This window comes from Pinus tabuliformis, chromosome 2_2, assembly GCF_031772625.1.
Source record: "Pinus tabuliformis cultivar Carrire ecotype Pingquan chromosome 2_2, CPIR1, whole genome shotgun sequence".
Taxonomy (NCBI): Eukaryota; Viridiplantae; Streptophyta; class Pinopsida; order Pinales; family Pinaceae; genus Pinus; species Pinus tabuliformis.
The window spans coordinates 37204053-37276141 of record NC_142300.1 but is presented as its reverse complement, the minus strand read 5'-3'; positions in this window follow the sequence as shown (position 1 = coordinate 37276141).

Below are 72089 nucleotides of genomic sequence, written 5' to 3'. Positions count from 1 at the left end.
CTATCTTTCTTTAACATGTTTGTGATTTCCCTCAAATGTTCAACTAGATTTGCCACAAAACGATGTAAGAAGTTCATCTTACTGTTGAATGCTTGAATCTCCTTTTTACTACACTGAAAATCAATTTTTTGAATGGCTTCCACTCAAGCAGGATCAATGCGGATTCCCTCCTTGGATATGATGCGACTGAGAAGCTTCCCTTCATCCATAGCAAATAAGCTCTTTTTTGGATTAAGAGATATGCCATACTTTTTACACCGCTGAAAAACAATCTTCAAATGGTAAAGATGCTCCTCATCTGAATTGGAAAAAACTGTCAAATCATCAAGATAAACTACTAAAAATACATCTTTCTCATTTGTAAAGGTGATATCCATAGCCCGCTGAAAAGTTGCACCAACATTCTTTAATCCGAATGGAATCTTGGCATAATGGAAAGTCCCCCATAGAGTCATGAGTGTTGTTTTGTCCCTGTCATCCTCATGGACCAGAATTTGATTATAGCCGGAATACCCATCGAGCAGCAACATACAAGATGCTCCAACTACTGTTTGAAGTATGTGGTCCATTTTTGGCAATGGATAATTATCTTTCAAAGTCACCTTATTTAGATTTCTAAAATCAATACATAATCTAATCTCACCTGTCTTCTGTTGAAAAGTGTGCAACAAGAAACGCTTGTTGAGAGTGCAACAAGATGATGGAGCTTAGTGAAAAGAGTCGCCTTCACTAAGTGGGCCCGCAGGCTATTTTTGGCGCAAGTCTATTTTTAGACTATGTCTAGTTTTAGACATATGGATCATGTCTATGGATTGCAGGTTGCTGTTTATGGATGATTGGTCAAGTTGGGAAAAATAGATGGACTTCTATTTTTTATCAAAGTGTGAGTGATCAAAGTCTATTTTTAGACTGGTTGTCAAAAATAGAAAAGTCAAATATTATTGTCTCATAATAATATTTGGACTATAAACTTGACCTTACTCTCTTGGAGCACTTTAGGTTGAGCTACAGAGGTGGCACATGCAGCTGTCAGAAGGAAATACGCTTTTCTATTGAGTTAGTTTAGTTGTTGCATGCATGAGTTCAGTTAGAACTCAATCAGTTGAGTTTGGTGGAGTTGATTGTGCAGTTGATGGAGTTGTGTTCAGTTTAGCTTTGTTAAACTGGTTGTATTTAGTCTAACTGATCAATAGACTAGAGATGAGTTGGGTGAATTAGTTATTAATTAATTCACAAGTTATTAACTCATAATGAAACTATAGAATACATCAGTTAACTCAGTTGCATGTCAATGCATGTTCAGTTCAACAGGGACATGTGGTAGAGAATCAGATTGCTATCAGTTATGACTATAGTTGTGCACCAGATCTTGCACAATCAAGGGATTGAGTGTGCCAATGAGTTTGCTCACGTATTTGCCTAGTATTGTAGCCTTTTCTCACATCCAACAAAGTGTGAGTGATAATTTTGAGGTGAAATATGAGTTTGGGAAGCCATTCTCATCAGTTCTTGAGCAGGTATTGAGCTGTGGAGGCAGGCAAGCAGTAAGGGGAGATTTGGAGATCAAATCTGAGCTGTATTGTGTTTAACAGGTGGAGCTGGTACTGGATTGCTTGTGATAAGCATTGTACTTTGTAATGTTACATGATTCAATCAATATAATATACAAATAGTGTGGGGTTTTTAGTGAGATGCTTTCCCCGGGATACATACTGTGTTTATGAGTTTGATTGATGCTTCTATGTGTGCCTGTGAATGTTTCTGCTTCTGTAAATTGATGATCAACGTAGAGGAGATTATGTATTATACATGTTCCGCTTATAATTGTATGATCAGGATAATCTCTGTGAATATGTGTTAAATTATTCAAAATTTCTACATGGTATCAGAGCTGCTTGATTTGTAGAAGAGATTTTTACAGGATATCAAGCGAGGATTGATCATCAGATCTACTATTCAGGAAGTGTTTACATTCTATTTCTTCAGGCAGAGTCTGTAATCGGGCCAGGTAGCCTCTGGATTCATCCTTCCTTTCGAAGGTGAGATATCCGGTGAATGCCCATACAGTCAATCTCTGTACGAGAAATATTGTGTTCTCACGAATTCTAGATCGGAAGCAGTTGAGTTGGTTGCTGGTGGAATTCGAATTTGCAGTAGTATTTTCTTGGCGACAACGCAGCAATGTCTTTCACAGGATTGTGATTGGAGTATGCCCTTGAGGGTAGTATGAATTATATTGCATGGAAGGACAGGATGGAGGCAGTGTTGGATGATAACGGGCTGAAGGAATTCATAGATACGGATATCCCAAAGCCTACTGATGCTACTCAAGCTGATGCTTGGCAAAAGAAGACCACAAAATGTCGAAGGATTCTGTTGGAGGGCGTGAAGGATCACATTGTGTCCAGCCTCCATGGAAAGGCTACTCCATATTTGATGTGGAAATCATTAACAGAATTGTTCCAAAGCAAGAGCGATTAGAGGAAGCTGGCGCTCAAAGATAAACTCAAAAACATCAAATGCGAGAAGGGTGACAGTATTCCCAAGTATCTCACGAAGTTCACTCAGTGTCGAGATGAGCTGGGAAGTGTGGGGGTTACTGTCAATGATGAGGAATTGGTGAGCTTGGCTCTCCTTGGTCTTCCGAAGAGTTGGCATTCCTATCAGGACTCTGTCAATGGTCGGGAGAAATTTCCAGGATGGGAAAGACTGTGGTCAGATCTTGTGCAAGAGGAGATTAGACGGAGCACCAGAGACGGTTCTTCATCCATGCAGGATGAGGAGAATTGTGCCTTAGCGAGTAAGGCGAAGAAGGGGAAGGGGAAGGTTTCTCTTTCCGAATCCAGTTCTTCCAATGATGGGAAGAAGGTTGACAAGGCGAAGGTGAGATGCTTTCGTTGTCATGAGTTGGGTCATTATGCTACTAATTGCCCAAAGAAGAAGTCCAAGAAGGGATCCGGGGAAGGATCTGAAGGTGAGGCAGCCTCACTTGCTTCACAGTTTGAGTTGGACTTCACACTCTTTGCATGCATGGTTTCATCCATGGTGGGAAGTGGTTGGTTTCTTGACAGTGGAGCTTCTTTCCACATGACCGGTGACAAAAGTTTGTTTAGTACTTTGGAGGAGAAAAATCTCCAGATACTCATAGGGATGGGTAATGATGAGAAGTATAGTGTCTCAGGTGTAGGCACGGTTATTTTTCAGAGGGAGCATGGAGCTCGCCTTACCTTGACCGATGTCAAGTATGTACCAGGACTGAAGAGAAACTTGGTGTCGATCGCAATGTTGGAAGACAAAGGCTATGATGTGGTCTTTAGTAAGGGAAAGGTTTTCCTTAGACACATCATCACTAGACAAGTGAAGCAGATTGGTTCACGGGTCAAGAACCTATATGCTCTTGAGGTTCAAGATGCATGCAAAGCCTTGAGCAGCGAGGCAACTGATGGAGACTTGGTGGTTGAGAGGGAGCGTATATTACCTCTCAACATGCAGAGCCAGAAGAAGTCTCAGACGATTGTGGAGGAGCCACGATTGGTGCAACAACTTCAGGAGGTTGTGGAGGAGCCACAACAGGGGAAGCTGAGAGAAGATAGAGTAGAGACATCTACTCATCCAGAGACCTCCAGAGGGGGGAAACTTTGAGCCAGGTGGGCTAAGGGATCTCATGCAGCCATACCTCCAGGTAGGAGGTGGGGTGATGTGGATTGATCATCCCAAGGAGGAGGGGAAGGATCCTTGAGGTACCTAACCTCTTGGATGAGACCTTGCTACGGGAGCCCCAATGTGTAGTAGCAGGAACTGATTGATTGGGTAGAGACAGATGTGGATGGAGCGGCAGAGAGAGCGACAGTGTAGGGAATCCTAGGACAACACATAGCTAGTAGGCTGCAACAATGCGAGAGGCACAAGTGTTTTGCACAGTGCTAGGTGGCACAGAGAGGTGTGCAATGGTGCGAGATGCATGGAGATGTTGCAGTAGTGTAGATGTCAGAGAGGGAGCACTTGTCAGCAGCAGGTATAGCTTCAGCATCAGAGGATGTTTCTAGCCCAACAGGGAGGTGAGTTGGGAGGTGCAGTGCGGATGCAATGCTGGGAGATAGAACCAGCAGCAGCACGGATGCAGTCAGAGATCAAAGTGACAGAGGCTGGAGCAGTCAGATACTGAAGAGCACAAAGATGCCGAGTTTCAGTCGACAAAGACAATAGCAGTCAAAGACTTTGATGACAGAGAAAGTGGACCGGCCAGATGTGTTGCATGGAGAACATTCCAGAGTTACAGGATCGGGTTTGAGAGGAATCCTTTCTTATTGAGAGGGAGTGTTGAAAAGTGTGCAACAAGAAATGCTTGTTGAGAGTGCAACAAGATGATGGAGCTTAGTGAAAAGAGTCGCCTTCACTAAGTGGGCCCGCAGGCTATTTTTGGCGCAAGTCTATTTTTAGACATATGGATCATGTCTATGGATTGCAGGTTGCTATTTATGGATGATTAGTCAAGTTGGGAAAAATAGATGGACTTCTATTTTTGATCAAAGTGTGAGTGATCACAGTGTGAGTGATCAAAGTCTATTTTTAGACTGGTTGTCAAAAATAGAAAAGTCAAATATTATTGTCTCATAATAATATTTGGACTATAAACTTGATATTATTCTCTTGGAGCACTTCAGGTTGAGCTACAGAGGTGGCACATGCATCTGTCAGAAGGAAATACACTTTCCTTATGAGTCAGTTGAGTTGTTGCATGCATGACTTCAGTTAGAACTCAATCAGTTGAGTTTGGTGGAGTTGATTGTGCAGTTGATGGAGTTGTGTTCAGTTTAGCTTTGTTAAACTGGTTGTATTTAGTCTAACTGATCAATAGACTAGAGATGAGTTGGGTGAATTAGTTATTAATTAATTCACAAGTTATTAACTCATAATTCAACTATAGAATACATCAGTTAACTCAGTTGCATGTCAATGCATGTTCAGTTCAACAGGAACAGGTGGTAGAGAATCATATTGCTATCAGTTGTGACCATAGTTGTGCACCAGATCTTGCACAATCAAGGGATTGAGTATGCCAATGAGTTTGCTCATGTATTTTCCCAGTATTGTAGCCTTTGCTCACGTCCAACAAAGTGTGAGTGATTATTTTGAGGTGAAATAAGAGTTTGGGAAGCCATTCTCATCAGTTCTTGAGCAGGTATTGAGCTGTGGAGGCAGGCAAGCAGTAGGGGGAGATTTGGAGATCAAATCTGAGCTGTATTGTGTGTAACAGGTGGAGCTGGTACTGGATTGCTTGTGATAATCATTGTACTTTATAATGTTACATGATTCAATCAATATAATATACAGATAGTGTGGGGTTTTTAGCGAGATGCTTTCCCCGGGATACATACTGTGTTTATGAGTTTTATTTATGCTTCTATGTGTGCCTGTGAATGTTTATGCTTCTGTAAATTGATGATCAATGTATAGGAGATTATGTATTATACATGTTCTGCTTATAATTGTATGATCAGGATAATCTCTGTGAATATGTGTTAAATTATTCAAAATTTCTACATCTTCTTCTGCATGGGCACCAAATTGGAAATCCAATATAAAAATCTTATTGGAATGATTATACCAGCCTTGTACAATCGATTCACTTCTTTCTCTATTGATGGCAGCAACTTTGGATTTATCCTTCTTAACTTTTGTCGAAATGGCTTCTGGTTTGGCTTGATTGGAATGATGTGCCGAATTATACTTTTATCGTATTCCTTCAAATCTGAATAGTCCCATGAAAATACATCAGTAAATGAAGACAATAAACTAATGTATTTTTCCTTTACCTGAGAAGACAATGCCTTTGACAACTTCACCATTTTTGGATTTTCTGCTGTTCCAATATTCACATCCTCAACGCCCTTCTTGATCGGCACCAAGCTTGGTTTCCGAGCTACATAATCTTGATCAAGTAACTCCTCTAAAGGTATTAGGCCTTTAGGAATGACATTGTCCTTCAGCTACAAAAATTCCATCTGGTTTACCTCTATGTTTGATTCACCATCATCTTGCTCTCCATCGATAGAATTATCTTTGTATTTGCCTTCATTTTGCAGAAATTCTTCAATCTCTTTGTCATCTTGAAACACCTGCCAATATCTTTCATTATCAGGGACAGTTGGGCGATGTTTCACATGAATTTCAAACTTATTGTTTGAATTCATCAGGATTTTCAAGTTACTTGCAGCTATTGCAAGGGAATTTGCAATAACATTTTGTACATGAGGGACACATGTCAAACTATAATCTACAAACAACCTCAAAATATCTAATACCACATTACGGTAAGCCTGCATTCGAGGATGTTTGGCTTGGTATTCACCCTTAACTTTCTTGATTACTAATTTTGAGTCGCCATAAACTGAAATTCTTTTTGCATTCAACTTCTTGAGGATTTTCAAACCAGCAATTAAAGCCTCATATTCAACTTCATTATTGGAACAATCAAAAGCCAATTTATACGGACAAAATATTACATTACTCGGGACTTTTTTTGGTAGAAAAATGGGGCTGCATATCCAAATACCAATTCTAGCATCATCCTTACCTACTGCCCCATCAAAATCCATACTCCACAAACCAGCTTCGTCCTCCAAGTGCTGAAATTCTGCCTGCTCTTCTACCTTTGCTTGTTGTCCATCAATTTTCTACTGCTGGTGGAAGGTTGATTGTTCAGCGGTACTATCAAGCCTTTGTCTTTCTTGATCAAGTACGGCTCTGAAATTTTTTGTAATCTCTGGAATATCTTCAACTTCAACTAATTGACTATTTACATTATTAAAACTATCAGAATAAATAACAAAAGATTATAAATTTGTATGTACATAATTGATTGGATGATTTAAAGGTTTCTCATTGCTTGTGATCATATACTTCATCTTTTTCTCCTGATATAATTTCCTCAATTGACCAAACACGGGAATAGTGGCATAAGAGAAATCTAGCTGCAATGTCCCTTTCAGTTTTTCACCCCACGATATGGATAGAAGCATGCCAAATCTAGGGGGAATGTTGGTCAAAACCACATCCATAAGAACATTCTTCGTTGGAATCTGATCTAAAGTGACAACCAAATATTTAATGAGATTGATACATCTGACCCTACCAGAATCAAAGGAATAAAGATCATGGTGCTTGCGAGTGATATCTAAACCCAATTTTTCCATAATTTCCTTTGGCATCAGATTATGAGATGCTCTTGAATCAAACATGGCGTTATGGAAAACATAATCATGCAATCTAAGGCTGATGTAAAAAGGAGCTACATCACTATCCTCAGATTGACTTTCTAATGCCGAACCAAAGATAAGCTCGGGCTGGTCATCCTACACATTAACCATATCAGATAATGGATCTAAATTCAAAATCTTTGACACATGACCTTTATAGCTGCTATTCTTCATTAATTCAGTCAAAGTTATCGACACTTTTAACTTAGCAATCTCATTCTCTAAGCTAAAGGATGTAGTTTTTTCTACCTCTTTGAGTGGAGCATCTTTCTTTTCAGTCTTCTCCTTTGATACATTTGGCTGATTTGACTTTTCATTTGCTGATTGTGTTTTGCTGGTGGTAGGATCTGCTACCTCCTTTCCCTTTTTCTGCACATTTGGAGAATCATTCTTTGGTGGTGTTGCTTCCTTCCTCTTTTGAATTAGATTTATGGGTACCCCTCTACTCCTGAGTGAATATTGTCGTTGTTGGGCTGTCAAGGCATTCATGTATCCCCTTTGATATTCATTAGATTCTTCTTCTAGGACTGTTTCATTTGCTAAGATAAAATCTTCATCCTTTTGTACAGTTGGGCTTTCTGAATACTCTTCATCCTCCGTGATATAAATTGGAAAACCATCAAGTGTAAAGAAATGATTCTCCTCTCCTATTATATTATCATCATCATCTGATTCCAGACCATGTACAAAATTCTGTTGTAATGGTGTTTTAACTTGCTGTTGCACTGCTTGGTCTTGTGCTCTTTGTTCCCATTGTTTGATTCTGAACTGTGGTTGTTGCTGACCATGGAAGTTTGAATTTCTAATATGTGTCTCGGGCTTATCTGCAATAGTGATTCTATCAAACATCTTCTCAATCTTGCGAAGCAAGTTATCTGAAGAAGAAGCTTCCTCCTTATGGTCACCTTCTTCTCGGTCTTTGTTTTATCTCTCTTGGCTAGCAGATTTGCCTCCACACTCACTGCAATTTTCTACATATCCTTCAATGTGGCTGGGTCTCTTTCTCTCAATTGATATGCCATGTTGGGATCAAAGCCGTCAGGAAATTTAATCAAATCCATCCCCATTGGTGGCTTTATATTAACTGGAATTGCATTATAAACAATATTGAATCTAACACAGTAATCCTGGACACCTTCACCAACATTCCTCTTTATGTTTTCATATTGAGAAAGAATTTGAAGAGGATTTTTATTTACCTCCCAACGATCCAGAAATTGTCTTTGAAGAACTGCCAATGTATTGATAGTCCCAACCGGCAATGCTCTGAACCACTTTCGCACTTTGCCTCCAAAAGTTTGCACAAATAATCTCATGTTCACATTTTCTTCATCTATCTCATGAAGGTCAAAGAAATCAGTCATCTTATCCACATGCTATTGCGCTGTGATACCTAGGGTACCATCAAACAATGGAATTTTTCTTTGATAATCAGTAGATGCATCCAAGTTTTGTGGCAAAACGAGAGGTGCATATCGGGCATCCATTGCTCTAGGTGGATTTGAAACTGGCCTTGGGGATGTAGGAGGAGTCAGAACAACGATAGTAGACGATGTAATGAGTGTATGAGGTGTAGAAGGAGGGGAGGAAATATGAGATGTTTAAGGTGTTGAAGGGGTTGATGGGGGAGAAGAGATAGGGGGTCTCTGATCAAATATGGTGGGCTGCACGGGAATGGTGGGGATAAAAGGAGTTTCGGTAGGAATTTCTGATCCAGATACAACAGCAGATGAAGCAAGAGTTGCAGATGCAGATTCTAAGAACTCGGGAATGTTTTTAGCCACAATGGAAGTTTGAAGTTTCAAGATATAATCATCAATTGATCTATTGGCCTTTTCAGTTTCAAGACCTTTGACAGACTCTGGATTTAGAATAGTAGAACCAACTGCACTTTCAGATTTAGTTTCAAACAATGATAGATCAAAATCAAGATCTTCAAGGTATTCAAAAACAACTAGACATGAATGAGATCTAAAAAAGGGAATCACAGAACTTTCTTGTCGGAGAAGTCTTGGGATGAGATTTGGGTTTTCATACACAGGAGGAGGATCAGGATTAGGATTGGCCCTGGTGTATCGTCTGGAAGCCAGTGTGTTGAATTATTCCCAAATATCAAATGGACATTATCAATTTGTCAGCCTATCAAATTCTAAACTCATCATCCAAAGTCTAGAATTTCTTTAAGATACTGGGGTAATAGTTTTTAGTTCAGATGTTCAGTTTATAAACTAAACCAGAGATTGAATGAAGCAACATTCATCTACATATGCACTTGCAAAGCAAGAGCAGTTCGAAGGCTACTTGCCTAACCTCATGCTCCATCTATAGTTTATAAAGCAAACAATGATAACAAACAAACTTTTTTCCCCAGTGGAGTCACCAATATGTTAGTGCTTGGATCTACCTCAAGCTGAGAAAGGCAGGTCTAGGGTAACATCAAACCATGCTTAACCTGGTAGCTAGCCCTACCAGGTTGGGAGAGGGCTCTCTCCTTGTCAATCTCAGGAAAATATGGCAAATAAAGCTTGATATGACTAATGTGAAGACTAATTTTAGGCTAGGTATATGGCCAGAGGAGTTTGATTGAGTTTTATGGTTGATTGCTGGATCAAATGTGAAAGGCGGTTTTGGGTCCGGGGAATGGACTCAGTCTTGCAGAGGTTTCTGTGGGGCGAGGTAGGAAAATGCTTTAGTACCTTGAATTAAGTGAAATGGAGAGTCTTAAGACTGTTGAGGAGTTGGAGAGGGCATGGAAGTGTCATGAGTCCTCTTCAAACAATAGAAAACATGTAAAGCTAAACAAACCTTAGGTAGAGCACTGCAACATGAATGAATTCCACCTTTATACTTGATTCATTTCGTTAAGTTGAAAAGAGAGAGATAATGGCACACATAAACACATGTAAACTTGAATCACAAAAGGAAAAACAATACTAAATCACCTTTCCACAAGGATCCCACAAAATGCTGCAAACCCTGGTCTATTTCCTTGCCAAACTGTAGAGATGAATGTACAATAATGCTCAAAGCATTCACAAGAGTCCAACCTTTACAAATGACTGAAAAAACACATGATATAGACCTCCAAACCACCTGTGCTATCCATCAGGGGTCAAATCCATGAGAAGATGGGTTGCTTCAACCATATATAAACTAGGAACACAAAAATAGGCAGTGGAACAACTTGCCTCTAAAACCTAGGAAACTGATTCATTCAACTTTAAACCACCTACAACTGATGTATCTATCTTATCAAGTCAATTTTTATCATTTTTACATCATATTACATCAATTTACATCATGTCAGCTCATGAATTTAACCATAAGAGAGAAAAAATCAAACTAGAAGAAAACTAGGCGAAAAACAGAGTTTTTTTAGCAAAATTGGCACTTTTTCATCCCGTGTGTAGCGCTTTTTCCTAGCTAAATTTGGAGGCCTTCCTCTTCACCCAATTTTCTCCAAGTTGGATTGTAGGAAAGATCTATCTGTCTACTTTCTAGAACAAGTGGAATTTCTGAATTTGGTGTCCATTTGCCCCTCGAAAAATCAGTTCTCACAACACTGCTCCCTATGTGGCCAAAAAGTGGCAGAGAGGGCATTTTTGAGGTCTTTTTGACCCTTTTGGAGACCCAAAACTTGTCAAAATTTCCTAGTAATTTCTGGTCATGCATAAATTTTCATAAGGAATCCAAAAATGCAAATTTTTCCTCCAGAATAGGTCCCTATCAAAAGCGAGCGCCAGGTGGCGCTACACACCTGCCGGAAAAACCTGTTTTTTCCTTAAAAAATTCAAAACTGCCAAAACGTTTTCCAAATTTCTTGAAATTTGGCATGAGTGATCCGCATCAAGTACTATGCTGGGCCAATGAAGTTTCAGCCAAGATCTTGAGCTTATATTTCTCTTTCTTGCTCCTCAAAGTCTTCCTCAACTTGACTTTTAGGCTCCTTATCCTTGTTTTGCAAATTTTGTTTCGTGCCAAATAGTGATAAGCCATGCACCACAACATCTTTTTCTCCTTGTTGGATTTCTCAAGAAGCTTCTCCAAGTGCATATTTTCCCTCTCTAGCCAAGATTCCTGGTCAGCATCAATCTCTTGCTCAAGCGGTGTCAATTTGACTTTCCTCCTTTTTGCTGCTTGCTTGTTTTCCCTTATGGTTTGCAGCTCCATGATTGTTTGTTTATCCTCCAACTGCTTGTTCCATTGCTCAAGGTAATTAATGATCCACTTAGCCCTTTCAAGGTTAAGGGATAAGGCATGGATGTCAGCTTCTTGTTCTTGATAGTCTCCTTGAGTCTTGAGCTTTGGGAGCTCAAATCAGTATCCTCCTCCTGAATCAAAATAAAATCTCTCTCCTGACCTTCAGAAGGCCCTTCTTCATGCAATGGTTGCTTCCCTTTATCCTGTACCTGCTTTGCTGAAGAAGAAGGCAAATCCCCTTTCGCCCTGGGTGAATATAACATTTGCCTGTGGTTTGATGAAGGAAGCAAGACTCGTTCCACCCTAGGTGGAGATAGTACTTGTTTGACAACTGCAAATAATCTCCTGGGGCCCTTTTCATAAGTGACAAATTCTGGTACACCTGTAGTGTGAGTCTCATGAACCTCTTGTTGATTTGAAGGCCCTCCATCCTCTTGAAATAATGATGGGGTCACTTGAGGGTTTGTGAAAACCTCATGTGAAATGAAAGTATCCCATGAAACATTCAACAAACTCACTTGATGCAAAACAACAATCTTGATCAATGAAAAGTGATAAATGTTGTTGAACTATTAGTGAAGAGGTTTTCTTTGCACTAATGTGGCCATTTTCTCAATATTTCTGCATATGAAATAAGGGAGGTTCATCATCCTCACTCTAGTGAAATGCATCAATAATCTAACATGATAAGTGTACAAGAGAGAAATTCTCCCTTCACAGGTGAAGTATTTGATAATGAGTTTCATAAGTGGAGCATAAGTGTCCTGTAGGTATTTGAAAGGAAAGACCCTATTGATTTGCTTCTGATAACTAGCCTTGATATAAGGCTCATAATTCTCTTTGCCCACAAGCTGTCCTTTGTTCCACTGTTCACCCACATTTGGAATACCTATTGTTGCAGCTATAATTTTAGGTGTCAAAGTGAAAGAAACACCTGCTAAGTTCACCTGGCCATTGTGAAGATGAAGGACAAATAGTCTAGCAAGTTCATGGTGGTATTTCACCCTTTCCACCATCTCACAAAACTGGTAGCAAGACTGATGTTTAAAGCATGTTACTGCAAGAGGGAAAGCTAGTAACTCTATGAGTGTAGTGGGCTCCTCCCAGATGTGTTTTCCTCCCTTATGTGGTTTTCTTGGTGCATGAATCTCTTGGGAGGAATCACTCACAGTTTCCTCATCTCTTTCATAAGCTGAATCTGTTTCCATATTTTCCACTGTATGGTGTAAAATGATGAGTATGAAGAGATTTTATTTCAAGAATAGGTGACTGTTGTTTTCTTCCTTGGGATTTGATGAGTGGGATTTTGATGCTGGCTATAGGGTTATTAGGGAGTGATAGGGTTTTGGGAATGAAGATTAGGGTTTGGGGAATAATGGGAATTAGGTGTTAGGGTTTTAGGGTTTGGGAAAAAGGGAGTAAGATGAGTGTAAATGGGAGAGGGAAAGGGGAATAAAATTAGGGAAATTTAGTGGAGAGGTATGGGATATGGGAGAATTATGTAGGGGAGTAAAAATAGCAAGTATGACAAAAACTGAAAAACCCTAGGCAATTTTGCAATATAACTGTGCAACAATTTAGGGTTTGAATTTTCACCTTTCAAAACACCATCAAGGATGATAAAATGTCTTGCTAGGGCAAATAGGAGGCTTTACTTACTTGGAGCAATGATCTTTGCAAAATTTTGGAGCTTGAGAAGGTCGTTTGAATGAATTTTTGGCTTGGTAGACTGGTGTGCCGCGCCAACACCCAGGTGTGTCATGCCTAGCAGGTGCACCATGCCAGTTCAAATTTCTATGTAAATTTTGTGCCCGGTGCGCTGCACCGGGCAGGTGCGCCGCGCCAAGAGAAATTTTGAAACTTTGCTGCAATTTCCCTCTTTACACCTCAAATCGCGATTTTATCCTTATTTCTCTCACTTTAGCACAAAAATGATGTCTTCAACACAAGGAGAACTTTATATAATTTTTGGCTTTAATTTTTCATTTAGAAAACCCACTTTCTAAAGTTTTTCCTTTTCACTTTATTCTTTAAAAACTTTGTTTTGTAGTTTCGCTCTCTTTTTGTCATTTGATGGACTAATGCTTGGATTTTCTTGTCTCTTTTCTAGGAGCTGGAGTGCATGAGTTTGGCAAGGTGACCTAGGGCTGCAATTCTGAACTTATTACATATATGAAAATTAAAATTACATGAAATTTTTATACATAGAACATAAAAACTCTGTTTTTCCTCAAAACAGGGTTTTGAGGAAAAATCAATTACTGAGTATATCATTATTGAAATTTTGATGCTGAGACCTTATTAGACCTCCTCATGTGCCTGCTGACCATTATTGAGCTTTTACATGACTATGGTGACAAACCCTAGACCTGATGAGACCTAAAACCCTAAATGGGTTTTGTAAATGTAAAGACAAAAGATGACTGTAAATGACCTGAACTTGTGAAAATAGGCTAGCAGGTAAAGACCATGAGGGAAATGTGATAATGTGTCACTACCATCAGATGATCCATGATCCTAATGGAATGCAGCTGATCGGAGGTGACACCTAAACTGTATGCAAAAAGAGAATTCTGATCATTGATGGAGGGATGAATATACCGACACTAACAAGATTGTTCTAGAAATATCTCTGTTTTGTCTATCTATTTTTGTTATGAATGAATGCGCTATTATGTTATGACGAATGATGGGTTTATGAATTAATATTGTATTGATGCATGATTTTACATGAATTACGTTGTCATATAAGCGCAAGTTATAATAATTGTTTACGCGAAGAATATCTTGCTGCATGTTAATGTTATCAAACACTTAAGCGGATTTGGGTAAATACATACTTAAGGGTAGTTACAGAGGTGTGTAAAGGGTTGATTCACCTGTTTAGGGTCCGCGAAAGATGGTCATAGACCTTTGCGAAGGTCTGGAAGTCGATTAAAGGAAGTATATCGATAAGCCCTAAAGGGATTGTCGATCTACGCGAAGGCAGAGTTAGGACATAACGCGACATCACAGTAATCTTTGGCTTTGGAAACTTGGTTACATCATCCCCCCATACTGCTTCAGGTGAGACTTCAGTTCGTGCTTTATAGGTTGATGCCAAAAGGGCCAGTAGTGTAGGTATTTTTTTGGCAAACTTAACTCTGAACCTGGGTCAGGACCCACTAAGCGAACATCTGGGTAAAGTCTTGAGAAAATGCATTGAAATGAACCTCTCACTTGGTCCTCAGACATGTGAATTATTGATGAATGCAGGGCCTATCATTGGCCATTCAATATCTCAGGAGGGGATTCAAGTGGACCCTGCAAACAAGATTTCCATCATAAAAAGGGTCCCTACTCCTCAAAAGCAAAGGGATGTTAGGAGTTTCTTAGGATTATTTGGATATTATAGGAGGTTTATCAAAGATTTAAGTAAAGTGGCTTCACCATTGTTTGGATTGTTGCCCAAGGAATTAGAATTCTATTGGACAAGTAGCTATGAAGAGGCCCTCGAGATATTAAAAGAAAATTGACCACTGCACCCATACTTAGGGGTCCCAATTGGGCTCTGCCTTTCCATATCCATAGTGATGCATTAGATAGGGATGTGGGGGAATCCTTGGTGGAAATAGATGGTAAGTTACCCTATTTCATTTATTTCATTAGTAAACATTTGTCTAATGCTGAATTGAACTACACTGCCACTGAAAAAGAGCTCTTAGCTATTGTACACTCAAACAAATTTAGGTACTACATCACTGGATACCAAAATCTTGTGCATACTAATCATACAACTATTAAATATTTAATGAATAAGCTTGATTTGCATGCTAGAATTGTTATATGGATGTTATTGTTACAACAATTTGATATGACTATCATTGACAAGTTAGGAAAAGAAAATATAGTTGCAGATTTTTTGTTTAGACTTACTTTGCCTGCAAGCGATGAAGGGATGGTTGATGATCAAATTCCAGATGAGCACCTATTTTCTATCTCAGTGCTCTCTCCCTGGTTTGCTGACATAGCCAACTACCTAGTTTCTAGGATATTTCCTCCAAATCTGTCATCGAGGGAGAAGAGCATAATTGTAAGGGAAAGTGCCCCTTTGGGGGCAGTCATTTCAAGCTAGGACCGCATCAAAATTTAAGGAGATGTGTTAGGGAAGAAGAAGCCTTTGACATCCTCTCAGCCTGCTAGGATGGGCTCTGTGTTTAGTTGATTTAGTGTCCTAAATTGCTTGCATAAATTATCAACCGAGGTTTGTAAGCTGATGAAGTGTAGTGCATTATATGTGCTTAGTTAACACTTCTTACTTTGTTGTTTTGTATTTTTATATTATTTTTGGGGTTTTTCTTCTTGATTCCTTATGATATACAATCTGAACTATGAGAAACTTAAGTGAATCTAAACTTCCTAAAGGTAAACCAAGAGCTGAAACTAGTCAAAATCTAATTTAAAGAAAGGAGAAAAACAAAGCATCTATCCTATCTCATCATTAACCTTAATTCATGAATCTATTTTTTAGAATTAAAGGTGAAGTTGTAATGTATGTTGAAATAAATACAAAGAATGAAATCAAATGAAGTGCTTATAGTTACTCTCACCTTCAATTTTGAAAGATAACCTTCTTGAGATGGAATACAAGCAACTTTACGTACTTTATGATATAGAGAAGTAAATGAAACATGCAGAAGGTAACTAACCATTTAGTTTAGGATGGGTATCAACTTGAAACGGTGATAAAAAACATTCATTAACGTAGTGAATTGACAATTTGAACTAGAAAAAAAATAACAAAATAGTGAGTATGTTAGACAACAGTGAATTCTCATTACTTCAACCTTCCTCTGTTTAGAAACAAAATTGTTTCCTTTCATGAAATGTGTTGGAGGAACAAGACTGCACAATTGAGTTTTAACATTATGATATTGATAAAAACTAAAATAAATCAACCTAAGTTAGAGATATTGCTAAAAGAAAATAATGAAATTAAAACTAAACAAAAAACGAATGGAAAGAAAACCTCCTTCAGTGCAGGGGCCCTCTACAATTGACTGGGTTGAGATGCTAACTAATTGAAAATTCTCTCTTAAACGATCATTGGTCAACACACGACTTATATTATAGAAAAGAACGAAGTCCAAAAATACAGAGCTGAAAGTTTGAACTTAATACATAAAATTCTTCCAACCACCCTCGGTTCTGTACAACCAGTATTTAAAAGGAAATAATCATAATTGTCTTTGAGGAAAACTAGCTACAGGTGGCCTATACATATTACAATAGGACTGCGTAAATGTTTGTTCATATACAAGTGACTTAAATTCGAGTGAGATGTTTGCAACAAAACTGTTAACACAGGTGGCTGATCTGAGTTAAAGCTACAATAGAACTGTTAGATTTATTGATTAACCACAAAAGAGAAGACAAAGAGTCCTATTGTTTCTGGGTATCATATGTTTGACTCCACCTTTGACTACGATCTTGAGCTTGCTTTCTTATCAATCTGGGCACAGTGACTAGGATAGAATCCATTTGGAGACGATTCTAGAGATGCCCATGTGGTCAGATTCTTCATTTGACACCTGGAACTTGCCAGACCATGGAAGTAGCTACAGAATACATAGTTAGCTGTAGAATAGGCTGAGTTCTGTAGCTAATTTGCAAAAAAATTATTCAAATAGAAAAAACATAAAAATATAACATGTCAATCATTTAATTCCCTCCTTAAGACAAAACCTATCATTTATCATTGATTGGGATCTTTAATCTTATGGAAAAACAAGGGAAAGAAGTGAGAAAAGTTGTCAAGGAGAGGGTAATTTTTAGGTTCAACATACCCCCATTGCAAAATCATTTCATGTCCTCATGCAATTTTCCAAAAATGTGAATTCTTCTTTCCTATTGCATTTGCTCAGACAATTCTTCTAGTACATCTAATTTTGTTCTTTTGCTCTTCTTTGAAGTGGCTGCCATTATGGGTTTCTTCATAAGAACCCTGTATTTAAGGTTGATGATTGTTCTGTTCAAGCTTCTATTATTCCTCTTCAACTTCTTATTTTTCTTATACCATAGCCCTAGATGCAGATTTGTGTTATCATGAATAGCCTTATCCAATTTACTTTTTTCCCTCAAGGTTTCATTTTCTTTCTTGATATGTCTGTTCAGTATCTCTAACTCATAGATTTCATGTTTGAGAGAGTCAATTAGAGATTCTTGTGGATTGATAGAGGGTTTTGGATTGACAGAGCTTTCTGGATCCATTGAGGCACTTTTCTTCTCTAGTGATTCTATATAGTCATATATTTGTTGCTGCACTGGGTCTATGCGTGGAGCTCTTCTACTGGGGCTGCCTTCGAAATATTGTTCAGGATAATTTTGAGGACTGTGTGTAGACGGAACATTATCAGGAGATGGTATTGGGGTTTATTCTTCTAAATTTATGAACTTCATTCCCTTTGATGATATCTTATTTACCATACCTCAGAGTCTAGATCTCCTTCTAAGTTTTAGAGGGCTTACGTTCTCCTCCTTTCTACCATTTTTCTCCTTTCTTATCTTTTCTTTTCTCTTGATTTGTTTCCTAATTTCTGTTAATTCTTCAAAGATTAATCTTTCATCATCTTGTTGTAATGAAGATTCAAGTTTGTTTCCAGTAGTTTCACCAGCTTTCTTTTTTATCTTCCCTTTTTGCTTGATTTGCTTCCTAATCTCTGTCAAATTTTTAGAGACTAGCTCTACATCATTTTTCTATGTTGAGGAATTAGGTTTGCTTTGAATGGTTATACCAGTCTTCTTTCTCCTACTCATTCTGAGATTACCCTCTTCAGGTGACTCTGGTGCCTCTTGGAAATAGCTTCTTATCAGGAAATTTTCCCAAGTATCTCCTATTCTTTTCAAATGAAACCCAACCAGTATCTTTACAAACCCATGATGGTACATGGTTGTGTCTATGAATTCTATTTCCTTCTGTACATTTGAAGCCATCCTTCTTAAATTGTTTCGCAGGAATAAAGGAAGATTGATTTCTCCATTTTCTAGAAAGTTCATCAATAAACATATATGGTAGACATACATGCACCTAAATCTCCCCTCACAGGTAATAAATTTATGTAATATCAAAAGCATGCTTCTCCATTTACTTTTTAGTGCTGAAATAGGAATTCCTTTTCTAAACATAGAGACATCCATACCTAGGTTCTGGAAGATTAATTTCCATGATTCACTGTGGAATTCCTTGTTTTTGAACCATCTTTCACTATGTCTTGGTAGTTTTGTAGCCTTTGTTATGTAGGATTATGTTATTGAAAACTTAATGTCTCCAATTTCTACTTATGTACCATCAAATGATCTAGCAAAAGAATTTTTGATATCTTTGTGGAAACCATCCAATTTTTCAATGAAGTTGAGCCATCCAGCATTCTACAACATTCCTTGAGTTATGGGTATCCTTCCATATATATTGCTTCTACTGGCTCTGTCCTGACAATGAGTCCCATGGCCTCTGTTTCGCAAAAATTCTTAACCTTCAAAAATACTCTCCTGGTCTATGAAATGGACTGACTGTGAGTATGGTGAAGAATAACTACGGGTTTGCGTGGAACAAGTATATGGTGAGGGTTTGGAGCGACGTGGATAAGTTGGTCACATTGTAGCCATGACTGTTAACAGATGGAGTTATTAGGGACTATTTAGGTACAAAGTATGGAGAGTGTAGTGGAGATGTGGTATGATGAAGTTATTATGGACTGTTTGGTACCGAGTATGGGAGATGTGGTGGAGATGTGGTATGATGAAGTGGCAGTCAAATAAAATGATAACTCGTTAAGGAGACATACGATTATCCATATTATACATGCCTTATGTTTTTAACTTGCTGTTTGAAATAAATTTTGCATTTTACCTTTAGAACTTAACTTTTTTGGTTGATAACTCTTTTGGTGTTGATCCGTAGGTACCTTTTAGCATGTTTGGTCTCCAAAACTTGATTCTTCAATTTCTTGCATTCATGATTTATTTGTGAGCTATACAATTGTGTCAGAGTCGATAACTAAGCTGTAGCTATAGAATCAGATTAGCTGCAAAATGGAATCAGCTGCAGAATGTGAAAATAAGGAAAAGTGAAGTATGGCTATGGAATATGAGTGTAAAAAATGAAATGGAAATAGGTTATGACAGTGAGATGGAATGAAATGGGAAATAGGGTGAGATGGAGTAAAACTGTAAAAATAAAATGTAAATGAAATATGACCGTGAGATGAAATGGAACTGTAAAATAAAATGAAAACATAATGAGATGGAATGAGACTATGAATTTTTAGATTCTAAACTGCAAATGAATGTAGCTTTTCATCACTACTTATTATAGAAAGGAAATGGAAAATATAGGATGTTAGAAATCTCTGATTTTCACGCTGTATTTTCTTTATAAGTATGGAAATCAATGATTTGTTTTTAAACTCATACAATTTATTTATTTATTTTATATATTTTTTTAGGAAAAATAAATGCTAAGTTAGTGGAGAAGAAGAATTCTTCTTCACTAGCTTCATTTCAGAGTTATTTTGGAAAATCTTATGAAATCCTCTCTTGAAATTGGCTTTTGATATATCTTCAACTGATGACCATTCACAAGAATAAGTATTTTTCTTTCATCTATTGTCCTTATCCTTACTGCTTCGTTATTAAAGGCTCCTTCAATCTCATATGGCCCAAGCCAATGAGTCTGAAACTTCCCTTGAAAATCTTTGAATTTTGAATCGAACAAAAGTGCCCAATATCCTGCTTGAAACTTCTTCTCCTTGATATATTTATCATACCATTTAGCCCTTTGCTATTGGACTATGATGGTTCTTTGAACTGCATCTTGCCTGATTTCATCAAGCTCATTGAGTTTCTCCAATCTATGTTTTTGTGCCTCTGATAAATCCAGTCCCAATTGGACTACCATCCTGAAGGTTTTCATTTGAAACTCTATACGGAACAAGACTTGTTTCCCATAAACAAGTTCATAGGGTGTGTGTCCCGTTGTGTTCCTCCATGTAGTTCTATAAGCCCATAAGGCTTTAGGAAGCCTTTCTGCCCAATCTCTTCTATGTAGATGCATAGTCTTAGTGAGAATTCCTTCAATCACCTTATTTGTAGATTCAACTTGACCATTTGCTTATGGATGATAGGGGTAGATTTCCTATGTTTGATCTTGTAATCTTCCATAATACTCTTCACCATTTTAGATGTAAATTGAGATTCCTGATCTGTCACAATTTCTCTTGGAACACCAAAACGAGTGAAGATGTCCTCAAAAAGAAAATTAACTACAGATTTTTCATTAGCAAAAGGTAATGCTTTAGCCTCTACCCATTTAGTGACATAATCAGTGCATACCAATATATACTTATTTTTCTTAGATGGAGATTAATTGGTCCAACAAAATCCAAGGCCCATTTTTCAGAAAGTTCAATGAGTACCTGAATTTTTAGTGGCATTTCATTTGAAGAAGCAGGTTTTCCTACCCTTTGGCAGTTGTCACACCTCTTGACATATTCTTTGGCATCTTTGAATATGGATGGCCAATAATATCTTAAAGAAAGGATTTTATAGACTGTCCTCTTGTCAGCAAAGTGTCAACCACACGGTTCATCATGACATGCCTTAAGAATCTCAGGCATTTTATCTTCCCTAACACATCTCCTGATCATGATATTTGGACCTGCTTTATACAATTCATTAGTGATCCATGAGTATCTTGTACTTATTTGAATGATTTTTCTTTTCTCTCTAGGAAACAAATGTGAAGGAAATTTCCCTGTGATTAAGTAATTGGCAATATCTGCAAACCAAGGGGTCTGAGTAGTCACTGTAAAAAGATATCCATCAGGAAACTTATCTTCAACCGGAGTGTCATCTTTGATATTTTGAATTCTGGACAAGAAATCAGCAACTGTGTTTTGTTTTCCAAGTCTATCTAGCATAGTAATATTGAATTCTTGCAAGAGTAATAGCCATCTTGTAACTATGCCATTAGTAATAGGTTTATTCATTAAGTATATAATTGCACAGTGGTTTGTATGAACAAAGGTTTCATAGCTTGTTATATAATGTCTGAACTTATTGATGGCATGAACAACAACTAAAAATTCCTTTTGAGTTACAGTATAATTTAACTCGGTGGGAGTCAAACTCTTACTTGTATAGTAGATGGCATAGGGAATCAAATCTTTTTCTCCTAATACAACTTCGAGAGCTGTATCTGAAGCATATGTTGAAATGTGAAAAGGTAGTTTCCAATTTGGACCTCTCAATATGGGTGCTTCAGAAATTTTTTCTTTTAAAATCTCAAATACTAACTGGCAATCATGATTCCAATTGAATTCACAATCCTTGGTGAGTAATTTGAAGAGTGGGGATGCTATTTTAGTGAAATTTTCTATAAATTTTCTATAGTATCGTGTAAATCCTAGAAAACTTGTAACATCCTTTTGCAAATTTGGAATTGATAATTTAGATATGACTTCAACTTTAGATTTATCAACTTTAATTCCATCTCCTGAAATGTGATGTCCTAAAACAATCCCTTTTGTAAACATCATAAAACATTTTTCATGGCTCAGTGAAAGGTTTTCTTCCTTACATCTTTTAAGAACTTTTTCCAAATTTTCTAAAGCTTCTTCAAATGTATTCCCATAGACTATAAATTCATCCATATATACCTCTACACAATCATGTATTAGATCAGAAAAATTTCCCATTACTACTCTTTGGAATGTTGCAGGTGCATTACATAATCCAAAAGGAAGTACTCGATAGGCATAGTTTCCCCATGGAAAAGTAAATGTGGTTTTATCTTGATCTTCAGGTGCCACCTGAATTTGATTATAACCACTAAAGCCATCCAAGAATGAGAAATACTTCTTACCTGCTAATGTATCTAAAATTTGATCTGTAAAGGGCAAAGGAAAATGATCTTTAAGGGTAGCTTTATTCAATTCTCGATAATCAATGCATACCCTCCATTTACCATTCTTTTTAGGCACAACCACTAAAGCGGAAACCCATTGGCTGTCTAAAATTAGGTAAATGAAGTTCACATTCAACAGTTTTTGCAGCTCTTCTTTCACAATTTCGCTAAGATTTGGATTCATCCTTCTTTGAGTTTGTTTGATAGGTTTACAATTTTCCTCAATGTAGATGTGATGTAGACAAGTCTTAGGACTAATTCCTTTCATGTCAGTATATTCCCATGCATATGCAGCAGAATGTTGTTGTAATGTTTTGATTATCTTTTCTCGTTGTAATTTCTCCAAGTTATTGTTTATGTTCAATGTTCTTCCTGGAAAGATTTCAATTGTAGAGCTACCAAAATCCTTCCATAGAATAAAGAGACATCTGCCTAGATGACAGATATTCAATATTGGATTTTTCTTGGAATTTATCTTGTTCATATTTTGGAAATGATTCAAAATTTTCCATTGTATTCAAGATTTGACTATCTTCACTAATGTCTGAAATAGTAAAGGGAGGCTCAATTTCATTTTCATCATAAATCCATTCTTTGTCATCTATTTCTATGATTGTTCTTGCTAGAGGATATAGAGTGAATTTCTTAGTTGAATTCCCATCAGAAAGATACATGTCACCAGATCTACAGCTAATGAAAGCATAAACTGTGGCCAGCCAAGGTCTTCCTAATATAAGTGGATGTCCTCTTAAATTGTTCTTGGGGGTTAAGATCATAAAATCAACAGGATATTCCCAAGAATCTAAGGAAACTGAAATATCTTCTAACAAATCATCTGGTTTGATTACAGATCTATTTGCTAATTGTAGTAATGTAGGTGTATAAAGAAGATTAGGAAGCTTGAGTTGTTCCATGGTTTGTTTTCTCATGATGTTTATAGTTGCTCCTAAATCAATCAATGTATTCGGAATTTCAACTCCATTGATATGTGTTTTCACAATTAGACTTCCTGGATCTACACATTTTTGTATGGCAATTTTTCCCATCATTATGTCTGCTATTTTTCCTACCAGGTGAATTCTTTTTGTTTCTTTTTCTTTTCTTCCTGGTTTCTTTATGCTCAACTCGTTTATTGTTTTAGCTAGGATTGGAATCTCCTTAATGGCTTGTAACAAAGGGATTTTGATACAAACATTTTTCAATTCATCTAGAAAATCATAATTAGGAAACATAATCTGCTTTTCTACTCCTCTATAAACTTGTAATCTTTTAGGAAAATGAGGTGTAGAAGTAGATATTGGTTTCTCAATGATAGGAGTTGAGTTCATTGGTTCTTTCTGTTTTTCATTTTCAGTATTTTGGTTTTGGAGAGATGTTCCTTCAAAAATTTTATTGGGCTGTACAGAATATTCCTTAGAATTGTCTTGTTCCCGAAAGACTACAGAAGGCTTTTCCTTTTCTAATAGCCTACCAAATCTTAGTTGAACGTCATTGAGATCTAGAGGAGTGATCATATAAGTTGGAAATTGTTGTCCTTCCACCATGTAAGTATTCTGAGGATTTTTATTGTTGGGGTTTGGTAATGGTTGGGGAGGTAGCTGATTTGGTCTCTACTGAAATGGTAGTAAGGGTTGAGGATTTTGCTTTTGAAGTCGAGGTTGCTGGTTTTGTTGTGGGAATTGTAGTGAAAGTTGAGGGTTCTGACTTTGAAGTTGTGGCTGCTGATTTTGTTGTGGAATTTTGGGGATGATACTGATAATATTGAGAAAATCTTCCATAAGGATTTTGTATTCCTTGAGCCCAAGGTTGAGATTGAGATTGAGGTTGAGGTTGAGGCCAAGGTTGCTGCCAAGAATTCCAATTTGGTGGGGCCTGTGGATACATTTAATTGTTAAATCCCTGATTTTGTGGCCCCTGTCAAGGTCTTCTAGAGACAAAACAAAGAGATTCTGTTGAATTTGGAATTGTTTCTTCTTGAAAAACAACCTTAAGAGCTGGAATTGAAGGAAAACCCTTGGTCTCATGGTTTTCTAAACAAATCACACAAGTCTCTATGATTTTTGCATCCAAAGGGCATTCTCTTAAAGCGTGTTTTTTTCTACGTTTGGGACAGAGAATAGCTAAAGCATTAGCCTCAGTTTTCTACTTGTTTTGTAACTTAAGGGTGTCTATTTTCTCACTAAGGCTCCCCAGAATATCCTTTTTGAATTCATCAAGCATATTCCCAATTTCTACCCTACTCACTGATCCAGTTGTATATTTATTCACTCTAACAAGAGAAGGATATCTTGGACCTTTCCCAGTTTTAGATTTCCCTCTTGAGAGATGAACACATAATTCTCCCATGTCACCTATGGGAGTTGAGAGATATCTCCCTTCCCCATCATGTTAAGGATATCTATCCACTCATCTCTAATGGATTTTAATAGAAGAGCTTTTAAGGTATCTTCATCTAAATTATCCATCTTTGCTCTTTTCAAGTTATAGTTGAATTTCTCAATTAAATCCTCTAAATTTTCATCCTCTCTTTGCATCATTTTGAACACTTCATCCTTGTGATTGGTAGGCATGCAATAATCCAAATACCTATCCAAAAACACTTTCTTCATGTCATTTGATGTTCTAATGGACTGAGTGACCAACCCCATGAACCACTTCAAAGCAGCACAACTCCTTTCAACGTTGAAGGAAACAACTTAAGTTTTTGAGAGTCTTCTAAATAATCATAGATTCTGCACAAGACTTCAAACTCAAATAAAAATGTTTCAGGATCCTCACTTTTTAACCCATGGAAATTTGGGAGGACAGAAGGTGAGATATTTTTCATTGTGGCATTTGTTTCTTCATCAAATATATGGAATCCAAAAGAATTATCTATTTCCCTATTTCCTCTGCCTCCTCCATTATTTCCTCTACCTCATCCTCTACCCCCTCCTCCAAATAGTATGAATTCTCCATCCTCTCCTTCTTCTGCCATTATAGTTTCTTTAGAGTCAGTATAAGATTCAACCTACAAGGTTAATTCCTCTTCCTCTGGTTCCTCTATTAATGGAATGTGAGAGAGAGGTTATACTTCTTCTTCATCACTAGTTATTCTTAATTCTTAAACTAAAATATGCTCCCTTGTGGAGGTGAAAAAGGCTACTCCTTCTGTTGGAGATCCAATATTGTCCTCCTCTAGGACTGCCTTAGTAGATGAAGTAGGAGATCATCTTGATTGAATTTTTGACCTTAGAACTTCAGGATTTCTATGGCTAGGATGTTGAGCTTGAGACGGAGGTGTATCTCTTCTTATTCTTGGTGGAGTGGGTGGTGTTGTAGGAATTGAATCCCTGCCTCTAGCTATAAATCTACCCCTAGAGTCTCTTTCTCTACACATACCTTTTTTTTTTGAATGTAAGAGATAAGGTTACCTAATTACACTTCCCTGGAAACGGTGCCAAAATGTTTAGTCGATTTAGTGTCCTAAATTGCTTGCATCAATTATCAACCGAGGTTTGTAAGCTAATGAAGTGTAGTGCACTATATGTGCTTAGTTAACCCTTCTTACTCCATTGTTTTGTATTTTTATATTGTTTTGGGGGTTTATGTTCTTGATTCCTTATGATGTACAATCTGAACTGTGAGAAACTTAAATGAATCTAAATTTCCTAAAGGTAAACCAAGAGCTGAAACTAGTCAAAATCTAATTTAAAGAAAGGAAAAAAGCAGAGCATCTATCCTATCTTGTCATTAACCTTAAGTCATGAATCTATTTCTTATAATTAAAGGTGAAGTTGTAATGTATGTTGAAATAAATACATAGAATGAAATCAACTGAAGTACTTCTAGTTACTATAACTTTCAATTTTGAAAGATAAACTTCTTGAGATGGAATACAAGCAACTTTCTATACTTCATGATCTAGAGAACTAAATGAAACATGCAGAAGGTAACTGATTGATTTCAACCATTGTGTGAAGTGAATGTTTAACCATTTAGTTTAGGATGAGTATCAACTTGAAATGGTGATAAAAAACATTCATTAACGCAGTGAATTGACAATCTGAACTAGAAAATAAATAACAAAACAATGAGTAAGCTAGACAAAAGTGCATTCTCATTACTTCAACCTTCCTCTATTTAGAAACGAAATCATTTCCTTTCATGAAATGTGTTGGAGGAACAAAACTGCACAAGTGAGTTTTAACATTATGCTATTAAACAAAACTAAAATAAATCAACCTAAGTTAAAGATACTGGTAAAAGCAAATAATGAAATTAAAACTAAAAAAAAAATGAATGGAAAGAAAACCTCCTTCAGTGCAGGGGCCCTCTGCAACTGACTGGGTTGAGCTGCTAACTAATTGAAAATGCTCTCTTAAACGGTCATTGGTCAACACACGAATTATATTATAGAAAAGAACGAAGTCCAAAAATACAGAGCTGAAAGTTTGAACTTAATACATAAAATTCTTAGAACCCCCTTTGGTTCTGTACAACCAGTATTTGAAAGGAAATAATCATAACTGTCTTTCAGGAAAACTAGCTATAGGTGGCCTATACGTATTACAATAGGATTGCGTAAACTTTTGATCAACTATAGGTGACTTAAATTCGAGCGAGATGTTTACAATAGAATCGTTAACACAGGTGGCTGATCCGAGTTAATGCTGCAACAGAACTATTAGATTTATTGATTAACCACGAAAGAGTAGACGAAGAGTCTTATTCCTTCTGGGTATCATATGTTTGACTCAACCTTTGACTACAATCTTGAGCTTGCTTTCTTATCAATCTAGATTGAGTGACTAGGATAGAATCCATGTGGAAACGATTCTAGATATGCTCATGTGGTCGGATTCTTCATTTGACACCTGGAACTTGCCAAACCATGGGAGTAGCTACGAAATACACAGTTAGCTACAAAATAGGCTACATTTTGTAGCTGATTTGCAAAAAATTATTCAAATAGCAAAAACATAAAAATATAACATGTCAATCATTTAGTGCCCTCCTTAAGACAAAAGCTATCATTTATCATTGATTGGGATCTTTAATCTTATGGAAAAACAAGGGAAAGAAGTGAGAAAAGCTGTCAAGGAAAGGGTAATTCTGAGGTTCAACACCCTATGGGGGTCATTTTGCTTCCAAAAGAAAAACTTTCAAAGCTTTACAAGTTGGCTACTATTGGCCCACTCTCCACCAATATGCAAGAAGGTATACTAACATATGTGATTAGTGCTAGAGGATTGTGAAATCCACATCTAGAGATGAAATGCCTCTACAACCTCAAGTGGCCTTAGATCCATTTGACAAGTGGGACATGGATTTCATTAGGCCAATTGATCCACCATGAGGGTAGAAAACGTACATCATTATGTGCACTCATTACTTGACAAAGTAGGCTGAGACAAAGTCTATCAAAGTAGCAACAAAGGAGAAAGTGGTTGAGTTGTTAAGGGAAAATATTTACTACAAGTTTTAGTACCCAAGGGAGATAGTAACCGATCAGGGGGCTCAATTCATATCACATCTGATTTATAATCTCCTAAGGAAGCATAATATCAAACACATAACATCTACTTCCTATCACCCTTTGTCAAATGGGAAAATAGAGGTTACAAATAGGGCATTAGAGAGCATCCTCACCAAGGTTGTGAGTATAAGCACGAGAGATTGGGCAGACAGATTAGTGGAGGCCACTTGGGCCTATAACACCACTTGGAATTCAACTACTGCGTTTACTCCATATGATCTAGTTTATGGGAAGAAATCCATTCTTTCTATTGAGTTTGAGTATAATACTTTGAGAATGGAAACCCAATTGGACTTACATGTCACCAAAGCATAGCAAGAGAGGCTACTCCAATTGAATGGCTTGGATGAGTTCAAAATGCAGGCCCTCCTCTAGATGTAAGTTATATAATTCCAAAAGAGGGTTTGACATGATAAGCATATCAAGGAAAAGGTTTTTCAAGAAGGGGATTGGGAATTATTATATGATTCTAGGTTCAAAGATTTTAAAGGAAAATTGATGACAAGATGGTTAGGCCCATACCTGATAGAAAAATGTCATGACAATGGAGTTGTTCAAATAAGGACCATTGATGAGGAAGGGGTCCCCTTTCTTGTGAATGGTTATAGTCTCGAGTTATACAGGAAACCTATGTCTAAGGTAGAATTCTTTGGTACAATTAGCAGAGAAGTCAATGTGATTGGGAGTGTCATAGCTCGCAGTCCACAATGCTCTTAGATATTTTTTGTTGAATTGAAAGAAAATAGAAAAAAAGAGAAAAAAGGAAAAAGGCATAGATGAAAAACTTTATGATGCGTTTGAGGCGAACTCCTAGGTTGAAAACCTCTCTGAGGCATCCCAGGAGAAAAAAAAAAGAGAAGAAAAAATAATAAAGATCCCTAGGTTAAAACCTCTCTTGAGGCACCTAGGGCAGGCATACAGGTTGAAATCCTCCTCTAAGGAAACCTTTGTGTCTCAAGAAAAAATAAATAAAAATATTAAAAAAAACACAAGAAAATAATTTTACCATGTCTACTGACCTTTTTGTCATTTTGCAAGATTATATACAGTGGCAGATTCCATGGCTACAAGGCCAAAATTCTCAATATTTCTTTCATTATTCCATCCATAAACTTCATATCCATCATATCAACTCATGTGATCACCTCTCCACCATCCCATTAGCAATAAAAATGAGTTTTATCCCCTCTATGGAATACTACAGGAAGGACCTGTAATTGCTACAGGAAGGTCCTGTAGTGCTATAGGAGGGTTTTGAAAAGCTACAGGAGGGATATCTAAGGACAAGGACAGCCCAAAAAGGACCCTATGACCTTGAAAAGGATGAAGAAGGTTCCCCCATCATGGTACATCATCCATCTACCACTCATCTGCCTCACTTCATAAAAAAATTCACTCAATTCCTTCACTCTGTCTACAAGTATATTTGATACCTAGATGGTTGATAACAAGATAATATAGTTTCCTTTCTAAAAGTAGTTTAGTTCTCGTCTTTTCAAGAATTTATTCAATAGTATTTTCAAGTTGAATTTAATAACATTTCCCTTTTCATATTTAGAGGTAGCTTCTAAATTCCACCTTCATTAGCTAGTTTTCATTCTAATTCGGTAGGAGGAATGGCCTTGGAGCACTATTGATCAAATGTCATAGTTGAGGTTGGCATGAGTGGAATCCAATCTACTATGCATATAAAATTGTCACCTCGAAGTTTCTACATACCCTGGGCTCACCAGCATACCATATTTCCTTCCTTCACAAGGATTCCACAAGCATCTATACACACCACAAATTATTTTTCTAGATCTACAATATTTAACACTCAAACATTTGTCAACAACTGCTTCAACTGCTCAAATTTTTTTGCACATTCCTTTGTCCATTCAAAATTTTTATCTTTCCTTTGGAACGATGTAATAGGATAAGAAATGTGAGAGAAGTTTTTTATGAAGCTCCTATAATAACTTGCTAACTCCATGAATGATCTTACCTCATCCACATTTCTAGGAGTTGCCCATTCCATGATATCCCTTATCTTCTCCGGATCCACTATTATGCCTTCCTTGGAAACCACATGCCCCAAGTAGTGTACCTTTGTCTAAAATAAACTGCATTTACTGAGCTTAGCATACAACTCATGCTCCCTCAGCAATATCAATACTACAGCTAAATTTTCAGCATATTCTTCCTCATTCTTAGAATATACCAACATATCATCAATGAATACAATAAAAAACTTGTCCAGATAAGGACACAATACACTATTGATCAAGCACATAAAACTAGTTGGAGAATTAGTCAAACCAAATGGAACTACGACAAACTCATAATTCCCATACCTGGTCTAGAAAGAAGTCTTGTAAATATCCTCTTCTTTGATGCATACCGGATGGTATCCTAATATAAGATCAATATTTGAGAACACTGTTACTCCCTTCAACTGATTGAACAGGTCATCAATCCTCGGAAATGGATACATGTTTTTGATGGTCACCTTATTCAACTTCCTATAAACCAATGGATAACCTGAGAGTAACATCCTTCTTTTTCACAAACAACACTGGTGGACCCCAAGGCGATACACTTGGCCTAATTTATACCTTGTAAAACATTTCTTTTAAATTCAACTTCATATCCATTAACTCTGGTGTGCTCATCCTATAAGGTGCCTTTGATGCAGGTGCTACCCCTAGTACTAACTTAATAGAAAATTTTATTTCCCTGTGAGGTGAAAACTCTTAAATCTCTACTGGAAACACATCCAAAAATTGTTGTTGAACTAGGTACCTGCTCAAGACATCCGCATCCTCAATTTTTTGACCTTTGTCACTCGAAATATGTGCTGCAAATAACACACACCCTTTCCTGTGACTACACTTCACCTGCATAATTGTAACTATTATGACTGATGTTACCTTCTTCTTACCGTATAAGACTCTCTGTTCTCCATTTTCATCCAACCCCTCAATGGATTTGTTATAACAATCCACTTTAGTCCTATGAAGATACATCCATTCCATACCCAAAACATATTATATGATCCCAACATCAATCCATTCAAATGTGCTGATGTAGGCATACCATTCAACTCAAATGCAGAAGCTCTTACCCAATGACGAACTTGCTTCTTTGTATATTTAACCAACTACACTAACGAAGATTCTGCATGCACTTCTTTATTCAAACCACACTTATCCACCATGTTAGGACTAACATAACTATAATTATATCTAGGGTTAATAAAAATAGAAACAACTTGATCACAAAGCTTACCATCCATCTCGATAATAGACGCCTAGTGATCTACCTCCCTGTTCTCTAATGCTGCATAAACCTTTGGAATACTCTATCCAAAATCTCCCACTATTTGTGTCTCCTACGCACTATAGATATGCATTCTACCACCTTGATGTTGTGGACAATATCTCCTACGATTCACTCCTAAAAAATTCCAACACTGTATGGGCTCCCTAACATAACCCTTGTTCTACTTAGCCCGAAATCCCTATTCTCTATCAGATGCATTGAACTTCTTAGGTGGCGCTGCACTCTCTTCATTACCTGTGTCCTAAGGTATTGTTCACTTCTTGTCCCGTTTTCCTTTATTCTTATCATTACCCTTCTAGTCCCACTATGTGTCAAATATGTGCTTTTATTTCTCATAACAATGCTTTAGCTTCAGGATTACCTCCTCCAATGATACGGGCTCATCAAACTCAATCTTGTATTTGAATGCTACTGACAAACCACTGATGAATCTCTAAATATTGGAATTCTCCTCCTTGAGGTAAGGCATAGACCTCAATAACTCCAAGAATCTGCTAGTGTGCTCCTCATCGGACATAGTTCCCATTTTGAGCTCATTAAATTCTTTTTCCATGTCATCATAGTATCTCTCTGATAGATACTTCTTCCTTAATAGTCTCTAAAACTCGCTCCAAGTCAACTCCTCTTCATAAATACCTCTAAAATTATTTACATCTGCCCACTAGATATTTTCTTTACCTTTAAGACCGAATGTAGCTATTTTGGCCTTCATGTTTTATGAGTAGTTATGAAACCCGAAGAACTTATTCATACCAAGAAACCATGCTTCTGCATCCTATGAATTCTTCATTTCCCCATGAAATCTAGGTGGCTTTGATTTATAGAACTCATCCAAAAAATATCCCTTGTCCCTCCGCTCGTAAGGATGGTAATGACAATGATTATGACACCTGTTAGAATCAGAACTAGAATAATACTTGTGTCCATCACCTCTCCTATTCGAAGTGTCCAAGAACCTTCCATCTCTAATCATGTAATGTTTATCTTACCTGTGCTCACTATGATATCTACTACCATATTCCCCATTCATCCTATCCTCTTGTCCATGGCTCATCCGAAGTGGTCCCTCTTTCTGCAATTCTGAAAAACTCTAAACGATTACGACATTGACTTTTGCTTATTTCTCTTGTGCCTACATGATATTTTCATTATCTTCTTTGCAAATCCTTAATTATTCCTTCAAGCTTCTCAATGTGTTTACTAAGTCAGAAGAATTCCCAACACCACGCTACTCAACTGATCCATAGGGAGAGTCTCGTGAACTTTAGTCTACCATATTGCAAGTCATATTTGATATTCTTCCTACAAAGCATACCATGTCAGCTAAAACAAAATATAAACATAATCAAAATACCTCAGTACATTTCAAGGAGGATATTTCATCTACAAGATCAATGAGATTAGAACAATATACGTATAAACATAATCATAAAAACATATAGATATCATCCTAACCATAGTTCAGTCATCAATGCATTACAATATCAACCACACATCATGACCCCATGCATGACAACTACAATCATGTGAATGTATGCATAATCAACATATGTATGAAATGCATGCATACATGATACATACAAACACTTACATGCATAATCAGTGCATAACTGACCTATACTCATGTTGAAGCCTCGAAAATCACTACAATAGCATGGGGGAAAACCACCCAGTCCAGACCTTGAAAGCAGCTCCTTTTCTATTTGGTATAGTGGCTCTGACTGGGGATAATGGGACCAATTTCCCAGAAATGATTTGATAGTGATGGTGGGATGATATATGATGTAACAGGAAATGATTAAGCTAAGTGTAATCTAGTCTAACTTCTAAACACATGCATATATCCTAATTTAACATTACTTAACTATAAGTATACCCGGGAATCAAACATGATATGCGATCTACAATGATGTTGTACAACAATTGGTAATAAAAAACATTCAACTGCAATAAGAAATTAAACCATTTAAAAATAATCGTTTTGGATAAATAGTGAGACAAAATGATTGAGAAAATATATCGCATATAAAATAATTCATGTATTCAAAACAGAATTAGAGCTAACATCATACCGAAGTGCAATAATTCTAAAACTATAATTCAGGCTTTCATACATAAAACAATTCAAAGAAGAATTATTGCTTAATACATAAATAAAACATGATCATAAGATAAAAGTACCATATATGATAAGTCTTGCTCATGTGCTTCAGCAATATTGACCCAATTTCAATCAATCCAACACATTCTAAGAGTACAAAAGTGCATTTCAGTAGAGCATGTTAGATATTTAAAAGAAAATAGATCTTGTTCCATTCATTTCATCAAAACCTCCTCAAAACTACAGAAGTGCAATGCTTTGAAAAGTGTTTTTGATAAAAATTTTGGACCCCTTTCTAAATGTATGAGAGGGGTCTAAATACTATACTATATGTCTTAAAATAGATTATTACAAAAATAGCTAAGGAGGTTTCAAACAACCTTCCTCAGAATATGCAAAACTAAAACTAAAAGAAAATTAAATTATTGACTAACTCCTTTGAACTTGATCTCTAAGGTCGCAAATATTAGTCATGGGCTTGAACTGAGACGGTTGGCTGACCACAGATTTTAACTGCCCAGCAAATATGGCATCTGTTAGTGCTGGCACCATATTTTGTGTTGAGGTTGTTAAACATCTTAGAGTCATCCAATGGTTGTGTGGTTTTACTAGAAACTGCCAGTATGCTTCCCAATTCAGCCTATTTAATTGTTTGATTACCTCCTCCTTTTCCTATGCTACATGTTTCCACTGCTACTCTAGTTGCTTGGAATTCAAAAGAAACCCTGGTACACACTCCTTGACAAGATTGGCGCCATGAAGATTTTCATTAATGGATTCTATTATGTTGTTTGTTGCTATCATTGCTATCGTTGTTTCCCTTTTCGCCTGTTTCAACCGAGAATCACAATCTGTGAACAAAATATCTTTATGAGACTCTTCCAGCTTTGGGAGGTCAGCCTTCTCCCATCCTCTAATTCTTTCCAGGTGATAAATTCAGAAACCCTTTTGTGTATTTCATCATACTCAAGCCTCATATTAATAACTTGGTTTGTTAATCTATCACTGGTCTAGCAATAAGGATTTATCTGTGAGATTTTCTGGCAAATTATTTCCTTTTGCTGCATTAGTAAGGAATTAAGGCTGAGTGCTACTTTGATGAATTCGTCGATTTACGGATTGTCTTTAAGCTTATCTATCATGGCTTGCATCTACAAATCATTTTCTTCTAAGCTAGCTTGATATTGTATTCTCATCTGTTTGAATTCTTTTTGGCGCTAGGCTACTTGTAATTCTGCTTGCTGATTAGATTTTTCTTGGGCTAATTGTTGTTCTAGCAGAAAAATTATTTGTTCCATTTCCTTGCGCAGCATTTGGACCTCTGTCGCCTTGTCAATAGTTGTTATGGCATAGGCTCCTACAAATTGCGATAGCATTGTGAGATTCTCAAATGGGTCAATAGGCGAGTCCTTCCATACAATGTCTATTGGTGCATTTTCTGGAGTCGCAACAACCACAACGTCCAGTTTCCTTTTCTTACTTTATCTCTTGACTACAACTTTGTTGGTAGGACTATAGAATACATATAGCATAGGTATTTCCTCAATTCTTAAAACGATTTTTGAAGTATGAGTAGGAGGAATGATCTCAATGTGCTGAGTGCCTGTAGCTCCTTCCCCTGTTGTTTCTAGATTTAACTTATGCTGGGTTTGCTTTGGAGTCTAAATTTCAGATGTTTGCTCAAGGTTTGTGTCTATATGGAGATTTTTATTGAACTACTCCAATTCTTGTTCTAGATCAATGACTAGAGCTTTACCTGACTGAGTTGAAGTAGAAGAAACCTCTACTTGTTTCTTTGCTTTGGCCTACATGGCCGTCTCCTCTGTAATTTGGGCTTTGTATTTTTTAGACTCTTTATTTGTGTTTAATCCCCAATTTTTATACTTTTATTCTGAGTGCTCTGACTCATGCGTAGATCCCTCTTGGGTTTCTTCTTCATAGTTTTCTTTGCAGCTTCCCTCCAAGATCACACTGGGAGTTGGCTCCCTTATTGGTTCAATCTACAGTAGGTCTAATGGCACCTTTAATAATATCCTTTTCTTGTACACATGAAAAGCCTTAACATCTTCCAAGGTCAAAGGTAGTGATGCCATATGAAAAAAATGTCAAACTATTTCTGCCTGTAGGAAGAGGTCATCAAAGGCATTCTCTTCATGGGTGAACTGTTTTACTTTTACCATAGTAGTAAATTCCTTAACAGTGCCATTTGGGTCGTACTGCCTTCCCGGAAATGTAGCTAATTTCATAGATTTAATAATCTCTGTTTCTTTTAATGTGTGTCCATAATTGTGTAGTTCAAAAGCACCACATTGTAATCGGAATGTAGGCCAAATGGCCTTATTATGCTCTTTCAGTCCTCTGCTTAATATGCCTTCCCCTGCTGTTTGGTAGGCTATTTCTCTGGCCATTAGTTTGTCATGGATATAATATGGGAGGACATGCAGTGAAGCAATGCTCCCAAAAAATCTGATGTAGGTGAATGTTTATTCCTCAAACCATCTGGCTACTTGCAAGATATCTATTTTCACCTCTTTAGAAAACCTAGGGGCAGTCCTGTCATGACCCCATGCATGACAACTACAACCTTGTGAATGTATGCATAATCAACATATGTACGAAATGCATGTATACACGATACATACAAACACTAACATGCATAACTTGTGCATAACTGACCTATACTCATGTTGAAGCCTCGAAAATCACTGCGACAACATGGGGGAAAGCCACTCAGTCCTGACCTTGAAAGCAGCTCCTTTTCCATTTGGTATAGTGGCTCTGACTGGGGATAATGGGACCAATTTCCCATAAAATGATTTGATAGTGATGGTGGGATTATATATGATGTAATAGGAAATGATTAAGCTAAGGGTAATCTAGTCTAACTTCTAAACACATGCATAAATCCTAATTTAACATTATTTAACTATAAGTATACCCAAGAATCAAACATGATATGCGATCTAAAATGATGTCTTACAACAATTGGTAACAAAAATTATTCAACTACAATAAGAAATTAAATCATTTAACAATAATCGTTTTCGATATATAGTTAGACAAAACGATTGAGAAAAATATATCGCATATAAAATCATTCATGTATTCAAAACAAAATCAGAGCTAACATCACACCGAAGTGCAATAATGCTAAAACTATAATTCAGGCATTCATACATAAAACAATTGAAAGGAGTATTGCTTAATACATAAATAAAACATGATCATAAGATAAAAGTACCATATATGATAAGTCCTACTCATGTGCTTCAGCAATATTGACCCAATTTCAATCAATCCAACACATTCTAAGAGTACAAAAGTGAATTTCAGTAGAGAATGTTAGATATTTAAAAGAAAATAGATCTTGTTCCATTCATTTCATCAAAACCTCCTCAAAAGTACAGAAGTGAAATGTTTTGAAAATTGTTTTTGATAAAATCTATGGACCCCTCCCCAAATGCATGAGAGGGGTTTAAATACTATACTATATGTCTTAAAATTGATTATTAAAAAAATAGCTGAGGAGGTTTCAAATAACCTTCTTCATAATATGAAAAAATAAAACTAAAAGAAAAATAAATTAATGACTAACTCCTTTGTACTTGATCTCTAAGGTTGAAAATATCAGTCATGGGTTTGAGTTAAGGCGGTTGGCTGATCGTAGATTTTAACTGCCCAATAAATATCACATCTATTAGTCTTGGCACCATCTTTTGTGTTGAGGTTCTTAAATATCTTAGAGTCATCCACTAGCTGTGTGGTTTTACTAGAAACTACAAGTATGCTTCCCAATTTAGCCTATTTAATTGTTTGATTGCCTCCTCCTTTTCCTACGCTGCCTTTTTCCACTGCTACTCTAGTTGTTTGGCATTTGGAAGAAACCCTGGTACACACTCCTTAACAATATTTGTGCCATGAATATTTTAGTTAATGGCTTCTATTATGTTGTTTGTTGTTGTCGTTGCTATCGTTGCTGCCCTTTCCGCCTATTTCAACCGAGAATCACAATCTATGAATAAAATACGTTTATGAGACTCTTCCAGCTTTGGTAGGTCAGCCTTTCTCCCATCCTCTGATTCTTTCTAGGTGATAAATTCAGAAAGCATTTTTTGGATTTTGTCATACTCAAACCTCATATCAATAACTTGGTTTGTTAATTTATCACTAGTCTCGCAATAAGGATTTATCTACGAGATTTTCTGGTAAAATACTTCATTTTGTTGCATTAGTAAGGAATTGAGGTTGAGTGCTTCTTTGATGAATTCATTGATTTGTGTATTGTCTTATTTATCATGGCTTGTATCTACAAGTCCTTTTCTACTAAGTTGGCTTGATGTTGTATTCTAATCTGTTCGAATTATTTTTGGAGTTGGACTACTTGTAATTATGCTTGTTTAATAGATTTTTCTTGGGCTAATTATTGTTCTAGCAGAAGAATTCTCTGTTCCTTTTCCTTGAGCAGCATTTGGACCTTTGTCACCTTGTCAATAGTTATTGTGGCATAGGCTCCTCCGAATTGCGACAAGTTTGTGAGATTCTCAGATGGGTTGATAGGAGAGTCCTTCCATACAATGTCCATTGGTTCATTTTCTATAGTCACAATAGCCACAACATCCAGTTTCATTTTCTTTCTTTATCTCTTAAATATATCTTTGTGGGTAGGACTATAGAATACATCTAGTAGCGGTATTTCCTCGATTCTTAAAACAATTTCTGAAGTAGGAGTAGGAGGAATGATCTCAACATCCTGAGTGCCTGTAGCTCCTTCCCCTGTTGTTTCTGGATTTGACATATGTTGGGTTTGCTTGGGAGTTTGTATTTTATATTTTTGGTTATGGTTTGTGTCTATATGGATATTTTTATTGAACTTCTCCCATTCTTGTTCCAGGTCAATGACTGGAGCTTTACCTGACTGAGTTAAAGTAGAATCAACCTCTACTTGTTTCTTTGCTTTGGCCTACCCGGCCATCTCCTCTGTACTTTGGGCTATGTATTTTTTAGACTCTTTATTTGTGTTTCATCCCCCATTTTGAGACTATTGTTATGAGTGCTTTGACTCATGCATAGATCTCTCTTGGGTTTCTTCTTCAGAGTTTTCTTTGGAGCTGCCCTCCAAGCTCACGCTGGGAGTTGGCTCCCTTATTGGTTCAATCTGCAGTAGGTCTAATGGGACCTTTAATAATCTCTTTTTCCTGTACACATGAAAAGCCTTAACATCTTCCGCGGTCAAAAGTAGTGATGCCATATGCAAAACTTGTGAAAATGTTTCTGCCTGTAGGAAGAGGTCATCAAAGGCATCCTCTTCATGGGTGAATTGTTTTACTTTTACCATAGTAGTAAATTCCTTAACAGTGCCATTTGGGTCGTACTGCCTTCCCAGAACTATAGCTAATTTCAGAGACTTAATAATATCTGCTTCTTTTAATGCATGTCCATAATCATGTAGTGCAAAAGCACCACATTGTAATGGGAATGTAGGCCAAATGGCATTCTTCTGCTCTTTCAGTCCCCTGCTTAATCCACCTTCCTCCGCTGTTTGGTAGGCTATTTATCTGGCCATTAATTTGTCAAAGACATAATATGGGAGGACATGTGGTGAAGCAATGCTCCCAAAAACTCTGATGTAGGTGAATGTTTCTTCCCCAAACCATCTGGTTACTGGCAAGATATCTATTTCAGCCTCTTTAGAAAACCTAGGGGTGGTCCTATCATGCACTCCTTTATGAATGGGTAGCATAACCCCGTGACAGATTTTATAAAAATGGTGGTGGAATTGAGATTCCCACAAAATCTTATGGTATATATGGATGGGAAGCAGGTTTTTTACAGTCCACTTCCATCCCATATTGAGAAATCGAGAACAAAAAAAGATTGCATCCATAACAAAATCACTCATGAAGAAAGGGGGAAAAACCCTTAAAGAAGGACTTATTTTCCTTCTATATTCTATAATGGCCTTTGCCAAATTGTCTGATAAAATTTGATCCCAGTTCATTATTGTTGCATTCATTGTTGCATCTATTATCAAGATCCATTCCATGGAAAACTTGGTGCTATCGGGTCTATCAAATAACCTACATATCATTATTGTTGTGAAACTAAGAGGGGGAGAAATGGATTCTGTTGAGTACATACCAGTTTTATCCCATTTGAGCTTTCCTTCACTTGATTTCCAGGTCTACGTGACGTCTGTCGGGTCCTCGTTTTCTTTAACGAATTTCTTAAGGAACTATTTTTTGTAGAGCTTTTGCAGCTCAGGTAACTGGTACATTAATCGTAGGTTGTTCATTGAGAAATACCCCATGACCTATTGCTTGTGATTCTTGAAGGTTATGTCTGTGATGTCTACCTCATCAATTACCCATTTGACCATATTTATGTATGGTATTATTTTTGGTCTCGTAGGTATTCGATACAGGAATGAACATGTTGTTTCAAAATAGGAGGCGTCAACTAACTCCTGGGCATCTGCCATGGCCTTTGTTATGAGTGGCATGGGATGATCTTCTTCTAACAAGTTGTACATGGCCTCCCATGTCGAAGTTCCTCCGTCCTTGCTGCATGTGGTATCAAAGAAAAGAGTCATCATTTCTGATTTCTCAGATGCAGTTCCCTTCCCCTTCTTCACCATTGTTTACAACAATGTTCTCTGCAGATTTTTCCTAGAATGGAGCAAAATGGAAGTTATCAGAGAAACATGAGTGAGAATGATAGTGAGAATAAATGATACAGTTAACCTCAAAAAGATGACAAGATAGGAGTTATTATTCAAAATGCAGATTAAAGGATATCATATCACATCGAGCCGATTTTTAACTTAAATGCCATTAAACTCATTAAATAGCCACTAAGGCTTCTTATCATTGCCTTTATTACTCATTAAACTACCGCATTGCAAATGGAAAGGAAAAAACTTTAAGGTGGTGAGTTCGAACTACAAGAATGTCTATCTTGTGATTATGATAAGGTTATTGCAATATCGCAAATCGTACTATCGCAATTTGGGTTGTGCACTTTCCTAGAGTTTTTTAATATTATGTGGGATGCGGGATGCGAGATAAGTGACATATTCCTTATCGTTTGGAGCGTAGATTTCCCAACTGAGTAATTATTTCATAAAGTTCTTTTCACTATGTGTTAGACTTAACATACAATTTATAACATTTTATTTTATTAGGTTCGAGTTTTATTGCACTTCGCAAGCTCACATAGTTCATAAGATTGGACCATTAAGAAAATTGATGCGATGTGATAAACTTGACTTGTTCTATCGCAATATTGTATCTCACATGTTATGACATGTTTTGCGAGTTGCACCCCTTGTGAATGTCGATATGTGATTGTGATAAGCTCTTCATTTATAGGAAATGCCTTAATTCTTAGTTTTTGAATAAAAATTCTAATGAAGTCTAAGTTAAATGTGATGATTCATTCTATCGAAATTTATGGATTTTGTTTAGTAATTAGCCCTTTCAACACACTTGGTCCAGCAGTATGTGAAAAGGCCAGAATTGCTAGTTTTAGAGGGTTTTGACTTGATATCTTGATTTATTTCTAAAATTTCAAAAGAAAGCACCTAAGTACTAAACTTTTCTTGGAGAATTTTTTATAAATGGTCCCCATTTATTTATAGAGTATTAACCATTAAATTAACAAATGGCGGGGTTGTCGAGTAGCACAACAATTGGCGATTCACTGGAAGAACTAGTTATCTCTAATAGTGTTTTGAAATTTCTAAATCTTCCAAAATAAAGATAGTTCAGAAAATAGGAAATACATGAAATCTAAGATAAGTAACATTTCTCTGAATAAAGGAAACAAAATCCACCTAATTATCATCCATTTGATTATCCTTTTCAAAATGAAAATTTCCTTGTCTACATCAGTATTTACTTAGTTCTAAAGATAAAGCAGGGGGCTCTCGCAAATTAGCTTTTAGGTGTACTCATTTTTCACAGGTAGAGCCTCTACTGTCAGCAGGCGTCCATAGCCTCCACAGGGTTACCTTTTAACCAACAATGATTCAATATCCCATTGAGATAAGAGTGCAATTTTTAGAGATAAATTCATATTCATATGCTTACTTCTTTTTCGTTCTTTTCTAAAAACTTTGTTTTTATTAAAAATTTCATTTTTTCTACTTAAAGGTCATTGCCTTGGTTTGGTGGCCAAAATTGACAATGCCATTCACTGGTTGTAATTGATCTGAACAAGCTAGCTCATGATGAGACCCCTTGTCTCTTAATTAAAATAATATCAAGCTATTACCCTGTTTTGATATGTAGTATTGGTCATGTCAGTTTATTAATTTCCTATGATCATGGTAAGTCGGCTCTTGATGAGACCTCTTATTCTTTAAGTTTAAGTATATTTTAGAATTACACTCTAAAAAGAGAAAAATTTACTAGATGGGGAGAATCATTAGCTCCTTAAGAGTTTCTGGATGAAAATTATAGAGCTAAGGATGTTTTCTTGCAGAGAGTCTTTGCTTTGTTATAGATACTTTTCTTGACTAATGGTAGAACAAAGGTTTATTTATAAATTTGAGGTTTTGCAAAGGATAAGTAATTTTGGTGGAAAACAAGCAGGTTTCAGAGTAATAGAACTTAGCTTAGGTTTCAAATGTGAAAATTATCTTCTCAACAATCTCTACTTATACAAGTGAAAAGTCAAAATATAAAAGAGATTATTATTGTGAAGGCAAAAATAAAATGCTATTTAACTTTTATTTTCCTATAAAAAGTAAAGGAAATAGTGTACAAGAGATAGAAGAGGTTATCTTCTATGAAAAATATTTCTTCAAAATCTACCCATTAACAAGTAGAGAACCTCTCTTGCCTGATAAATCCTGTAGTAAAAAGGTATATGGGCCAATTTTCTCTGCAATCTGAAATGGGCCAAGCCACATTCTTTGGAATTTGGTATGCTTACCCTTTTCCTCGTATGCTTTATCCAACTTCAATACAAGGTCTCCCAACTAAAAGGATTTAGGACTTACAAAATTTGCATCAAATGAAGATTTAACTAACTGTTGATGATGTGCATGTGTGATTTTTGTTTTTTCTCTTTCTTCTTCGAGCTTGAGGATTTGCGATTGCCTTAATTGCATGGAAGAGGAAGGAGTTTCTTATATAAATTGAACTAGGGCTAGAGAGGGAATAGTTATATTTGCAGGGATAACAACCTCTTTCCCATAGACCAAATTAAAAGGAGAAGTGCCTATTGAAGCCTTCCATGTTATTCAATCTGCCCATAGAGCAAACGTTAAATATTTATGCTAGTTTTTCTTACTTTGATCAACTGTTTGTTTGATAATTGTTATGATATTTTTGTTTGTAGATTCGGCCAAACCATTTCCCCGAGGATAATAGTTAGCATAATATTTAAGTTTAAAACCTCTTTTAAGAGCAAATTCCGTCATATCATTACCTATGAAATAAGATGCATTGTCAAACATGAGGGCAGTTTGTAGGCCAAATTTGGTAATAATAAACTAGTCAATAAATTCAATGATGTTTTCAGGATTGGCTACCTTAAGTGGAATCACTTCCACCCATTTTGTGAAGTAATCAGTTTATGTAAGGATATATCTATGCTGCTTTGAAGAGTGAGGAACTATCTCACCTATTATGTCCAGTCCCCATTGTTCAAATGGTTGTTCAATGTTGACCGACTACAATGGTAATGTGGGTTTTCTCTGTCTTTTAGCAACTATTTGACAAATTTTACATTTCCTTACATATTCGTGTGCGCCTTTTAATAAAGTTGGCCAATAATAGCTAGCATGCAAGATTTTATGTGTTGTTGTGTCTCCTCCAAAATGTCCACCAGCTAGTCCATAATGGAGTTCCTGCAAAACCTTTTCTACCTTATATTTTTCAAGGCATCTAAGAAAAACATAATCATAATTTTTCCTAAACAACACATCGTTGATGATTTCATATTGCTTATCTTTTATCCCCAATTCCCTTTTTTATTTGTAACTTAGTTACATAGGGGAATATCCATTTTTCAAGTAAAAGATGATATCAACATATTTGGATTTAGTATCCTTGAGACTTACCTCACATATTTGTATATCGTCACCTGAATCTTGTAGTGCTCGAAATTTGGATGCTCCTGGTAACATTCTGAAAAAACCTTTACCTTTAACAATTTTAGTTGGTCTGATCTCAATGTCATCTTCTTACAGTGTTGTTACCCAATTTGCTTTTATCTCGCCCACTTCTTTTTGCATTAGTAAATTTCTTACTACTGAGAATGGGACTACTACCTTAGTGTGAGTTTTGAGAAGAAAGGGTCTGAATTGATTTATTTATTTGAAAACAATAAAAGCTTGTTTTTCAATGTCTTAGTAGTTTAATTCAGCCCCTTGTAAATTAGAGCTAAAAAAAGAAATCGGTGCTTCGATTTTGTCATCATTGACCTGTGTCAGTATAGCTACATATGATGTCTTGGAAGAAAAGGTATATAAAATGAAATGATTACAAAAATTTGGAGTTGCTAAAGAGGAAGCATTTATGATTGCATGTCTAATCATATTAAAAGCTTCATGCTTGGTATGTCCCCATTTAAAAACACAATTTTTCTTAATCATAGATTGGAGGGGTAAAATGATTCGTGAAAAGTCAAGGACAAATATTTTGACAAAATTTATTTGACCTAGGAAATATTGCATGGATTTTTTTATTATAAGGTAAAGAGATTTTAGAAATTTCTCTTATCCTATAGGGATCAATAAGAATTCCTTCTTTGGATACGATAAATCTGAGGAGCTTTCCTTCACTCAAAGTAAAGAAAGATTTCTTAGGATTGATAGAAATTCCATATCTCTGACAATGATCAAAGATTTGTTTTAAATCTTTTAAATGATTACTACACTTTTTTGAATACACAGTTATGTCATCTAAATAAATTACCATTGATTTGTTCACCAAACCTTTTAAAGCTATGTCCATGGCTCTCTGAAATGTTGCACCAGCATTGGTTAACTCGAATGGCATCTTATTTAGGCATAGGTGACCCATTTGTTTCGAAACATGGTCTTTATCCAATCATCCGGATGTACTAAAATCTAATTATAACCTGAAAATCCATCCAGAAAAGACATCAGTTCTGAGCCTGCCACTGATTGTAGTATCTGTTCCATAGGAGGTAATGGAAAGTTGTCCTTCTTACAAGCTTTGTTGAGATTGTGAAAGTCAATACATATTCGAATATCACCATTCTTCTTTCTGACTGGAACAATGTTAGAAACCCACCTTAAATGCGTAATAGGAAAAAATATTTTGGCTTTGAGAAACTTATTCAATTCATATTTTATCTGATTTTCTAAATTTGGGTGAATCTTTCTCAACTTCTATTGTATAGGATTGTCATCGGATATCATGGGAATGGTATGTTGAATAATGGAAGTATCATATGTCTTAAGGTTTTCATAGTTCCAAGAAAATACATTTTTGTATTTCTTTAACAACTGAACAAAGGCTGATCTTTCATCTAGTGTAAGACCAAGTCCTAGATTGATATTTTGAGGTTTAAGGTCAGTTCCAAGGTTAACTAATTCAAACCTCAAAGTTGAACTTTGAAGTTTTGAGTTAGTGGGTTTCTTGAACTTGTCCTTAAGATCATACAAGTCTTCCAGCTTAACCACTAATTTAGGTATGGAATTTGCAGTTATTTCTTGCTTAAGATGGTTTTCATGTTGTTCTTCATCTATTATTTGGTCACCATAAGAGCCTTTAGATGTTAGAAAATTTATGATAACCAGATCATTATTAAATACTTGCAAATGAAGGCCCAAAAATTAATTCAATAGAAAAGCGATCAGGGCTATAATCTCCTAGTGGAATGAGTTTGGATGAAACATTAGCCAAAATATCGGAACTTGCATTTTGGAGTTTTGGGATAGGGGAAATGTTGAACGCTATAAAATGAGAGGTGAGGTGTTGGGTCCCTATAATACTAGTGATTACCCCATTACTATTGTAGTTATACCAATTATTTATATTTTTGTGCCCCTATTACCCCCATATTGTTATTTATGTGCCCCATAGAATCCCTCTATTGTTATTTTTGTGGCTTTATATTATTATTGTTAGGTCGGCTGGATTATATTGTGACTCCATAGACTCCTATATATAGAAAGGAGGTTTTGTCATTTGAATCATCCAAGAATTGTTCATTTATGTAATGTAAAGGAGGTTTCCCCCTCAAAGAGGCTGAATTCTAAGGCGTTGATCTATCTTTTCTATCTTTTCTTGAGTTGGTTTCATAACATTCGGTATCAGAGCTTTGGATTCTCGGGTTTCGCTGCTCCAAACAGGTCATCGTGGCATTTTCGCTATAACTTTTTTTCTGTGACGTTTCAGAAGTTGCAAACAAAACCCATTTGAGAAGAAATCGTGCTGAACCTTGGGTCCGAATTTCAGAGCTTTTCACACGATATTTGCGGAGATATGATCTGAGGAAGTTGGTCTTTCTGCAGACTCCTGAATTACATTCAAAACAGGTGACCTGAGAAAAATCGTCATAACTTTCTCTCTGGGGATCGGATTGAAATTTTGTAAGAAGCTACAGAAATAGGACGAACTTTAGTTTCTTGTATGTGAGTTTCAGATCCAAAGGTTGAAATAGTGACTCGTGGCACGTCGTACAAGTTTCTCTACTGAACTAGTCTAAAAGCAAGTCACTGTGGGAGATTTCACATAACTCTTCCTTGGAGAATCCAATTTGGGTCAGACTTGTGGCATTGGAAAGAGGACACAGAGGGCTACTACAAATCACAAATTCAGAACTAGATGATTGGAAAGTACAGAGATACATCAGAGGCAATATCGAGCTCCTACAAAGTGAAAAAAGGTGTGTATATTTTCTTAAATTTTTGCTTAAGCTTGGTTTGAAAATTTATTTTGAAGGAATTCAAAGGGCATAGTAGAGCATTATTATTGGTAACTGATGCCCCGAGGAAAGAAAATGCAAACACCTAGTAAGGAACTTGAAAGCTCTAGCATGACTCATGAAGAAGAGGAAGAAATGCAACATGATATATCAAAATTACAAGACCAAGTGCAACAACTATTCCTTGCACAAAAAGGAACAGAATCTAAGATGGATGGTTTAAAGAAAGATGTAGAAGCTAAGATGGATGGTTTAAAGAAAGGTGTAGAAGCTAAGATGGATTGTTTAAAGAAAGGCGTAGAAGCTAAGATGATTGACGTGGAAGCTAAGATGGATGATTTGAAGATAGATTTGAAGACAGACATGGACGAATTGAAGATAAATATGAATAAGTTGCTACAAGAAATGGTCCCTAAGGGTGAAAGGGTACTAAAGGAAACTCATGATGAGAACAAAAGAAATGTTAATCATGATTCCATAGATGCTAATGTTGGATTGAAGAATCATCATATTCCAAAAATCGATATGAGGAAGTTTGATGGCAAGGATCCCGCCACATGGATATTACAGATGGAGCAATTCTTCGATCTCAATAATGTGCAAAACACACAAAAGGTACGTATGGCATCTGTATATTTGGAACCAAATCAGTTTGTATGGTATCAATGGCTTTGTTCTCGTAAACAATTTATCACTTGGGCAATTTTTACGGAAGAATTGATAGCACATTATGAGGATACAAAAAGCAACACTTTTTTTAGCCAATTGATAAGTCTCAAACAAAAGGGTTCAATAATGGAGCACATTGAGGAGTTCCAAAAATTGAACATAAGGGTAAAAGATATTCCAGAGGAGCATAGGATTGATGTGTTCATAGGGTCTTTAAAGGATAATATCCAACATGATGTCCGCCTTTGGGAACCTGATTCATTAGAGAAGGCATTCAAGTTAGCAAGAAAAATGGAAAGCAAAATTATGGCAACTAGGAAGCATACCACTCACAACTATAAAGACGGAAGTGTTGTTGCCCCTAGTCTTCCACAACCTAAAAGGTTGACACCACAACAATTGGAAGAAAAAAGAGCAAAAGGGCTTTGTTACAATTGTGATAGCAAATACACAAAAGGTCATAAGTGTGTTGAGAAGAAATTATTCTACATAGATTGTGAAGAGGAAGAAGAAAAGGAGCAAGAATGGTCAAAAGAAGAGAATATACTCCAAGAACAAAGCCTAGATGAACAACAAATAAATCCGACCATATCTTGTAATGCATTCGCGGGAATTACCACTCCTCAAACCATCAAGATAGAAGGACAAATCAAGAAGAAAAAGGTAATAGTGTTGATTGATTCAGGAAGCACCCACAATTTTATTCATTGTAGGGTAGCAAAAGAATTGAATTGCTTCCTATATCCAGCACCAGAGTGTCAAGTGATGATTGCAAATGGAGGAACAATAAATTGCTCTGGAAGGTGCCATAATATCAAGCTATCCATGGGAGAATATGTATTGACTAGCCCAATGCTTTCCATTCCAATGGGAGGTGCTGATGTTGTACTAGGAGTCCAATGGCTACAATCCTTGGGTACAATAGCTTTTAATTTTCAAGAACTTTTCATAAAATTTTCTACGGAAGGAAAGGAAGTTGAATTAAGGGGTATTGCAGGGAAACCAGGAAAGATAATCAGCTCTAATGGCATGACTAAGCTTCTTAAAAAGGAGCAAAGAGGTGTAATTGCACAATTATGTTCGCTAGATGTTTCCACATTGGAATCATCTATTTCTCTAGATCTCCAAAAAGTCCTGGACAATCATTCCAAGGTATTTGAGACTCCCAAAGGTCTCCCACCTATGCGTGATCATGATCATGCTATTCATCTGATTCCAGGAAGTGTTCCTCCAAACATCAGGCCGTACAGATATCCCTATGCCCAAAAAAGTGAAATTGAACGTATGGTTGCAGAAATGCTAGAGGCTGGTATAATTCAACCGAGTCAAAGTTCTTTCTCAGCTCCAGTAGTATTGGTGCACAAGAAGGATGGATCATGGCGCATGTGTCCGGATTATAGGGAGCTCAACAAGCTCACTATTAAAGATAAGTTCCCCATTCCTGTCATTGATGAATTACTGGATGAATTGCATGGATCAATTTACTTCACCAAGTTGGATCTTCGTTCAGGATATCATCAAATCAGAATGAAGATTGAAGACATTCCGAAAACGGAATTTAGAACTCATGAGGGTCATTATGAATTTTTGGTCATGCCTTTTGGCCTTACCAATGCACCTTCAACATTTCAAGGTTTGATGAATTCAATTTTCAAACCATTCCTTAGAAATTTTGTGTTAGTATTTTTCGATGATATACTAATCTACAGCAAGTCTTGGAAGGATCATGTTGAACATGTTGACAGGGTGCTACAACTATTGGAGGAGAAACAATTATATGCAAAAAGATCCAAATGTTTCTTTGGAGTCCAGGAGGTGGAATATTTGGGTCATATTGTATCTCATGAAGGAGTTAAGGTAGACCCTAGCAAAATTAAAGCCATTAAGGAATGGAAAATCCCCACATCCATAAAGCATCTGCGAGGATTTCTTGGGTTGACAGGGTATTATCGCAAGTTTGTTAAGAATTATGGGAGAATAGCAGCACCTCTAACAACATTATTGAAGAAAGATTCATTTTCATGGACTCCGGAAGCAACAAAGGCCTTTGAACATCTTAAAGAGGCAATGTGCCAAGCACCGGTCTTAGCTACACCGGACTTCACAAAAACCTTTATTGTGGAATGTGATGCTTCAGGAAATGGAATTGGTGCTGTTCTAATGCAAGATGAAAGACCCATTGCTTTTGAAAGTCGTCCAATCAAGGGAAAGTTTTTAAGAAAAGCTATTTATGAAAAGGAAATGTTGGCAATACTCCATGCACTTAAGAAATGGCGACCCTACCTAATGGGAAGACACTTCAAGGTAAAAACGGATCATGATAGCCTTAAATACTTTTTAGAACAAAGATTATCCTCTGAAGAGCAACAAAAGTGGGTCACAAAGATGTTGGGTTATGACTTTGAAATCATCTACAAAAAAGGGAAGCAAAATGTGGTGGCAGATGCACTCTCAAGAAAGGATGAGGATGTGGAAGCATTGTTGTGTGCCATTTCTATTATCCAACCAGATTGGATAAACGAAGCAAGGAAGGAATGGAAGAATGACGAAGAAGTGTGGGCACTTATTCGAAAGCTACAACAAGATTCCAGTACTTCTGATACATTTAGCTGACAAAATGATTCGTTATGGTACAAAGATCGCTTATACCTCTGTAAGAATTCCCAGCTAAAACAAAAGATTCTTATGGAATTGCACACTTCTCCCTTAGGAGGGCACTCAGGATTTTTAAAAACTTACCATAGGGTTAAGAAGGAATTTTTTTGGGATGGCCTTAAATCAGATATTCAAAAGTTTGTGGCGAAATGTTTGGTTTGCCAACAAAATAAAGTTGAAACAATTAAGACACCGGGTCTATTACAACCTTTATCCATTCCAAGCCAACATTGGGAGGAGGTTTCAATGGATTTTATCACAGGTTTACCCAAGTCTGAGGGAAAGAGTGTCATCATGGTGGTAGTTGACAGACTTACCAAGTATGCACACTTTTGTGCATTATCACATCCATTTAAAGCCAGTACAGTTTCTACTGCATTTATGGAAACAGTTCAAAAGCTACATGGAAACCCAAAGATTATTGTAAGTGACAGAGATCCCATTTTCACTGGAAATTTTTGGACAGAATTATTTTCTTGTCTTGGTACTCAGTTAGCTCATAGCTCATCTTATCATCCTCAATCTGATGGGCAAACTGAGATAGTAAACAAATGTTTGGAAGGATATCTTCGTTGCTTTGTATCTGATAAACAGACACAATGGGTCAAATGGTTGCCTCTCGCTGAATGGTGGTATAACACTTCCTTCCATACAGCAACAAAAATGACCCCATTTATGGCACTTTATGGGTATCAACCACCATCCATCACATCATATTTAAGAGAAAATTCTAAGGTTCAGGCAGTGGAACATCACATCGAACATCAACAACAAGTCCTCCAACTCTTAAAGGATAACCTCGTGTTGGCACAAAATAGAATGAAACAACAGGCAGATCAACATCGCAGTGAAAGAAGTTTTGATGTAGGTGATTGGGTATTCCTACGGCTACAACCATATAAGCAAATGTCCCTAAAGCAAGCTAAGAAGGATAATAAATTATCACCAAAGTATTATGGTCCGTACAAGGTGTTGCAAAAGATTGGTACTATGGCATACAAATTGGAGCTTCCTGCAGCTTCTCGATTGCACCCAGTTTTCCATGTTTCATGTTTAAAGAAGGTTATAGGCGACAAGCTCCCAATTCAAACAATATTGCCAGAACTTGACGAGGAAGGAAAAATTATATTGGAACCGGAAGCAGTCACAGAAACAAGAACTCGACAGCTACGAAATCGATCAATTTCAGAGTATCTTATCAAGTGGAAGAACTTATCCGTTGAAGATTCCACATGGGAGGATGAGAATTTTATGCAGAAGTATCCAGAACTACTCAAGCGTTGAGGACAACACTTTTTTGAAGGAGAGGGGCATGTTGGGTCCCTATAATACTAGTGATTACCCCATTACTATTGTAGTTATACCCCTTATTTATATTGTTGTGCCCCTATTACCCCCATATTGTTATTTATGTGCCCCATAGAATCCCTCTATTGTTATTTTTGTGGCTTTATATTATTATTGTTAGGTCGGCTGGATTATATTGTGACTCCATAGACTCCTATATATAGAAAGGAGGTTTTGTCATTTGAATCATCCAAGAATTGTTCATTTATGTAATGTAAAGGAGGTTTCCCCCTCGAAGAGGCTGAATTCTAAGGTGTTGATCTATCTTTTCTATCTTTTCTTGAGCTGGTTTCATAACATGAGGTCTTGGACTAGTGATTGATAATGTTTCAAATGTCTAGAGAGACAATGTATAGTATTTCTTACATGTTTAATTACAATTTCTGAATCTCCAAAAACTTGAAGATATTTGATATCAAGGTCGATAGCTTTATACAACTCTTGAACTAATGCTTCATATTTGGTAGTGTTATTTGTGCATTCAAATTCAAGTCTTCATGCTAACATAGTAATTTCCCCTTCTAGGCTAACTAATATGCATCCTGCTCCAGGTCCATCATTAGATTTAGATCCATCAAAATATAATTTCCAAAATAAAGACTCAACTAAAGGCTTATCTACAAAATTTATGCATTTAGAATGATTTATTTGAGAATAATTTTTGACTTGTGATATAACAAAATTTTCCAAGAAGGGTGATGTGTTTGCATTAAAATTTCCTAGAAATGATTCATCTGAATAATTTCCAATGATATTGTTGTTGTATGCAATGGGTTCATTTTCTCCTTTCAGCTCTGTGACGATATACTTTTGATGTTTCTCTCGGTTAACCCTTATTTGATTCAGCTTGCCATTATAGGGAATCCACATGTGGGACTAGTTAGTTGCGAAATAGCCATGAAGCTTTTCTGACCAGTCTCTGCTAAGGATTAAGTCGTAGAACTTTGGGATATCAACCACAAGGATGTCAATGACTTGACGTACTTTCAGGTTTGATTAGTGTCAAATAATGACTTGATTGAGTTCTCCTATAACTTCGACTTGAGATCGATCTAACTGCACGATGTGAACAGTAGATATTTGGGGCTCCACATTCAATTTCACACAAACTGTTCTTGGTAGAATGTTGGATGAGCTCCAGAATCAACTAAAATTTTTTGTAGATTTTTATTGAAAACTTCAAAAGTCAAAAGAAATTAAGGTGTATGGGATTTGGATCTTCCTCCTATTAGAGAAATATCAGTTAAACTAATTTTATCTAATGAGTTAGTAGGAGGCATTCCCATTTCTTGAACAGCCTGTGAGATTACAATAGCGAGAAGAGGAGAAGTAGGTATTGCTTTTAGTTCTTTGAGAAATAGTTTTCGTTGATGTTTTAACTTGCTAAGTTCATGGAATGTAATATTGGCCCTAGTCTTTTTCATATCTTCAACGATGTTGTATTCCATTTCATCAGAGACTAGCAGGGTTTTAGTGGAAGATGAAGAATTTGATTGAGGAGGAGTGGTTTGAGTGGATTTGGGGGAAGAATTATTATCTATTAATTTATCTTTGGGATCTAGAGTTAATGCTTTCTATTTTGGATTTGTTTGTGGAAAATCTATAGTGCTTCTACTCTTGGTTGTGATAGGTAATGCTTTTTGTGCTTCTTCATTAGGAAGGATAGAATCCCACATTCCTTGTAATTCAACTACTTCTTCATCATCACTTTGTTCTTCAGCTGTAGAGATTTCATCTTCCTCTACATCTGATTCATCATTCGATATGGTACTTGGAGGCTTAGGATTAGAGGAAGGATTTATTTTGTAAGGTCTGTAAGCTTTCCTTGAGGAAGTCTGAGCTACCTATTTTTTGATGTGAACCATTTCATTGGACATGGTTTTAAGGACCTTTTGCAATCCTTCAAGATCAAAAGGATCCTTAGGCGCTTTTTTCTTGTATTCATCCCTAAAAGTTACCTTCTTGGATTTTCGATCTTTTAATGCATTCTTTTTCTCTAAAGCTAAAATTTGCTTTTTTACAACTATGGTTTCTTTCACATTTTCTGCCAAAGTTGGTTTGGCAGCCCTATCGACAAAAATAGTTGCATTTGAGGGATGAGAAAAAATGTACCATTCATTTTGGTCTTCATCACTGGGCTTGAATGTCATTGGGATCTTATTCAATAACTTATTAAAGCGTGAATTGAAGTCCTTAATTGGTTCTATAGGTTCAACTTTTAAGTTGGAGATATCATTGAGAAGAGTAGTTGTCGATTGGACTTCTCCAAACTTGCTTAAGAACTTATCTTGAAAGGCATCCCAACTATTAATGGAACCAAATGGTAATGAAAAATACCATGATCCTACTAATCCTTGTAAAGTATAAGGGAATAATCTTACAACTGCATCTTCTTCTACCACTGCATTCAAATTTATGGACAACATAAAGTTGTTTATGTGTTCTTCAACAGGCATACCATCATCATGGTTAAATTTTGGCAACCATTTCATTGGATGCACAGGTAATGGGTGTAATGGTCCTTCCACTCGAACAACTCCTAGATTTGTCCATGGTCTTTGAGCCATCGTGGGTATCTGTGTAGAGGAAGATGTTTCAGTAATTGAAGGTTATTTGGTAGAGGAGGCTTGTGCTCCAGTACCAGTGTAAATCATGATCTGGCGTTGTGAGTTGGATGATTGAATTTGTGATGAAGTGGATGGAATGAATGAGGGTGTTTCAGGTGATCATGAGAGAACCTCACTATGAACTTCAAAATGTGTTTTCTTTGTTTTCCTTCAGTTTGGTAGAGGGAATTGAAATGGGGGGATCCCAAAATTTTCGCTCTGTGATCTAGTTAACCTTTGAGAGGAAGCAAACTGAGAAGACACACTAGCTTGAGATAACTCATATTCTTCTTGAGATAAATAAATCCCCTACAATTTATGGATTAAAGACTGCACTTCAAGATTTTCTATAGAAGAATATTGATCTGATTTCTTTAGGATCTCAGTAGCGGATTCTAAGGATTTCTTTACACCTTCTCGCCTAGGGTTTGGGGATTTAGAATGTGACCAAGAAGTTGGGGGTGATGGTGAGGGAGTTTTACTGTTAGAATGGCTTACTAATTTATATTTTCTTTCCATTCATAGTTAGGCCCTCCTTCTAGCGCTAAAATTTTGAAAACTCAAAAATCATTGCTACAACATGGGGGAAAACTACCTGGACCGGACCTTGAAAGTAGCTCCTTTTCCGTTTGGTATAGTGGCTCTGATTAGGGATAATAGGACCCGTTTCCCAAAAATGATTTGATAGTGATGGTGGGATGATATATGATGTAACAGGAAATGATTAAGCTAAGTTTAATCTAGTCTAGCTTCTAAACACATGCATATATCCTAATTTAACATTATTTAACTATAAGTATACCTGGGAATCAAATATGATATGTGATCTACAATGATGTCTTACAACAATTGGTAATAAAAATCATTCAATTGCAATAAGAAATTAAATCGTTTAACAATAATCGTTTTGGATAAATAGTTAGACAAAATTATTGAGAAAAATATATCGCATATAAAATCTTTCATGTATTCAAAATGGAATCAGAGTTAATATCATACAGAAGTGAAATAATTCTAAAACTATAATTCAGGCTTTCATACATAAAACAATTGAAAGAAGAAGTATTTCTTAATACATAAATAAAACATGGTCATAAGATAAAAGTACCATATATGATAAGTCCTGCTTATGTGCTTCGGCAATATTGACCCAATTTCAATCAATCCAACACACTCTACAAGTACAAAAGTGAATTTCAATAGAGCATGCTAGATATTTAAAAGAAAATAGATCTCATTCCATTCATTTCATTGAAACCTCCTCAAAAGTACAGAAGTGCAATGTTTTGAAAAGTGTTTTTGATAAAATTTATGGACCCCTCTCTAAATGCATGAGAGGGGTTTAAATACTATACTATGTGTCTTAAAATAGATTATTACAAAAATAGTTGAGGAGGTTTCAAACAACCTTCCCCAGAATATGAAAAAATAAAACTAAAAGAAAAATAAATATCAGTCATGGGCTTGAGCTGAGGCGGTTGGTTGATCGCACATTTTAACAACCCAACAAATATGGCATTTGTTAGTGTTGGCACCATATTTTGTGTTGAGTTTGTTAAACATCTTAGAGTCATCCACTGGCTGTTTGGTTTTACTAGAAACTGCCAGTATGCTTCCCAAGTCAGCCTGGCTAATTGTTTGATTGCCTCCTCTGTTTCCTGCGTTCTGTGTTTCCACTGCTGCTCTAGCTATTTGGCATTCAGAAGAAACCCTGGTACAAACTCCTTGACAAGATTGGCGCCATGAAGATTTTCGTTAATGGCTTCTATTATGCTGTTTTTTGTTGTCGTTGCTATCATTTTTGCCCTTTCCGCCTATTTCAATTGAGAATCCCAATTTGTGAAAAGAATATCTTTATGAGACTCTTCCAGCTTTGGTAGGTCAATATTTCTCCCACCCTGTAATTCTTTCTAGGTGATAAATTCAGAAAACCTTTTGTGGATTTCATCATACTCAAACTTCATATCAATAATTTGGTTTGTTAATTTGTCACTGGTATCGCAATAAGGATTTATCTGCGATATTTTCTGGTAAAATACTTCCCTTTGCTGCATTAGTAAGGAATCGAGGCTGAGTGCTTCTTTGTGAATTAGTCGATTTGTGGATTTTATTTAAGCTTATCTATCATGACTTGTATCTACAAATCCTTTTCTAGTAAGCCGGCTTGATGTTGTATTCTCATTTGTTCGAATTCATTTTGGAGCTGGCCTACTTGTAATTCTTCCTGGGCTAATTGTTGTTCTAGCAACAAAATTATCTGTTCCTTTTCCTTGATTAGCATTTGGACCTCTGTCGCCTTGTAAATAGTCGTTTTGGCATAGGCTCCTGTGAATTGCGATGACTTTGTGAGATTCTCAAATGGGTCAATATGCGAGTCCTTCCATACGATGTCCATTGGTTAATTTTCTGGAGTCGCAATAGCCATACCGTCCAATTTCCTTTTCTTCCTTTGTCTCTTGACCACAATTTTGTGGGTAGGACTATGGAATACATCTAGTGGAGGTATTTCCTCAATTCTTAAAACAATTTCTGAAATAGGAGTAGCATGAATGATCTCAATGCCTTGAGTGCCTGTAGCTCCTTCCCCTATTGTTTTTGGATTTGACTTATGTTGGGTTTGCTTGGGAGTCTATATTTTAGATGTTTTCTCAGGATTTGTGTCTTTATGGAGTGTTTTTATTGAACTGATCCCATTCTTGTTCCAGGTTAATGACTGGAGCTTTACTTGACTGAGTTGAAGGAGAAGCAACTTCTGCTTGTTCCTTTGCTTTTGCCTGCTCGGTCGTCTCCTTTATACTTTGGGTTGTGTCTTTATTAGACTCTTTATTTGTGTTTACTCCCCCAATTTGAGACTATTTTTTTGAGTGCTCTGACTCATGCGTATATCTCCCTTGGGTTTCTTATTCAAATTTTTCTTTGGAGCTGACCTCCAGCTCACACTGGCAGTTGGATCCCTTATTGGTTCAATCTGCAATAGGTCTAATGAGACCTTTAATAATCTCTTTTTCCTATACACATGAAAATCATTAACATCTTCCAGGGTCAAAAGTAGCGATGCCATATGCAAAACTTGTGAAAATGTTTCTGCTTGTAGGAAGAGTTCATCAAAGGTGTCCTCTTCGTGCGTGAACTGTTTTACTTTTACCATAGTAGTAAATTCATTTATAGTGCAATTTGGGTCATGCTGCCTTCCCGAAACTGTAGTCAATTTCAGAGACTTAAAAATCTTTGCTTCTTTTAACGCATGTCCATAATTGTGTAATGCAAAAGCACCACATTGTAATGGGAATGTAGGCCAAATGGCCTTCTTCTTCTCTTTCAATCCTTTGCTTAATCTGCCTTCCCTTGCTATTTGGTAGGCTATTTCTCTGGCCATTAGTTTGTCAAGGACATAATATGGGAGGTCATGCGGTGAAGCAATTCTCCCAAAAACTCTGATGTAGGTGAATTTTTCTTCCCCAACCCATCTGGCTACTGGCAAGATATCTATTTCGGCCTCTTTAAAAAACCTAGGGGTGGTCCTGTCATACACTTCATTATGAATGGATAGGATAACCCCTTGACATATTTTATAAAAATCGGGGTGGAATTAAGATTCCCACAAAATCTTATGATATATATGGATGGGAAGTGGGTCCTGTACAGTCCACTTCCATCCCATATTAGGAAATTGAGAACAAAAATAGATTGCATCCATAACAAAAGTACTCATGAAGAAAAGGGGAAAAACCCTTAAAGAAGTACTTCTTTTCCTTTTATATTCTATAATGGCCTTTGCCAAATTATTTGATAAAATTTGAACCTAGTTCATTATTGTTGCATTCACTGCTGCATTTATTAACAGGAGCCATTCCATGGAAAACTTGGTGATATCGGGTCTACCAAATAACCTACATATCATTACTGTTATGAAACTATGAGGGGGATAAATGGATGCCCTTGAGTACATACCAGTTTTATCCCATTTCAGCTTGCCTTAACTTGATTTCTAGGTCTGTGTGATATCTGTCGGGTCCTCATCTTCTTTAGCGAATTGCTCAAGGAACTATTTGTTGTAGAGCTTTTGCGACTCAAGTAAGTGGTACATTAGTCGTGGGTTTTCCACCAAGAAACACCCCATAACCTCTTTCCTGTGATTCTTGAAGGTTCTCTCTGTGATGTCTACCTTGACAATTACCCATTTGACCATATCTGTGTATGGTATTATTTTCGGTCTTGCAACTATTCGGTGCAGGAATGAACATGACGTTCCGAAATAGGAGGTGTTACCTGACTCTTGAGCATCTACCATGGCTTTTGTTACCAGTGGCCTGAGCTACTCTTCTTCTAACAAGTTGTACATGGCCTTCCATGTCGAAGTTCCTTCGTCCTTGTTGCATGTGGTACCAGAGAAAAGCAACACCATTTCTGATTTCTCATATGCAGTTCCCTTCCCCTTCTTCACCATTATTTTCAACAATGTTCTCTGCGGATTTTTCCTGGAATGGAGAAAAATGGAAGTTATCAGAGAAACGCAAGCGAGAATGACAGTGAGAATAAATGATACAGTTAACCTAAAAAAGGTGACAAGATAGGAGCTATTATTAAAAACACAGATTAAAAGATATCATATCACGTTGAGCCATTTTTTAACATAAATGCCATTAAACTCATTAAATAGCCACTAAGGCTTCTTATCATGGCCTTTATTACTCATTAAACTACCACATCGCAAACAAAAAGGAAAAACTTTAAGGTGGCGAGTTCAAACTGCGAGAATGCCAATTTTACGATTACGATAAGGTTATCGTAATATTTCAAATCGCACTATCACAATTTTGGTGGTGTGCTTTCCTAGTGTTTTTTAATATTCTACAAGATGCGAGATGTGAGATAAGCGGCATATTCCTTATCGTTTGGAGCGTAGATTTCCCAAATGAGTAATTATTTCATAAAGTTCTTTTCACTACGTGCCAGACTTAACTTACAATTTATAACATTTTCTTTTATCAGGTCCATGTTTTATCGCACTTCACAAGCTCGTGCAGTTCATAAGATTGGACCATTAAGAAAATTTACGTAATTCACTAAATTTGACTCATTCTATCGCAATATCGCATCTCGCATTTTACGACATGTTTTTCGAGTTGCACCCCTTGTGAATGCCGATATGGGATTGTGATAAGCGCTTCATTTATAAGAAATGCCTTAATTCTTAGTTTTTGAATGAAAGGTCTAATGAAGTATAAGTTGAATGTCATGATTCATTCTATCGCAATTCACATATTTTTTTTAGTAATTAGCCCTTTCAACACACTTGGTCCAGAGGTATGGGAAAAGGCAGGAATTGCTAGTTTTCGAGGGTTTTGACTCAATATCTTGATTTATTTCTAAAAGTTCAAAAGAATGCCTAAGTGCTAAACTTTTCTAGGAGAATTTTTTATAAAGGGTCCCCATTTATTAAAAGAGTATTAACCATTAAACTAATAAATGGGGGGGGGGGGGGGGTGGGGTTTGAGTAGCACAACAACTCATGATAAACACATTCAACATCAACACCATAAACTTTCACATGGCGACACCACTATAACCATGGCTACCACCACGCTTATAAAAAAAGTGCATGGACCACAAGCATAGAGAACACATATGAAACCGACATGAATCCATTACCAACACACATTTCCCATCTAGTCCAAGGAGTGAACCATGCTTTGATACCACTCTATAACACCCTCCTCCCAGATTTAACCAAGTTAACTGATCCGATGGCGTAAACATGTGATGAGAGGCTACTATGATCTTATTCAACTCCCCATGTATAGTTAAGGAAGTGGAACCAACAAAACACAACCAATCTAACCTTTAACACATGCTAGAGGCCTTCACGAGCCAATAAACCTTTCCAATTAACCAACCTCTGAGGAAACATAAAATTTTACTGACCTTGATCCTCAGTTGCTCTCATGACATGCGTATGCATTCGAATAGGACCCTACATTCTCTCTCACATCAAGGGCATGCAAGTGACTGGGGTCTTTTTAAGCTAGTTTAAAGCTAGCAACCCCAAATTCTGTGCCAATTTTTCAGGGCTAGGACTTAGGCCACTACCCAGACCTTCATGAAACCTTCAAGAATGAAAAGTAACATCAAAGAAATGATAGTAAAGTAAATAATTGAACAAAGAATTGACTAGACCCCTACTAACCATGATAGACATTTCATCAAACATGTCACAGATATGCATTCTACAGGTCATAATAAAAGATCTGAGGATAAGAGTCTCATACTTATTTGAGAATCTCTTATAATCATTGTTTCCTTATCATATTAGTTGCATTATCGTTTATTAGGTCATATATTCATTTATCATTTGTTTACAAATAAAAACATGATGAGAGCCATACATCATCACTATCATAAAACAATATAACCAACAGAAATAACAAAGATATAACAACCATAAAAACCACATATAAACAAGTATATTTACTCATCAAATACAAGAGGAAATAATCTCTTATTAACATATGAAAAATGAAAACGAGTTTGGGACTTCCAAGAACTAACCGACCATAGACTAAGCTTAACCAAATCTTTCTTTCAGCCAGTCACCCCCATGCCATATTCCAAACATGATTGTGGGATCTCATGAAACACAACCAACAAAAACAAACTAGGGCTTGTAGAGGCCAAACCACCTGAACCCTCAACCAATGATTCCACCTCATGGTTGCAAATCACTAACCATCACCGGATTGGTCTCCACTCAAGATGTTCAGGGCTTTAGAGTGTTTGTTTCAACCAAAATTTCCAGGACTAGTAACTCAACCCACAGCTACTATCGGGCTCTAGAGTGTTTTTCCAACCAAGGCTCTAGGAATAGTAACTCAACCCACCAATGGCTTGAGAGTGTTTGTCCAACTAAGGTCTCCATGACTAGTAACTTGACCCCAGTTGTTATAGGGATCCAGAGCGTTTGTTCAACCAGGTCTCCAGGAACTAATAACTCAACACACAAGCAAAGGAACATGAACACCAACCAGAAAAAAACTTTATGAAACCCAAAACACCAAGGCTATCCAGGAAATGGCAAGGCTAAGCAAATCCACTTCCAATCCATGCATTCTACCATGTCAATAATAGATCATAACCAAGAAACCACATGCATATTCCATGCATTTCAAAACTAGCAAGGAAATCATAAATGCAACTTGGTAGCTGCAAGAAAACCCCATTGTAGCTGATAATCCTGAAGTCCTCTTGCACTTTCCTACTCTTATTTTTCCTTCTTGCTCCAAATCCCAAGTATGCCACACTTCTCCAATAGTGCTCCAAGAAAACTCTAAGTGTCCAAGACTATGAGAGAGAGAGAATAGAGAGAGAGCTCCAAAAATTAACTAACAAAAGGTTTCAAATTGATCCTCGGAAGCGGTTTTATTAATGAGGCCTCTATTTTCTTCAATTTTCCACTATTTTCCTCCTCACATGCAACTTGTGACCTTTCACCTTCCTTTTCTCCTATTTCCAATATTTTCATAAATAAAATTCCAATTAATGCCTCATGCCTTTCCAAATCCTTCGCCATTGCCTTTTCCAATTTCCATAGACATTAATTAATCACAAGTGATCCTCATCACTATGTTTTTTCCCACCATTAAGCTTGGAATACGTGTCCCATTACCAAGGTCTTATTTTTCCTTTATTAACTTTATTACATGGATTTTCAACCAAGGTTGTTACATCTTCTCTTTTTCTTTTGAAATCAAGACTTTAATAATTTTTCTAGCTTCTCCAGGTCTATTGTCTAGTTCTTATTGAATGTCTTCAATAACTCATTTAACTTTATTTAGTAACCGCTCCTGCTCAAAAATGATTTCTATTGATGGCCACGATTCAAAAATTGTGGAATTTATATATAACTAGATTTGTTGCTTTGCTTATGATAAACTTTGTGCATTAATAGATTCATCTGAATATTTCTCAAGCTGCTTTATAAGCTCGAAATTATTTTGTAGTTCTGACATGTATGCGGTATCTGCTTTGGTCTTGTTTGTCTTTTCTCTCTGCAGGGATTTCTTAAGCTCATCTATTTCACCATTCTTCAAATATAACTCGGACATTGCCTTTATTATTTTCTCTATTGAATCATTGCCTACTGACTCTATCTCTACTACTTGAATTATAGTGCTAACAATATTCCCTTTCTCTCTTACTAATTTTTCCATTTCTTGCTCCATCTTTTGTATCTATACATTTTTTTCAACAAGAATACGCAACATAGTTTCTTTTTCTTTTACAAGTTCTCCCACCTCTTAAGTTTGAGGATGCTCTGTTGTTGGTAACATAAGTCTTCTGTGTGAAGCTTGAATGCTAGTATTTCTATTTTTTATAATTTCCTTTGTGGCATAAACATCATTAGGATCTAATCCTAACTTAATGATGATATCCTCCAAATATTTATGTCGTGTTTCCTTGGCGAGAAATGACATCCTTTCCATTTCGAGATGAGAATATATAATTTTCAAAGAACTTTTCAATTTAAAATAGTCATGGCAAAATTTGTTAAAGAAGAATAAATTAATTCACCCACTTGTTTATATAAATCTATCTGGTCTAGAGGGTGAATTTTTTTATATTAAAAGATAATAGGGAAGTCTTATAATCATCGGCAACCTTTGGAACTAGAAATTTTGGCTCTAAATAAGCCACTAAATTTTTTTGATGTTAGGATCCAATGCAAACAATAATCTATTTTGAGTAGATGAGGTTTGTTTCCAAAACTGTGAATAAGTAGCAAATTTCGAAGATTCATTCTTCTTCTTTATCTCTATGAATCTAGTAAATATATTATGACTACTAGAATAAGGAAAAATAGATGGGTTAGATGTTGTCGATTCCATTTTTCTTAAAGTAAATAGAGGCTTACTTGATACCATCACTGCTATTGTTGAAACTTTTGTAATTCTCATCTTAGATTATCTTCCCTTAAAACTATGAATTATGATGACTTTGACCCTGAGTTAGTAGCATAAACACTTTTAATTTTTATTTTGAGCTATTTTTTCTCTTAGGTGAAGTGTTTCAACTTTCGAAGTCAAGAAATCATTGCTGGCTAAGCTAAAAGATTCAGAGTCAGAAGCATGTTTTGAATATAAGCCAAACCCCAACAAGGGGAATCAGATTATTGATGCAAAACCTAATGCCACCATTAGCACCACCAAGGTGAAAAAAGATTGATCCTAAAGATCTAGAGGAGGGGGAGTATCTCTTCCACTAACAAATGTGTGTGAAGGGTTCTCCACTGTAGTTCATTATTGATAGTTGGAGCCAAAAGAAACTCGTCTTAGTTGAGTTTGTTAAGTGATTAGCGCTTCTGACCGCACCACACTCATATTCATACACCGTCAGTTAGCTCCACTAAGGACCACGAAGGGGCCAACAAAGCCACCTTCCCTACAACATCAAGCCCTTCATGGAAAAGGTAATATGTGATGTTTCTCCTCTTGAAGTCTATGATATTTTATTAGGCCAGCCATACTTATGGAAGCGTTATGCTATGTATGAGTCCATACCTTACATTTTTATTATTACTTTGGCCAGAAAACTATATAGGATATTAGAGGTAGCCCTGCTTACCGCCATTTCTTTGATCTCTAATAAGCAATGTAGTAAGATCATCTCCTAGACTAGGAAAATTGGTTTTTTTCTTATTCAGACTCGAAGTAAGTGGAAGATCGTGGCCACATCCATGGTCCCCAGAAAGGGTTCCTCTGCACAATAGGAGAAAATTAATAAGGTCATGGTGGAGTACAGGGACATCTTCTCCTCACCCACAGGGGTACCCTTGCACGATCAGCTCAAACATTTGATTGACCTGACTTCTGTAGCACCTCTACCTAATGTGCCAATATATTGTTTATATCTTATGGAAAACTAGGAAATCAAGCAACAAATCCAAGAGTTGCTACAAAAAGGACACATTCGACAAAGTTCCTAACCTTGCAAGAGCTCAATTGTATTCGTACAAAAGAAGGATGGGACATGGAGACTCTGTATTGATTATTAGGCACTCAATAAGATCACTTTTAGGAACATATACCTGACGCCACGGATTGATGACCTCTTGCAATAGCTCAAGGGGCCAAGTACTTCAGTAAGATTGATCTAAATTTTAGATATCACTGTTATAGTCCATTTTGTCACATATGATCAGTGAGCCTCCTAATGGGATCAATCAAAAACCTATTTTCCCTTGTCACCATCTTGCACAAAGCCCTAAGCATGTTCCCTTCATCCCCCATAATTTCAGCCCTAAACTACATCATCTAAGCCAGTCTGAGGACCAACACTCCCTCTAATCCTACTGGGGTGCGTTCACCAACAGGTTTCTCCATTGTGGCCTACGTTGGTCACTAGCAGGTTGCTCCCCGTTTCACCTGCGTTGGTTCTAGAAGTCTAGGAGAATTATCAATATTATGGAAGCTTCCCCTTCTAGGAGTTTTTATCAGTTTTTTTAACTACTTACCTTTGATAAAACATTTAGATCATATCCTTCCATACATTGGAGTTTTCACCACTTATCCTTTGATCCTATCCCTCCATCAAAGATGGATTTCTTATCCTAGATTTGTAATTGGATAAGGAATCCCAACTTACCATACTTCTATATATATTCCCATCCTTCTATGTGGTTGGGGTTGGGCTTTTGGAGAGTGATTATGCCCTTATGCTGTTGCAGTGAGTGGTTATCATCTCATGAATTTAGGGTGATTGGAGGTGCATATTGTGACAAGGAAAGGACAAGTCAATAACTTGGAGGATTTTTTCGACAAGATCAACTGCTACTTATGGTTTTAATCTCCTTCCATTTATATTAATACAAATAATTCATTGTTTTCCTATATGTGATGTTTTTATTTCACTTATTTTAATACCATGTTGATCTATTTAATGAAGTAATTAGATTATCATCCATAGATATCGTAGTTTCTTGGCTTGTGTTATCTGACTGTGCAATTTCTCTTTTTATCATCTAGAGTTGGAATTGGAGCTTCCAAGCTAAATAAGGAGTGAAGTGTGCGAAGGATTCCAGGTAGGCCTCACTTTGTGATCTATTTACTTTAAGGAAAAGAATTGTGTTCCTTGTCTCTCTATTCTTCTAGGTTAGCCACCGATGTAAGGGAGATACTTTTGTTAGCAATCATAAATCTTGTATAACAAATTGGTAACTCCACTAGGGAGGGAAGTATTCCCTTGGTGGTTTCCTTGTCCATTGTGTTTGATTACCTCCTTAATAGACCTTTTTTGTATCATCCAACCAGGAACACACTTGGGAAGTGATTTCATTGAGCCTTTTTTGCAAATTTTGTGTCAGAATCCTCTTTCACATGCCCAAACCACCCCCTATGACTTTTAAAGAGTGTTCCACCTCACCCTATCCCACTCTGCACCAGCATTGCAATGAACTGATGCCTCTTCTATAGCAGCGTTGGCCCCTACTTTTGCATGAATTTTTCCTTGGTTATTGAGCCTCTCTTTGGTCAACCTACTTTTAGTTGAACTTCCATGAGTCTTGAGTGTCTTGTGGTCTCTCTAAATCCTCCATTCGGTTTTCATTTTTGTTTTCTTCCTTTGGTAAGAATTGGTTTTGATTTTTCTTTATTCTTATCATTTGGTCACTTGCAAACTTGTTTCATTTGATCATTGATCGCTTGGATGAACTGTTGTTCTAGTCTTCATTTTGAAAAGTGAATTTGAGTCAATGATTAAATATTTTCATCTTATTTTTCTTCATTTTGAAAATTAAGTGTGTTGAAAATAAAAATAAAAACTGCATTTGCATCTAGGGTTTTGTGTGAATTGGAATTCCCTAGTGTGAAATTGGTTTTCTGTATGAGTGTTAATCGGAGTGACATCCTTTTTATTCTAGGAATTTTCACCCAATTTTAGTTTGAGTCCTCTGATTTGAATAATTCTCTTGCATAGATCACATTTGCCTTGTTAGAATTCTCATTTTCACACCTAGAAAGGAAATTGTGCATAATTAAATTTGCATAGTTTTCATGGGAATCACGCATAGATTACATTGCATGGTTTGACATAATTTAAAGCTTTGAATGGAATTGAAATAGTGAAATTGAAAGATCGATTTAGGAATCTCTTGTTGGTTTCATATTTTATTATTGCATCATTTTTGCACCTCTTTCCTACACTAGATAGCTTTCATTGAAATTGAAAAGAGTTATTTTTTTCATATTAGTTGCATCATATGTGTGTTTAAGTGACATCAATTTTTGAGCCTTGAAACTAAAAAAAAAAAATTCAATGTCACCTTTCAAATTCATCTCAGTTAACCTTACGAGCATTTGTAACATTAACAACACACATAGAGGTCTAGGCTAGAGACGTGTTTCGGCGTTGTTAAACATAGGAGTTGTCATTGTTTTCTAGCGTTGCATCTTGGGGGTAAAACTTCATTCCACGTATGTGACTGTATAGGATCGTACTCCATGTACCTTCGGGTATATTGGTGGCGCTCAAAGCACGTAAAGTATATGGGAACGCTCTCATCGAATGGTTATGAATTAGACAACATTATTACGGACTGCACTCCCACATACCGTCGCGTATATTTTGGGAGTCCCCTATAGGTTTCTATCCATCCATAGGCAACTCAGTCAGTCACATTGTATACCGTGATACACCAAACACAATGTTTGAGGAGATTGGTTATTGTACGTTAAGTTCTTGGTTCACCAAGGTTTATATTGAGTTCATGGTTGCATGGTAAACCTTTTTGCGTATTTACCCCTTTTTTTTATTTTGTGTCTTTAATTTCTAAAACCAATTAATTGACTACGGAATAACATCCTACTCGTGGAACAACTCCTTATTGGATCTTAGTATGAGACTACTGGAAATAGTTCTGGAGTCTACTAATCAAGGGAACCCCTCTGATAGGAATCCTTTTCCTTTTCATTCTTTTGGAAATATTGGTGCTCCTTATATGGCAACGTTGTCCCTTCCTAGATTCACCATTGGTTTGTCAGTTTGGTTATTTTGACCCCTATGGTTCCAAATTTCCAAACTCCTTCTCAACCAAGTTCTCCTCCACCTGAACAATATCAACCTCAAGTTAATCCTAAAGTTGACCCTTTGTCTTCTTCACCTGCTCAGTCTTGTTCCTCTTCGTCTGGTGAAATCCTGCAAGTTAGTAACTAGGGAGATAAGAAGAATAATACAATGAAGATTAAGAAGAATAAAAATAAGCAGGGGGACAACCAAGCAATCATTTCTAACGATGCGACTGATGTTGACAAGCCTTCCAATCATCACCATAAAGTTAAATTCACTTGGATGTCATGTAAGGGTCACCACCTTCTTAGAGATTGTCCTGGTAATCCCAAAGTATTAGAAGCATGGTCCACGAGCTCACATCAGCCTTTGTTATCAGCTTCCAGAGATCATGCTAGTGACAAACCCTCAACTAGCGATAGTAAGGTACATGGGAAAAAGGGTAAAGTCAAATTTCCTAGAAGTTATGTGAAGGGAATCATCATATTCACTTTTTTACTTATATGGATGAAGCCTCAAAAGCGTTGAAAAACCTTACAACATCTTGGCCTAGACTTCCAGCTGGTTACGGAAGATTTCTCCCAATCCTCCACCAGTTAATGAAGTGATTGATCAAAATCTAAATATTATAAATCCCTTTCACTCTAAATGTGAATCCCATGAGTCCATTCTTGAACAAACATTAGTTGAGAAAATGGTTGACTCGATTTTACCTTTAGTTGATTATACCTTTCCTAGAGAGAGTGAACTTCATACCGCTCAGGTTCTTCTCATTTCTTCAGATTCCAATGAACTGGGGGATATTTCTCCCATTCCCATGGCATAGGGGGGAAATCCTCCCATTCCCATAGCACTAGAGAGTAGTTCTCAAATGCCCATAACACAGGGGGGAAGTTCTTATGTTCCCACGATACCCCCTCCAAGTAGCATGGTTAGTTCTTTTCATTGGAGTCAAGTGGCAGGATATCATCTTCCTCCTTACATGCCCTTCCAGATCATGGGATGGGCTTATAATGTGGTCGTACATAGCATAATCATAGATGAAGGTGCATCTATTAGTATTTTTTCCTCAACTACTTGGCAAGCTTTAGGCTCTCCGTAGCTTATGTCCATTGCCCAAAATCTATTAGATTTTAACAGAGGAACTAGTCAATTGTTAGGGATCCTTCCTAAGTTTCCTATTACTTTGGGAGGAAAGACTATCTATATCGATGTGATGGTATTCCAAGGCCCTTTGGATTTTAATTTACTCCTTTGACATGACTATTTTTATGTCATGGGAGCTCTTGTCTCTTCGCTCTTTCGTGTGATGTGTTTTCCCCATGAAGGAAGAATCATGATATTGACCAACTTTCGTTCATTGGTCCTAAATTGAATCCCAATCAGCCAACTTCCCTAAATGGTCCTTATATGCAAGCGATATCTCCCTCACCATAAATTAATTGTGTGGAAACCTACTCCATTCTTGCATCTACTGATGATCTAGTAGGTTATGTAGTGCATCATTTACTAAGGGCATTGGATTCTAAACTTTCCATTGTATCCTTTGATCCCTTCAAGATCGTTATTCTCCCATATGATAAGAACCTCTTGGAAGCCATGGTATCTTGGAGGCCACAATATGATCCTGGACTAGATTTCCTTTTCTTTTTTCAAGCTCCTTAAAAAATGAAACAAGGTTCTTAGAGAATAGTTATTTTCTTGTGTCAAGCTCCTTAAAAAAAAAAAAGGTCATCGGAGCAAAGTTCATTTTCTTGTGTCAAGCTCCTTACAAAATGAAACAAGGTGTCGGAGCAGAGTTCCTTTTCTTGTGTCAAGCTCAAAAAATGAAATATATCCCCTTCCAATTAGATCCTTTGAATAGATCTCGTAAATTCCCAGTCGAGTCTTTAACTTGATCTCGTAAATGAACCTTCATTCCATCCACTTGTTAGTAACAGATAGTCTACTTAGGTGCATGAAATGAAGCTTGGGGGGGGCATGTACTTCAAATTGAGTCATTATGCTGGGGGCATGCAAACTTATTTCAAGCATAGATTTTTTTCTCCATTTCAAGCTTGTGTAAAAATGAAACCAATTTCAAGCATAGTTTCCCATGTTTCAAGCTTCTGTGAAAATGAAACCATTCCCATTTTATCCCTCATGATTGAAATTTTTATTAGCCTGCTTTTTACCAGACAATCCTTGGTTTTTTCATTCCATCGTCACCATTTGCCTGGCCGATCATACACTTTCACTTGTTTTTTTACCCTTTCCTAAGGAACCATTGCGATGAGTGGTATTATTAGCCATCCTCATGACCTCTACATGTTTTGAGTAGTTCTATCATGACTAGAACTAGTTTCTACCCTTTGTACCACTTGTTCCTCTAGGAGGATTCCTCTTTCAACTCTTTACACACTCCCAAAATTTGAAACGATTGTCGAGCACTTGTCTTTTTGAGCTTGTAAAAGTAAATGCAAATATGTCTAATCAGTATAAGTTTAACCCTTATCCAGACTGAGATAGACAAGCTATGAAAAAGGAATACCTTAGTTGAACATGGCTAAGAGGTTCTCTTGGGTATTGTTTTCTACATTTTTAGACCTAAGGGACTACCTATGAAAAGGGATATATGGATTTTTCTTTTTTGCCTCTTTCGTAAACTCTCTAAACATGAAAAAGATGTCGAGTTTTACCTTTGTTGGACTCGTAAAAACATCAAACAATGATGGACTCGTCGATCATGACAGGGCCAAACCACTCCTTCTCAGGTTTCATTAAATATACTCGGAGGGATTCATCTGAAGGATGAACTTACATATCAAGCATATGTTATCCTCATCAAGCTTGTTAAAAAATAAATAGGTACTGATGAGTATGGTTGGGGAAATTGGGAAAACAAGGGATTCCATTTTGCTAATGGCAGCGAGTCGCTCTTGAACATGACACTCTTCCACTTCATCTCCATGGTTGTTGGGTTGGGTAATCTGCTTCTGTTTTGGTTATCATATCATTTTTCAGAGCCTCCATTTCTGTTTTGGGTCAATGCTTCCAAATCCATTCAGTGTTGCATGTATGTTCAAGAGAAGTCACTCAGTTGATCTCTGCTACAATACTCTTAAGCCTTCATTTCATGTATGTCTTTCCTCATCTAGTTCCATGTCACCATCATTTTTATCATTCTATCTCAATCATCATACTTGTTTCATGTCGTTGATGGGGGATACATCAAGGCCCTCGTACGATGGGTCGCTTCTTATCAACATCAACACACCATCCAGAAAGTTGACTTAGAAACACCCCTTGGTACCTTGGTGCTTGCATACATAAATGGAAATTTTCCTCTCTATCGACTACAAGTTTACATCAATTGCTTTCAACTGAAATATTTTGTGTGGCATTCGACATCAACTCATTCATTCACACCATACGGTTGTAGCATAGTACCTTGAGAACCATTAACATCATTGATGGTTTCTCTCACATCTGTTAATGGCTTACATCATTGGTCGGTAATTAGATGGTGTCTACCATGTTTGACTCCAACACATTGATTCACATGGTTAGACTCATACATTGGTTGGTCATGTGAACAAGACAGAAGACCCTGGATCTAGTTTCATCCATCTGGGCTATGATTTCAGGAGTTATACAAAGATCCCAATGTATGATGGTCGTGATCATATAAAAAATCATCCAATCATGGGTCCACTAGTTGCATCTATGGATGCATCTTTTGATCATTATACATTTTGTGTTAGCTTATGAGCTGAGTATTGGTATGCATCCCTCAACAACAAAGATGTCATGTTGTAAATGTATTGTAATAGATGAAGCTCGCTAGTTGTCCTTGATCTCGACTTGTCACAAGTTAAAGCACTTCATTCATCAGTCATCATCTCTAACTTTTCACTTTAGGGGGAATTCTGTTATAGTCCATTTTGTCACATTCGCTCAGTGAGCATCCTAATGGGATCAATCAACATCCTATTCCCCATTATCACCATCTTGCAAAAAGCCCTAAGCATGTTCCCTTCATCCCCCAAAATTTCATCCCTAAACTGCATCATCTAAGCCAGTGTGAGGACCAACGCTCCCAGTAAGCCTACTAGGGTGCGTTCACCTACATATTGCTCCACTATGGCCTACATTGGTCACCAATAGGTTGCTCCCCTTTGCACCTGCGTTGGTTCTAGAAATAGAGGAGAACGTTCGTGATTTTGGAAGCTTCCCCTTCTAGGATTTTCCATAAGTTGTTTTAACTACTTACCTTTGATAACACTTTCAGATCCTATCCTTCCCTACGTTGGATTTTTCACCACTTATCTCCTTTGAGCCTATCTCTCCATGAAAGGTGGATCTGTTACCCTAGATTGGTAATTGGATAAGAACTCCCAACTGACCATACTTCTCTATATATTCCTAGCCTTCTATGTGGTTGGGGGTGGGATTTTGGGGAGTGATTATTCCCTTATTCTATTGTAGTGAATGCTTATCATCTAATGCATTTAGGGTGATTAGAGGTGTATATTGGGAAAAGGAAAAGACAAGTCAAAAAATTGGAGGAGCTCTTGTACAAGGTCAATTGCTACTTATGGTTGTAATCTCCTTCCATTTATATTAATGCAAATAATTCATTGTTTTCCTATATGTGATGTTGTTATTTTACTTATTTCAATACCATGTTGATCTATCGAATGAAGTACTTAGATGATACTGCATATATCTCATAGTTTCTAGGCTTGTGTTATCTGACTTTACAGGTTCTAATTTTGGAACTTGGATTTGGAATTGGAGTTTCCAAGCTAAATAAGGAGTGAAGTGTGTGAAGGATTCTAGCTAGGCCTCACTTTGTCATCTATTTACTTTAAGGAAAAGCATTGTGCTGCTTGTCTCTCTATTCTTCTAGGTTATCCACCGACCTAGGGGAGATACTTTTGTCTATAATCGTAAATCTCATATAACAATAACCAAGTTCCAATAAAACCCACAGATGTAGGTAGGACTACCTTCAAATCAAAGGAGGTCCTCTATGAGTGGTTGGTCATGCCCATCAGATTGAAAAATGCCCCTTCAATTTTTATGAGGCTAATATATGACATCTTGTGGCGTTTCACCAACTCATTTGTGGTTTTATATGTGGAAAATATCCTCTATTGGGTGCAGAGATTGATTATCTTCTTGATTCAGAGGTCTCAGTTGCATTGACCCCAGCTCCTAATGGGGCAGAAATGCTATCCTTATGATCACTATCGGGGGGTCTGGAGGAGGGGGGGGGAGGGGGGCAACAATGATTTTATGAGCCCCTCCTTGGCAGGGAGGTCAGGTCACAGTGCCCCCAAAAGTAAAATTTTGAGAAATAAATTCCTTGTAAAATAATGTAATTTCATAGTCAATCTGGGTCAATCATTAGGTGAAAGATTCGATGGTAGAAATTATGTTATTTTATGGTTTTATTCCCTATAAGGAAACCCTCAGTTTATATGAGGGAATTTTCTTGCGAATGTGTAGAATTATTTTGTGAGAA